Here is a 70,727-nt window from a genome sequence, read left to right on the forward strand (position 1 = left end):
TTTCATTTTTTATTCCTATAGCTTATATATTTTCCTTAAATGATTTACCAGAATCTTTATGATGTTATTTTATGTTTTTTGTGATGGTTTTGAATGTCCTATGATGGAAGATACTCACACATACCTGCTGTGATGCCTAAACTTGTTAACTTGTAGTGAACCAAATAGAGATTTTCATGAGTAAAAAAGAAAGTACGGTTGATAAGCGTATTATAATGGACAGAAAATATTTTAATTATGTAGGCTACTTAAAATTTTGAAAATATTTTAAGATTTAGAAAGTTTTTGATTGCATCCATGATTTCACAATCTACATGTTTCTTTCCCCTTTTAGGCATATCTAGCCTGTATTTGACCTGGAAACTGTAAATCTAACAAATGTGTTATTTCTTTTTTTTTTATTGCGAGACAAAAGACAACATTGACACGACGATACAGAGGGAAACAACACAAACACATAAACTAGATAAATAAAATAAACATAAATACATGAAAAACAATAAAATGACTGAATCTTCAGAACAGAACAAAGAATCGTTGTAATAATAAATAATAATAATAATGCATCATATAAAAAATAATAATAAATTATTTAATAAAATGGAATACTGCTTACTACAATAAATTAGTGTTTTCTGACAATCAATCCCTCAAACAAGTTATATACCCTAAAATGTGTATCTGTTTATGTATCTGTCCATCAAATTCATGAATTTAAAAAATGGAATGAAAACAAAACAACAAATGAAGTGAGCACAAAAGCATTTTTGACATTCTGCATAGGATTTATTGTTCACAATTCTCACCCTGTGCCTTCCATGCAATAATGAGCACATTATGATCCAAACTGGTCGGCAATGAGAAAGGCTACTTTGTAAGTAATTCTATTGAGTGGGAGGGTCACACGGGCCAGTCTTGTATATATCGCAGTACAAATCATGTTTCCTTCATCCAAGTCAACAGCACGGATATTTTTGCTTCACTGCGCTGTTTTCTCCACACAGTCACCAGTCACTCCTCGTGGGACTGAAGACAAGGTAAAGAACTGTATGAAATTACCACCAGCAAGTCAGATTCAACTCTCTGACCTCTGCTTTGACTTGCATCTGTGAATTTTAATACTGGACAACAATATTTACCTGTAACACTGCATCTGGGATGCTTCTTAAATGCTCAATAGACAGTCACTCTTTAATGATCACTGACTGAGCTTCACTGGAATCTAGATCAGTCCTCTGACGTGCATAGTAGTTGTTATGTAGTTAAGCATTACTCCATTGTCCCTCTATCTTCAGATAGGAAGCCTGAGCTTTTAAGTATGTCAAAGGTACTTTGACCGTCCACACAGGCTGCCTTCCCACTCGCCTCCTGCCTGCTTAAGTAGATGCCAGGGGGGATTAGGTGAGCTGAAATCCCCTGTTGGGAGATGAGAAGGCTACCTCTCAAAGAGTACAGTAAGTGTGCAGCCTGCAGCATGCATAAGCCATGAAAGCTGCTTTGTCCTCTGTTTCATTAACTCACAGGGCCATTAGTCTGGCAGGCTCACACCTCCAGCTCGAGATGGGAACACAGCTCTCATAAGAAAAGCAGGAAAACTCTAGCACAGCTTAAATGATGAGGCCACAAGTTTCTTTCTAAGCAACACTTGCATGCAAACACACTGTAAAGAACACTGTAAAGTTCTGGAGGGAATGCCATATAAAAACGCAACAACTGCAGTTTTTCATTTTATAAGTTTTGTTTATTGGTTTCAGACATTGGGAAAGTAGTCAGGTTTCTTTTGAAAGTGTGGATTATTTTTCTCAGTTTCTACCATTTCCACTTTCAGAAGCTTCTTTTTTACTGGTTCCTTTTTGTAAAGGACAAAATCCAAAGTCATAGACGAATGTGTACCTTAAGGGCTTGGATTATCTTAAAGGCATAATCATGAAAAGATTATCAAAGCCACAGCTCTTGCTGACATTATGTACACACAAGAGTTATTCACAAGAAGCGTCACATTTTTTCAGCAACTTTCTTTTATACAGAAAACCCGCAAAATTAAGAAAAGAAAACAAACAAATGTAATACTGTCCCTGTTTAACGGTCTTAATGCTTAGTTAATTTCCTTCTTTTTATTCCTTCCATCCCTGCTGTGTCAGATACTATGAATGTGGATTAAATAACCAAATTACTTCTGGTTAAGAGGAAACTGTGCAGCAGGTGTAGTCATTTACATTAAGAAAATTTTATAACTTATTGCAAAACTTGTCAACACAGGTAATGTAAAGACAGTTTCCCAGGTTTACCGGTTTGGGGACACTTTGCACATCCATAGATAATGTAGAGAGGAGATAAAGGTCTAATCACAGGTTGTGTCAAATTTTATCTGCAGTGATTTTTTCCCCCTGAAGAAAGGTGGAGAAGTGCGATTATCTCTGACATGATACTGCTCTGGTGAGGTGAGAAAAAACTTTGCAAACGACAAAATAATGTTTTTATTGCCAGGGGAAGAGAAAATTATAAATTAAGCTCCTGCATTCCACAGACATGTTCAGGAAGTAAATGGCATGTAATTGAAGGTTGAGTAAAGTGCAGTCCCTGAGCGGGGCGTTGTTTACTGCTGCCGGCAGCAGTGAAAACTCCAGGCATCAGCACTATCATATCAGGAGGTGATAAAGTAGGGCATGTATAAAAGAATAATGTGATTTACATGAATGACAAATCTTTAATTTGTCTCTTCTTTGCACACCTGTGAGGCAGGAGACTACGCAGAAGAGGTGAGTCAATGCAGCCTTTTCTTTGTTCTTAATGTAATTTCAGTGATTGTTAGAGCATGTCATTTGAGGTACATATGAACACAATTAGGCTTTGACCAAACAGAATTTTTCCAAGTTTCTTTTTTTCAGAATAAATAGTTTATTTTGCCAATGTAAGGCCAATGTTAAATTAAATAAGAGATTTTAAGAGTAATGTTTCTTTGAAGAGGAAATGTTCAACTGTGGAGCTGACCTGACAATTATTCACTGACAGGTTCACTGATCTGCCCTTTCCTCCCCTCACCTTTTCTTCCACTTACTACGTCTCTCCCAATGACATCAAACTGCACTCCCATCTGTCTCTTCCTTTATCATTCCCCTATCTTTCCATCCTGATCCAAACCCCTAGAAGCATGCCGTGTGGCAGCGTAAAGTCCTTTCTGGTGAGCCTGTCTCGGACGAAGCCCCTGGAGCCCGAGGGGGAGCAGTCCACGTTTAACCGATGCCTGACCACTCTGGACCTGGTGGCCCTTGGCGTGGGGAGCACTCTAGGGGCTGGGGTCTATGTCCTGTCTGGGGAGGTGGCCAGAGAAACTGCCGGACCCAGCATCATAATCTCCTTCTTCATCGCCGCCCTGGCATCCATATTCGCCGGGCTGTGCTACGCAGAGTTTGGGTCCCGGGTTCCCAAAACAGGCTCAGCGTACCTTTACAGCTATGTGACTATTGGAGAGCTACTGGCTTTTATCACTGGGTGGAATCTGTTACTCTCCTACGTAATAGGCAAGTGTGATACACAGGATTTGTTTCATGCAATATCAATTATAATCGATGATCATGTCTATTATTCTAAAATGTTGATGTTAAATGTTGATGATAAGTAATCTTACCTCTATATGCCATAAATGTACAGGAAAAAAAAAAGATTTCAATTTATTCTCTGCTTTCCATCCTCTGAAAAAACAGATATTTTACTCTAATGTAACATGTTTGGCTCACTGAATTCTAAAACCCATAACTGATCAACCATCAGCATGAGACTCTTCAACGCTCTGTTACCTTTCACCTGCTGTATAAGCAGATTATTAATGGCTGTTAATGGTTTGAAGGTTTAGTTCTTGTTTTTTTATACCGCTTTGCTTGCACGATGATAATCCCATAAACCAGGAATGTGGTTTAAAATAACGGAGAAATAAAGTGTTGCAGAAACAGGGAAGGAAATAGCACTATTGTTATTCTCTGTTTATGACTACAATTAAATGGTGACTCAGGCTGATAAGTTTATTTCATCTTTCTATCACAATCTACTCAGGGACATCCAGCGTTGCGCTGGCGTGGAGTGGGACATTTGATGACCTCATAGGGGGCGTCATATCGAAATACTTTGAAGAACATGCAGCCATTGGCCTCCCTGGCCTGGCACCTTACCCAGATGTCTTTGCTGCTGTTCTCGTCTTGATACTGTCAGGTAAAATGATGACACCGGTGTAATTAAGGTGGCAACAGTTATACATACACACACAAAATAAACATTCTGCATGTTTTCCATGAAGGTGTGCTGGCATTTGGAGTGAAAGAGTCAACAACAATCAACAAGATCTTCACAGCGATCAACATCCTGGTGCTGCTGTTTGTAATCATCTCTGGGTTCATCAAGGGACACATCTCCAACTGGCAAATCAGTGAAGATGTTCTTATAAACGCCACAGCAGAATTCAAGTAAGTGCAGGATCCTGTCTTATAGAAATACATTACTCTCCTTGTTATCTTAATGTAAATAACTACAAAATAATGCTCTCTAACCCACTTTAGAAACTTGAGCTCCACTGCCAATGTGACAAGTATGTATGGAGTGGGTGGATTCTTCCCATATGGCATTAGTGGAACGATAGCCGGAGCTGCGACATGTTTCTATGCTTTTGTTGGATTTGACTGCATTGCTACAACAGGTGAGGACAATTTCTCCCTTTATCACTGTTGTTACATATGGCTATTTTTGCCAGTATATGATGCATTACTAAATAAATATGAGATCAAATAGGCATAACACTGTGTATGCAATGACAAAGCAGAAATGTGTGCCAAACTTTGCAGTGTAGCAACAGGTTTCAATAACTTTGCTGTGCTGTTGCTCAAATATGACTTCAAGTGTAAGGATTAATACAATTCCTCCAATGAAATGCAGCATTCTATTAATGAATTTGATATCTGCTACTAACTGCTATTTCCAGGGTCAGTAATGAACCCTCGAGATTTACTGTCAAGATGATGCTATGACACTTATTACATACTAATTTATTATTTCATAAGGAGTAAATGATTATTCTTCATATTATCATGAATGATCACAGTATTGCACATTTACACTGCTAAATCATCAGTTAATGATGTTCCTTCTCTTGTATCATATAATAAACCTAAATAAATGAATAAATTAAGCAGTATTTATAAAACACACTGTGGCCATGTTTTATTGATATTACCTAATATAATATAGAAAATAATTTATAATATAGAAAATAATTAGTCATCCTTAGTAATACATTATATTACAACAGCTTTGATACAACCAAAGATTATCCAGCACACACAGTAATACTTTTTAACAGGCTCTTTAGAAATCAACACCCAATTGTAACCATAGTCACTCCTTTTCCTTCAATTTTCAAAACTTTTAAAACGTTGTTGGATTGTTGGATATCAAAATTGTAACAGGCGTTTATCATATTTTTGGGATATTGTTCTTTTGATTTCACATGACAGCATGACAGACACGAAGGAGAAATATCATCAGTGTCACTGACATCTCGTGTTTCTTTCTCCACAGGTGAGGAGGTGAAGAACCCTCAGAAGTCTGTCCCTCTGGGCATTGTGGCCTCACTACTTATCTGTTTCCTGGCCTACTTTGCTGTGTCTGCTGCTCTCACCCTGATGATGCCTTACTACATGCTCAGTAAAAAAAGCCCCCTGCCAGTGGCCTTTGAGTATGTCGGGTGGGCTCCCGCCAAATACGCTGTGGCTGTGGGATCGCTGTGTGCCCTGTCCACAAGGTATGAAACTACTGGTAGTACAGTCAGGGTCAGGGAAAACAATTTATGGGCTAAAAATGTTTAACTTTCTTGGAATTGCAATGTTAGTCTGACAGAGTCATTCATTCATGTATTGGATGGACTGCCATGAAGTGTAGTACAGACATTCATGGTCCCCAGAGGATCCTAATAACTCTGGTGATCCCCTGATACAAAGCCAATGCTGTTTTTTGTTAGAAAATGCACCAATTTTCAGCCCATGCTTGGTAAGACTTCTAGATTTCCATAACTTCTGAGGATATAGTGGGTTGTTTTTGATAGCACTTTGATACAAATAGATGTAGACCATCCCAGTGCATCCCCAGTGTGACGTAAAGGAGAAATATGATGTTAAAAGAGAGGTAGATAATCATAACACAGCCATATCTGAACACGTGTGGTTTCAGAAACATTAGATAAAGACTAATCTAAATTGCCACTGGAAAGGAAAAGATTACCAGAGTTTACAGACCCACTACACATCTCAGTGAAAAATCTGGCTTTATTTTTTAATCTCCACTGTAATTTTCTACTCTACTCTACTATACTGAAATAACAAAGCGTGCTCTGCTGCAATATTTCCTCAGAAAATCATCTTCACCAAAACCTGGAAAGCATTCAAGAATGCTACAAGGTGTGCAGCACCGCCAGGTTACTGGATTGTTAACTTAACATAGTGCAAGAAGATAGAGATATATGTCTTTCTAAAAGGAAGGTTTTGTGAGTTCAATGAAAAACATTCACTGTTAACCATAAAACTGATTAATCATATACAGGTTCTCAAACTGCAAATTCAAAAAATCTGTTATGGTTAGACGTTTTACCGTGTTCTCACATTACTCTCTGTTGGGAACTACCATTTTGCTAACAAGTGTAACTTGTACCACCACTGTGGCTGCCGGAGCATTTGTTTTGTTTGTCTGTCTGACAAGATGAAACAAGATGAGACATATATGATAAAGTGCAACACATATTTTCTTTAGAAAGGCCATCTGTGAAAAAGGAAGGGACATCAAGAAACAAATGCAAAGTGAAATTTAAAGTTGCATGACTTCAATTTATGAGGAAAGGGTGGGGTCTTAAATAAACAACCATTTGAAAACACTTTGCCAAATAAAATTATTCCATCACTCATATCAGTTTGAGACAGAATACCAGCAAAGAAATTAGGACTGACAAACCAGCATGGAGATGTAGGGAATAATCAGTCTTTCAGCCAGTCTGTTTCTAAATTAAAGAGAAGCTGTGTTGGTATTAAAAGCATTTGGTGAAACCTTTTAATATGGCCCACAACGTACAGTGTAATTCTTCCCAATTTACAATGTAATTGTTTGAACTGCAACAGTGTAGCAGTAAGAAAGAATTTGCTGAGAGGTACAAGAGAACAAGATGAGAAGTTAGCATTTTCAGAAAGTTGGCTTCTTTTAGTTTTTGTAAAAACAAAATAGTATGTATCAGAACATAATGTACTAGTGCACTCCAAACAATTAATACATTGTAATATAACGTGTAACCAAGCTAGATGGTCGTTGACTGACCCTGTTTGCGTTTGTCTCTCCAGCCTACTGGGTTCGATGTTCCCAATGCCACGGGTGCTGTTCGCCATGGCAAGAGACGGCCTCCTTTTCCAATCCTTGAGCAAGGTCACCTCCAAGGGCAGTCCTGCTATAGCTACTATATCATCTGGAATTGTGGCAGGTACAGATTTTCCAGCGTCTATGCACATGTGGTGAGGATTTAGGACTTGAAGTAACTCTGTATTCCCTGTTTGTCATCTTTCAGCCATCATGGCTCTGCTGTTTGACCTGGAAGCACTGGTGGAAATGATGTCCATCGGCACTCTGTTTGCTTACACACTCGTGGCCATATGCATCTTAATCCTGAGGTATATTTATCTGATCTGGTTCCACTCCCACAGTGCTTTATCTACCTTGAATGCTGAAAAACAAACTGAATTTGTTACATATTTCTCTCTCTTATTGCAATCAAGGTACCAAGTGGGGCCATCTGAAGACACAGACCTACAGGTTATAGAGCCAAAGACCAAGTTTGGCTTCCTGACGCCTCCATCTTCTCCCACTTCATACACCTCAAGAAGAGTCACCATGCTGACTGTATTCTCTGGTACGTAAGGCAGACATTACTGCAGCATTTGTAGGTGTTCAATTGTTTCTTTAGCACTCTACTGCCTTTTCTTGACCACTAACACTTTCTTTGAAATTGCCTTTATCTTTCTGGTCCACAAACTGATCTCTCTCATTCTTCTTTTGCAGTTGTATGTGTGACTGCATTGTGTGTCACTCTGACCAAGGCATTAGATGCTCTGGCCCGTATGGAAGCATGGTGTGTGGCGATTGTCTGCATCCTCGCCTGTATCTTGCTATTAAACATTTTCATCATCTGGAGGCACCCACAGAATGCCACCAAGGCAACTTTCATGGTGATAATATTTTAATTGCACCCAGATTTTATGTGGAAGTTATAATAAGCATAAACTAGAAAATCACACTTTCACATCCTCTGTTTCCTCTGTTCCCAGGTGCCCTTACTCCCTGCATTGCCTTTAGTGAGCACACTCATCAACGTATACCTGATGGTCCAGTTAGGTGGAGACACATGGATACGATACTCTATTTGGATGTTAGTGGGTAAGACCATGTTTCTGCTTGAAAGGCTTAGAGGGTTTTTATTGAGTGAGTTGCCTAACTGTAATGATCCCCATCTTCTCTCTCCAGGGTTACTCATTTATTTTTGCTATGGCGTGCGTCACAGTGTTCAGAGGAAGCGTCTCATGGCCGGCCAGATGAAGATTGAAACAGTCAGCGAACGAATAGAAAAGAGCACCATTAAAGAAGCAAAATTCTGAGTTGGGCTGAAGCAGAGAGGAATAGATTGATATGTTACAGTGAGTAACTGCTTTAAGTGTGTAACTACTGTTTCTGCAGTGTTCAATATCTGACAGGTGTACAGTGTTGAAACGCAGACAAATGGAGATGTGCCAACTTGTTGACTTTTATTCCACACTGAGACTTTATTACATGTTGATGGAGTTTGTCATTTATCTAAATATTCTTATTGTCAACACTGAAATGATGCCTGACATATTTTTGGACGTGTATATGCTGCCTGTATCTTTGTAGTTTACACCTGTGTTTAAAAAGAAAAAGAACAAAAGGGCTCAAACTGGTGATAATTTATAATTTTATAACACTTAAATAACATAGATACACTTTTCATATCAATTGTAAAATGTTAAACATTTTAGTTTCAATTTTAAATGTTAGGGGTTTTTTTACACATAAAAATATAGAGTAAGACTGTATGTACAATGTAGATACAGATAATCTTGCGAATGTTAGTGTGTAAATATGGAAACTGTACATGTTTTATAATTATATATTGCAAATGTATTCCTTAATAATAAAAAAGAGAGAATCCGGTTTTCAACACGACTACAATCTGGAGGTAATTTTCTGAAGGGCACGTTGATGAAAAGAGTTCCACTCGTTATCTCAGAAAAAGTGCCAGAGACCCACTACCAGAGGCTCACTACCCATTATAGTTCACAGGGAACAAAAGGACCTTTCACAGCGGCTTACCTGTGTCATGTTCAAAATCGCGGCTTAGCTAGTCACTCACAAGGAAAGGTTTACATTGTTCTCACTGTGTACAGCATGCTGTGGATTTAATCAAATATGCAAAACCTTGATTTCTTTTCCTGTTTAGAAACATGTAATTTGTCAGAGGATTATTGGTGAGTACAGAGATATCCAGTCAATTCAAGTTTATTTATATAGCCTAAAATCACAAGTTCTTCACATTAAACACTAGAGGGCATTCACATTAATATCTTGTTTTCATAGAATTGTTTCACACTATATTGTTGGTGTCCTGCTCCGATGCATATAGTTTATTTCTGTCTACCATTTTTATTATTGCTTTTATATTACTGTATAGTGTCTGCTACATAGCAGAAGGGAGTTATAAACTCAATTTCACTTTACAACCTGTTGTAATGTGACAAATAAAAATGCCTTGTACCTTGTACCTTAAAAAGCACCTCAAGGCTGTTTACATGAAATTACATGAAGCATGACAAATTAAAAAGTTGTATGCCTTTCGCAATAGATAAATATACCTTACTAGATAAGCTGATGATTATTTTTATAATATGATTTTGTGCATTTTATAAAGCTGGTTGAGCCTGTGATTTGTTTTCCCAGTGGAAAGACAATCAGTATATGTAGGACACAAGGTTTATTGGGCACCAAATGTTTGTAATAACCATGCCACAGTCTTTGTCTGGGCTGTTTGGTGTGTTTTGGAGGGCCAGACTCTGCTAGGACACTTCCAGTCCAGCAGCTAAGCAAACAGGCTGTGCGATTCCACACGGAGGAGCCTCTGTTTCTGGACCCTCATTGGTCCAGACAGGCTTGAAAGCCTCCATTGAGCCAGTCAGGAGGAATTTGGGGTACTAATGCCACTCTCAGGAGGAGGAATTTGTGTTATTCTGGTAAACAGCTGACGGCTCATTTCGCAGTCTCTGCCCTCCTCCTCTTCTCTCTCTCCTTCCTTGCTTTTGATTTTTGCAGTACGTTCTCTATGTTGAACTGCAGAAACTAACAGTCCACAGACCACTTTGATAACCCACTGTGATCAATCATGCCTTTGGTGAACTTGTTTGGGTCAAAGGGAAGGCTGTTGCTGAGCGCTCTCCTTATTTGTGCCATAATCTTCGAGTTAGGTAAGTGACTTTATTCACTTGTTGCTCTGTGAACACGTGTTCCTAGACTTACTAAGGAGAGGAGATTTTTGTTGGCCTAATGCATGACATGGCTCACTCTAGACACCATTGCCACACAGAGCAATCTTTTTTAAGAAGACAGTAACTACTTATCATTCTATTCATATCATTAAACATTTAACTGCATCTATATTTGCAAACTTTAGATGCATGTACTTTGCACCCTTTGTAGCTTATTGTCAAAAAGACTCCCACGAACAGAAGACCACTCCAGGGAGGAGGTCGAAGCCAAGCAAACCCAGACTTGGGAAATCAACAAATAAAGGGCCCAGAGCAGTAACAGCCAAACCCAAAATCAAAGCTAAACAAGCAGCCCCAGCACAGAACTTCCTCACACAGGTATTTCATCTAGCACGCAATAACGTTTGATATATTAAAAGAGCATTCATTAAACACAGACAAATTGACTGCATCTGTGATATTTTAGTAGAACTGTATGATTTTGCATTTCACACATAAAGGTGCTAAACAGAGGGAAGTTCAAGAAAGTGGGAGAAACTATAAGTGTGCAGACAGGAGACACTCTGGAGTTGAGGTGCAGGGGTAAACCTGTGCAATGGAGTGTCCCCTCGTACCTGGAGGAGGATGACGATGGAAGGCTCAGGTAAGCGAAGGGGTTGATAAATCATGTACAATTTATCCTTCTAATGATAGAATGATGAAAATCTGTTGGAGAGTCAGTATGTTCTCTGACTGTTTTGGCTCTGCAGGATTGTCCAACAGGAGCGATATGGCGTTCTGACATTAGTCAACACTACCGGTGCAGACACAGGGGTGTACACCTGTTATCCTATGTACTGTGAAGACACAGACTGCAGGAAGGAGTATGACAAAGCTATCAAAGTCTTTGTCTTCTTTCCCGGTACAGTGAATAATCTTTATTGATGCTTACCCACGCACATTTCAAAACTGCAGGCCTCTTTTACATTCACATGTTATTTTATTGTCTGCCATATCTTATCACTGCGTCAATCAGATCCACAAGAACTATTTGTTCCATCGTCTGACTACTACGAGGTGATTCAGCTGAGAACCAACTGGCCAACGCTCCTCCCCTGCCAGGTGACGTCACCCGAGGCCAAAGTAACCCTGCACCGCGAGTTTCCACCAGTGGAGGTGGCGGTGGACGGGACAGAAATCTCCTTTAATGTCAGGAAGGGCTTCACCATTCATCGACCCCGGCCTTATCATGCTGGAGAGTTGTACTGTGTAGCCAGTCTGGGCAACCTGAGGCAGAGCTCCACCAAGTACATGCTCATCTACGTGAAGTGTGAGTGCTGCCACGAAATCGTCCGTTCCCTAAATCACAAATGAATGTGTTGCCGATTGCTGATCAGGGACAAAGGGTCTGCCAGCATGCATCAGACAGGAAGGCAGAGAAATATTATGAACATGTAGTTATACTGTTGGTTCCCACTTTTCTAATGCAAGGATTTGCTACTTTTTTATTTTTTATACAGTTTGTGTGCTTTTTGACTGTTGATCAAAACAAACAACTGACAGTTCTACTCCTTTCAATGCTTAGAGCCCAACTAACACTTCACACCCTTTCAGGTCTCAGGGTTTCACAACCACACAAAACTTTTTTTATTCAGCTATTCAAACGCCCACAATTTTCACGGTTCAAACACAGTTTACTCAAATTGCTTTCAGTGCTTCACACTTCAGCCAACACTTCAACTAAAAACATGTTTCAGTTTATTCACTTGAACTGGCAGTGATTTCTCTCAGGACTTTCACATCCAGGCCATTTTTTCTGCATACACTTCAACTGACTCTTCAACTATTTTCCGCACTTCCATTGCAGCTGATTCAAACGTTTGACACTTCAACTTGATTCCGCATGCAAATTCACCTTCTTTCAGTCTCTGTATTTCGACTTTCGTACTTCAGCTTTTCTAATTTTAGATAGATTTTTGACCTTTTATAGACTAAACGATAAATCAGAAAAGGAATGACAGATTATCACTACTAGAAGTAACTGTTTGGATAAGCACTTTTGTTGTTGAGTAGCTTTCTCTACACACTTGTACATAAAGTAGTGCTACTACTTGAAGACGGCATTGTTGTACCCATTTACATTTTTAAGACTTTAGACTTATGCTGACTAATACAAGTCACTGTTGAATTAATAAATGTTTGGTGTTAAGTAACTCACATTCCCCATTTGCCATTAGACCCCATGGCTCCTCCTGCTCCAGTGATCCAGGCCTCGTCAAGCTCGGTGGCAGTGGGGGAGAATCTGCGTGTCAGCTGCTCCGTGGTGGGAGAACAGGACGTGGTTGTAGAGTTCACCTGGGAGTACCCAGGACAGCAGGTTAGACGCTCAGGGAGAGAGGGCTGTTTGATAATGATAATATATAATTTATTAATGCGCTACAGATCAGTAATAAGCCATTTAGATGCATAAAAAATACATTTCCGGTTATTTGTGAGACAAATGAAGTGATGGGGTACACCCTCTGTTATTATAGCATACTGTGTTTTTAGAGCTAGTTTGTTATTAGTTAAGAAGCATCTAACCTATGGACTGCAGAGCATCCAGACCTATAACTATTTATTAATGACTTACTAATCTGACTTACAAATATTTAGGCTGCAAACATAAGGGGTTATTGTAAAGAGGTCACTTTTCTCACATGCTGTACACCAGTGGTTCTCAAACTTTTGCTGTCGTGACGCCTTTAGAAGCCGAAAAAAGTTCAGCAAAAGTTATGAGATTAAATTTTTTATTAATCTTTAACAATATCAGCGATTGAAATAAACAAAAGTCTCAGGTTAGCAACATAGCCTTGCTAGCATCAGAGCACTTCCATTTGTTTATGTCACCTCATGAATCATATTATCCAAGGTGGGATAAATGAAGAGCAACTGGCCTTGGTTGAAGATACTCGAAAAGTCCATTTGCCCTTGATTTTAACCCACCGTGGATAACTGAGACCTGGATGAATGAGAATCATCACAAACATGAATCTGCTCATCCTCCACCCCCAGCCCTAAATCTCCACCCTTGCTGTGGCTCAACCCTTCCCACTGCTGTACAGTATGTGTTTATATATCAAACTGAACAGAGCACCTGTGCTGGTTGCAGATTGGGAGGCCTCTATACACACAAGAGAGCATCAGTCCAGTCAGTGGAGGAGCGGCTCGACAGCAGTCTCAGTCCATCCTCCTGGTGGACGAGGTGAGAGATGTGGACCAGGGAACATACACCTGCACTGCCCAGAACCTGCAAGGGGGCACATCAGTGTCCACCAACGTGAAAGTGGTCCCCAAAGCCAAACCTAAGAAACCATAAACCATCAAAACTGGATGATATCACTGAGACAAGACAGAGAGAGAAAGAGAGGGTGGTGGACGCCTTCACTATTTTATCAGTCACATATGAATACATAATTACAAGAAAATGATGAATGTATGTAAATTGTTGTGCTTCAGGCTTGCATACTAAAAGTTTTGTATACACACAGTGTTTCTTTGTCTTTTTCTACTTATTTTTTTTAGTGCATGACCCTGCCAAAGATGAAGAAAATAAAAATAAAAATAAAACAAACAGTTGTGATGATATTATTATTTTTAGCAGATAAAGCATCTGCATTATCGTGTAATATGCGTTTAGTATCTCAATATTGTGATATCTTAAGTTAATTAATGTTGATCATTATTAACACTAAGTTGTAATGTTCATAATATTTTCATACATACCATAATCTTGTAATTTTCACAGTTACATTTATTTATGGATGTTGTTATACTGAGAAACAAATCTAAAACTAAAACATGTTTGCTCTAGACAAAAATGTATGACTGAAATGATTTGTGGATTAGTAAATCAGTAGAAAATAAATCTGCAACAATTCTAATAATCCAGTAATAAATAAATCTACCTATATATATATATATATATATATATATAGTTGAAGCCTTACAGAAGCCTTACAGAAATAAGAAGAAGTAAATGGCTGTATTAGTGTGTTAGGGGGCCCAGTGGCAACAGTTAGATGTGGGCCACTCTTGAGCCCTTACCTCTGACCCTCTCCATAGTGTGCTCAAGTACAGTGCAAACAGCACACTACACACAGAGGCCAACCAGCAGTTAGTGTGTGGCAAAACTTTATTTAATAATATGCAGCATATGAACACAATGTGAAAAAAAATAACAAGTTTTTGACACAGGGCCCTTCTACAAGACAGACCAACAACATAAAGCAGGACCTGCATTACTTGATATGGGATTTTAGACATTTAAAATCAATCAAATGACTAAACCATCAAGCAAGCAATGAACTTAAGACTTTTGTGTGCCCTGGAGGGTTTGGGGCCCTTGGGGGAGTCGCAGCATTTTACCAGTTGGTAATCCAGCCCTGGGGTCAAGCACAAACTGGGTGTTTTTTGTTTATGTAGCGCACCTACATGCCTGGTCGCTAGATGGCGCTGTCCCTCTTCCCAACTTGAAGTGTGTCAGTCCAGTTACCGGGGGACAGGCACATGTTCCCCTGCCTCTCACGTTTCCTCTCACTCTGCTCTCCGCTGTTCAAACCTCCGAGAGGGAAACAAGACGAGACAGTCCCAGCCTGCGCTCCTCTCTCTCCCCCTCTCTCTCTCTCCACGCTGCAAGCGGACAGATCACTCTCTGCTGCCCCGCATTAAGTTCTGGAAAATATCCTGCGGAGCCACGTAAACGCCGTTTGTTTCATTATATAATCAGCGAGAGACAAAACTGCAGCAGAGTACCAGAGCTGGTCCAAGAGATGTCCTGCATGCACAATATGGTGAGCGCCACTTCTTCTAATCTTTTCGTGATCCCCCCCTCCCTGCACATGCAGCGTTGCAGCCGGAATCTGTGTCAAGTATGTGTGTCATGTTCAAAACTTCCTGCAGACTAGACCCGAATAAACAAACTTGAACATATGCTTGTAAACTAATGACACACAGGGCTGTTGTTTCTAAATCAGGATGAATCCTTATGTTGTGATTTCACTGTTGTCCTGGCATTTAACAATTCTCAAGTGTGTGCCAGATAATAAGAAGGAGACTGATGGATGTATTTATTTTATTTTTTGCCATTTGTTTTCTGTCACTTTGACTTGCAGCTATGGTGGTCTCCTGCACTTCCACTGCAGTGTATTGAACAGTGTTTGGCTGTAAATGTTTGGCTCTCTTTTGATGCACAGGAGTTTGGGGACAAAAGCTGTTTCTGTGTGTGAGAGAGCCTGAGTGTGGGTGGAGGGTAGACGGTGAGGGGGAGACACCAGCTCTGTGTCGGGGACTGCCAGGCTGTTGTCCTGGAGACCAGAGGCCACAGGTGACCTCTGACCTGAGGACCCATGGAGCGTTGAAGGGAGAGCCCTTTGAGTGTGGTGGTTATGGGTGCGTGCTGATGCAAGTGAAGGCGTGCGTCTGACAATGGAGAGACAATAGACGTGTGAGTTGTTGTTGGAGACTGCGTTGTAACCAGTCCTGTAATTTAGGAATGGATTATAGGAGATTTCAAAGAGGTGATAGTGGGGTGATACACTGCTGCCATGTGAATGTGTATGACTGATCACTGCATGGCAATCACTGAGACAGCTTAAGTATTGTTTAGGGTTGAACTCACCGCACAAAAATGCTTTTCTCCATCTCATCCAACACACTTCTGTGTGACACAGAGATGAGTGAGATTTTGCCATGGGCCCTCCTTTATCATCAGCAGCACAAGCAAATGAAAACAGATCAAACAGTGCTGGGTTAGCTAAAGATGTGTGAGATTGGGAATGACTGCGAGGTTACAGGGTCACTTCAGCCTAAACGCACACACACACACACACACACACACACACACACATCATATTTTCCAGTCTCTGTCCCCATGCAGATGTTTTTGTGTAGAAGTTTTGAGTTACTGGTGTCTGGAACTTCTGTTCCCAACCAAATAAAATGGAGGTGGAGTTTAATTTGTGCTACTAAAGAAAGTGACTTAACAGCACCTCACCTCACCTGCATGGTGAGATACCACTAATGTTATATGTGAATCTCCTGTTGTAGCTTCTTTGAAATGAACAGTTTCGTCATCTACCTGTCTTGTCACATTAGCACGATCGATTGCTTCCCCAATATTGCCTCTTCTAATCTGTAATGTTGACAATAGCTTTTCTCTGGTTTGTGTCTAGAATTTCCTGCCACTCTAAGTAAGCCATTCGAAGACATCGCTTTAAGCTCTGATACCTTGTAACGGACATATGACATCCTTCTGAACATTTCAGAGATGTTAAGAGGAAAAACGTAGATGAATCAATTATTAAAATGTTTGATATTTGCCTGCCACGCCCATCTGTTGGCTGAAAGCCTATTGGGAGATTTTTGACGATAACCTATTAGCGCAGTCTGTCTCTTTGCTGCTCTCCTCTCAGCATAATCACCCAGACAGCTGATGTGATGTGATGTCTTCGTTCAGCTGTTTGTTCTCCCGGGGGGGGGGACACCCCTCTGTGTGTGTGTGTGTGTGTGTGTGTGTGTGTGTGTGTGTGCATACATACAGTACATGCATCTCCTTAAAGCACCGGCAGCTGATGAAACACATATTCTGCTGAACGGTCAGACGTCTGCTGAGTATTTGCTTAGTGTTGCCTAACCTAAAGAGAGGAGGATACAAACTCCTTTCCATCAAGAACAGTCATTATGAATCAACTCTACACCTCCGCATTCCCACAGTATGATGTTAGTCCTTATGTAAACCTTAAATATAAAACTAGAGCCGCCAGAGCCCAATCATTCCGATTTCCTGTCACCACTGGGAACGACAGCACAATATACTGCTGGGCTTTTTTTTGTTGTGTAGCATGTAAGTGCATAGCAGGTCAGTCATGCATACTTCAGTCTAGCAGATGGTGCAGCAGGCAGAGCGCAGTCGTAATGCCACTGTGTTGGTTGACATAGATTTCCCCTCAGACCAGCCAGCTAATCAAACACTAATCAGCCCTACTTTCACTCGCTGGGTTCGGCCTGTCTCCCTTCTTTAACTCAGTTTCTTTTACTCTGCAGATTTTCCTCCCCTTTCTCCCCATTTTCTCATTGTTTGCTCCTAATCTTGGGCTTATCCTATTACTCTGTGCTCTCTCTCCTGTCTGCACTCATCTCATAGACTCTTCATAGACAAGGCCAAGCCTGATCGCTCTGAGGAGAAAGTGTCGTGCTCTTACACTTAGAGCTTTCACTCCTCGGTCATCCCTCTGCCTGTGGCTGGCCTGATACGCTCTCTGGGCCGTCTGTCGCTGCGATTAAAGCCTGGCCGGGTTAAGAAAATCACTGTGGGGCTTGGCCAGGCGTGCCGGGCTGCCAGCCTAGATTCTGCCACTGTTGGATATAAGGCTGTTTAGCTCAAAGCTATCACAGTAAATGGAAAAAACTTTGCATGACTTTATTGCCAGTGGGATCAAAAGAAAGTGTTAGTCTGTGTAAGTAACTGAACAGAAAATATATTGTGCCATCAGGCCTCCTCTGGAACAACAAGTCCATCTCTTCATTTAAGGCTCTTCTATTATAGTCTAGCCTTCCCGTTATCCTTCTATCTTACCTTCCCACAACATGTGTTTTTATTGTTATGTTGTATTACCGTGTTTTATTGTTTTATTGATTTTGCTGTTGTTCTTATTGTTATTAACAAGTTCATGATTCCTGTTTGTCATATTTTACAAAGTAAAGTTTTAGTCTTGGTCTATATGTTATTAAGTTATATTCCTTGTATATTTCAGTAAAGTACTAGATGATCAGTTGTTTAACCACATTAACTAACCAGCCCACACAAACACGTGGTTATCACTCACAGTCTTGTGTGAGTTTGACTGCAGCTCAGATTTCATTAGTCTCAGTAAAACATTGATTTATTTTACACAAATCTGGATTAAGTTGCAGGACTTGAACTGAGATATTTTCTACGTGCCAAGACAGAGAACACAACCAAGTTAATCATTATCTCCATGTGGCAGGTGTTTCCTTATAGCTGAAGATTGGTCTTTGAAAGAATGTTGCCATTCCTGACATTTCCTCTTGACAGATTTAAAACTACAATATCATAAAACTACAACTTAAATTAAATTAAAAGGAAACAACGTGTCCTAAAGACACTTTAAAGCTGCACTAATCAATATTGAAGGAGACCAAACGAGAGCCAAAAGGAAAGTGACTCAGGTGCCACTGCCCAGAAAAACTACTCTGCATCTCCTGGATGTGTGAATAAGCAACTGTTTGCTAACATGTTAGCCATAACAACATGGCTATGTCAGTGTGTGTTTACAGCTTGTTCCCTTGCCCCCAAGTGGCCAAAAAAGTACTAAAAAAAATAGTCCCCTAAACACTGTAAAAATTTGGTGGTTTATTTTTAATATACCACTGACCAGGGTGTCACTGACTTAAGAAGGTGCAGAGAAGGCAGAAAAAAGAATTCTTCTAAAATGATCACAAAATAACACCTGGGATGATAACATCACACATTGATGATATATGACAGTGTGCAGACATCAAAGCAAAGGACGAGGTTTTTTTGGCAACTAACTTGGATGTCTGATGTAGACACGAGTACATTTTCTCTGCTTTCCTTGTCTAATCCAAATAGGTCAGACCTCTTTCCATACAATTTCAATGTAAAGCTTCTGTCCACCTTCTACAAACACCTGCTTCCCACAACATTAATTGAATGATCATTGCAATTGTGTAGCCATTCCTTTGATTTCTATATTAATTTTTAGATGAATGTTTGACGTATAGCCACAAAACCTTTCACAAAGTAACTCACGGATAGCAGAGAACATCACAGACTGAGGATATGTAAGTGTAGGTAAGGGTGAATTTTGTGTACTGAGGAGCTAGCTTGGTGGCCCACATGCTTATTTCTATCTGCTCCCAGATGAACCAGGCCCGTCAGATACTTAATATTTAATCATAGTAAAGTCTACTGTGCCCAGTATTTCCCCAGGTTATTACTGACTGCATGGTTGGTTGACTTGCCACCTGACTGCTGAACAATAGTTTTGTCTGCATGGGATAAGCGGCACCCTCTGACCTTCAGAGGGGAAAGGTCTGAGAGTGTAGGAGGTTGGACAGACCCCATACTGTGACCATTGTCTCTAAATGTCACCAACTCAGGCGGCAGACGGAAATAGCTGCTAACTCTGGCAGCATCTCATTCTGGGGCTATTGTCTTGTAAACAAATGTAGCCCATTGTCCCCCCACCTCAGCTCAGCCTTATAGCTTCCTTATGTTTTTATTGATTGGGCTTATCTACCCGTGAGGAGCGCTCGCACTCACCTGCCTTCTATAGATATCAGCAGCAATGGTTACCCTGTGTGTGTGTGTGTGTGGGGGATGAATTGTGTGCGTGCAGAGTACTTGGCCCTTGTCTCTTTTATTTAGTCTGAAGAGTTGTAGCGTTGCAGAACAAAAGGCCACGAGTTGAAGCCCTCCTCTGCGAGTGGGCATTGTTGTTTATTTATATCTGCGTGAACAAGTAGCAGTTGGCGAGGCAGCCACAGCTCTGCTCTCTCCAACCGCATTACAGTTCGCTGTCACATCCTTCTTTTACATAAAATCAATACGGTGGATTTAAAGGTTGCATTCAGCTACCATGACCTGCGCATGTCTCAGTCAGGTTACACAGGTACCAAAGTGGGACAATGGTTAAGACTCACTGGCACTGTAATTCTCCTGCAGTTTTACCCGTCTGATATGTTTTTTTAAAGAAACAGTTTGACATTTTGGAAAATACACATCATTCACTTTGTTGCCAAGAGTTAGATGAGAAGATCGATACCACTCTATTTGCATTTTTTCAGTAAGTATGAATATACAGCCACCAATCGGTTAGCATAGGTTTGCACAAAGCCTGGGAATAGTGGAAACAGCTAGCCTGACTGTGTCTAAAATCTGCCCAGACAAAATAATTGTCATTTTTGGTATTGGTTCAAATAACGTATAACGTGTTATTTTGTGAGTCTTTGAGGTGCTAGTAGATAGGACTAAAGACAGGCTAGCTGTTTCTACAGTTTACAGTCTTAGCGCTAAGCTAAGCTAAATGTTTGCTGTTCTAGCTTTATATTTACTGTACAGACATGAACCACATCTCTTGGCAGGAAAACAGATAAGCATATTTCCAAAAAGGTCAAACTGTTCCTTTAAGAACTGAACTCTTCTCCAATTATTTATTTTATTTTATGTGAAACCTGTCTCTGTGAAATAGGATAGTCCTGCTAGCTTCTTCTAAATGCTTACTGAAAGAATTTCAAAATGGCATGTTTTTCTAAAAGAACTAATGCCAAACTGACAGACACACCAGAGCTCAGGTGGGTGTCTGACCCAGGATAATGTTATTTCTCTAGAGCCAGATATCCAGCGTACCTCCCATAGCTGCTTCCTGTAATGTTATTGTCCAGGAGAGCTTATGCAGGAAATGAGTCTAGCCCAGGTTGTCGTCTCGTCTAGTGGACTGGTCAGACAGGTACAGTATCTGTAAGCAGGCCGCGGCTAGCCTCTCTCTGTTGTTCCTGCCATGTATTTCCATCTATGGATCTCCACATTCCTATCCGCTCTCTACCCTGTCCTCGCTCCTCCTTCTGCCATTATTCCATCCATTCACACACATGCACCACCTTCACCCCTCCTCCAGATTCCCAGAGCTTTCTTGTTGGGAGACTTACAATTGAGAATCTGTGGAATCTGAGACTGGATATGCCTGTGGGGCCCAGAGGTAATGACAGGGGTACAGTAGCACCTGCTCAAGTGTTAGACTGGTCTGCCCAGCTTTGATGGGGTTATCCTCTCCTTTCATTTTTTCAGCTGATTTTCTCCAAATTGCACTGTTCAAGCCAAAGGGCACCACAAAACATCACATTCTTGCTCTGGAATGCCTTTAATAGCTTGCCAATCTCTACATAGTGCATCTCTGGTTGGCAAGGTGCTTTATTAGCTGGGATTCCTGTGTGCCCACCTATTGGTGCCAGTAGATACCTCTTTCACTCCCCTCAGCTCTGCGTCCTACATCGCATGACGAAGAAAGAAATAAGGAGTCGCTCTCTCCTAGTTAAGGAGCAGAGAACAATGCTCTCTCTTTTCTCCCTCTTCAGATGCAAGTGTCTTCAGTTTGAGTTATGGAACTTGATACAGCACAGAACCCATCCAGCAACCCAGCCTCAGGAAGGGAGACTTACACTCAGACTATTGTCCAGATGGTCCACACCGAGACAACCCACACATGCTCTCATTTTCCACTTTTTCCTCATCTTTCTATTCATCACTCTCTTATTTATTCCTACCCTCATCCGCCTTTCTCTGTGTTCGTGCTGCCCTTTAACCCAAGTCTGATCCCTCATTGTTGTCTTATTATCCATGAGCAAACAAGACACATTACATTGTTGGTATTTGTCCGGTGAAGTTGGATCTTGTGTGTTGATGCAGGTCTGGATCGAATGTGATATGAATGACTGGTTCACATGCGGGGCTTTTGTTTCTGGAACTGGGAGAACAAGTCCAACCACACTGGCCCCCTGAGAGGGCTCAAAGTGCACAAAGAGATGAGCAGGTGAGGCGGATAAGAGAAGGAAAAAAGCAGGGGGTGGAGTGTGAGCAGGAAAGTACCAGGCTCTCCCAGGGGAGTCCAGACTGACTTGTAGCTGCTGCTGAGGTCAACTTAGTGGTTTCCTATGTAAAACAGGTAAATGCTGCTGTGTGTAGTGAAACCGTCCTCATGCACAGCTTAAGATCAGCTTAATCTTCTCTTTAGATCAGTGCAAACTCATCCTGTCGTGGCCTGCAGGTCTCCGGTAAGGTCCAGGCAGCTCCCTCCCATCCACACCTCCCAGCTGCCACCGCAGACTGAGAAACAGGAAGTCATGTGGCATGATAATCAGTAGAGCGAGCCAACAGTAAGAGAGAGAAATAGAGTGAGCATGGAATCAGGAGCAGAGAAGTGAAGTTTCAGGTGGACAAACAGGTAAACAAGCGACTTCATTTTTCCTACCTATCATTTTATCTCTGTTGGCCTCATGTCATCAAATAATTTGGGTTTTTATTTGCTCATAAAAACCTTTGAAACTGAAAGAACCTAAATTCCAGAGTCTAATGTGTGATACTGGGCTTCAGATAAAAGCAAGAACTCGTCTAACCTGTATGTGTATACATACATTCATGTTGCTCAACATGCTCTGAACTCACTGTGGTTTCAGGCTGCATTGTCAAAGAACAGCTTAAGCTGAGGAGAGGAGAGGAAAGCAGCTTGATTGTTAATTACTTAGCCCCACAGGGCATGCTTGTTTGCAGTGGAGTTGAATTAGAATTAGCTAACTTTTTAACTAAATCTTTTCTCCTGGGTGAATGACGTCACTCTGAGCAGCAGCCTCAGCCTCCCCCATTCACTCCCAGCACAGAACAAATATGCTAATTAACTGTTAATTATTGAATATCCCAAAAATGGAGCCACATGGTGCTTAACAATGTATGGGATTACCTGCTCCACTGAGCTGTCTTCATCTATTCAATAAACCCTTTTTCCGTAACATGAGTTGTTTTTCTGCATTTTTTTTTTTAATGATTGCTGGTTTGATGGTCTATTTGTGTCCCAGGAATTCCCCCTGAGGACCATTCATGGCTCAATGCTATACCCAAACTGGTTAACAAGATTTCATTGTACGGACTTTGTTCTTACCGATTGTGTTTTTTAGAATTGCATAGCTTGAGGCAAAATGTCACTGCCAAGTGAAACTCTCCGCATGTTGATGTTTCACTCCTGGTTTCCGTGTTGTTTTGTTGTCATTGTTAACTCTTTACAGTAAAGTCGTGACCCGAGTTGGCTGAACAAGCTGATTTGCAGTAGTTCCCGCTGTGCTGCTGCTTGGCACTAACGAACAACAGACACTCACTTTATTTACAGAGAAACGCCACAGGAGGAAAAAGCGCTGATCCTCTGACTCGGCATCAGCGTGCGTCAGCATCCGTGTTTACTACCTGACACGCAGTCTGCTCGGCTCCCCTTCTGGTGTTAGAGTACAGATAAGATCAAATAAAGCCTTTTATCTAACCACGTTATTTAGGTCTAAATTGGAAAACATTAACATTTAAAGAAGTCATACAGTGTGTCAGTCCATATCTATCTGCATATTCCTCTGAATCCCAACCCATCTTCAGCTGCAGTCCACACATCTTCCTGTTTGTGTTTGTGCTGAGTGTGTGGCCTGATATTCAGGATGTGTGGATAGATGCATGCACGTTCACTGCGGCTGTTAAAGTGGAATTGGTCCAGGTGTGGGTCGATGTGGGAGCCACTCGATTTCTATCGCTGTAATCACAGAACGGTGACTCCTACATGAACCACTCCAGGAAACAAAGAAGCCACAGAGAGAAAAGAGAGAGTCTCTGCTCCCGTCCCCCTCTATCCTGGCTGTAATGAATTTAATAAGAAGCTAGCTACCGTGCTTTTGTCTTTATCAGCTCAATTTAACAGTGTATGCCTCCCCCGCTCTAATTATGTGGTGGAATTATCAGTCATTAAATGTCTGATATTACCAACTTAGCTCTCATGGGAACTAAGGTGCTTTGGATAATAGACACTGTTGTTTAGGGTTTTATCTTGTTTTTTCAAATAACCCACAAACCTCTATCAGTGCTGGGTGATATGAAGGCACATTAATAATTACCTGGTGAGAAATGTAAGGAATGTGAGTTTGTTTCCTCACATCGGTCTTTCCCTTTACATTCTTCACTCTGAACGTCTGCTCTGTGTTGAACATAGCTCTGCTGATAGCGGCAGTTGGCAAACACTGTACGGGCTTTTTTCTGGCTAACAAGGTGAACATAAACCAAACAGAGAATTTGAACTGGATTCAAGATTAGATGAAATAAATAGCCTGCCATTCTGTTGTTTGCCTCCTCACAAATTCCACAGTTAGGTGAGGTAATGTTTCTATGGTGCTGTTTTTACTGTTGTTTACCTCCTTGATCGACAGAAAATGTGTTTATCCAGTGTGATATCTCAGATGTTGCTAATGGAATCGGGCATATACATAATAAGGAAAGGATCTCATCACTTTGATAGTCTCAAAACAAGTGAACATGTTTGTTTTTATTTGTAGCACTCTCATCATGCCAGGCACTGTATAACATAAGATTCTTGCAATATTGGAAAATTGCTCCAGTGGTGTAAAGATGCATCATCCAGTTTCTCTTTATATTGTTTGTCTTTAGGGCTAAAGGAATACATTTCTCTTTTTCTGAAGGATTTAGGCCACTTGGAGGGCAAGTGGATGTCACTTAAAACAACACTGATGTCAGGTACCATTATGCTGCTAGGACTAATCTCTCTTTAACACACACACACACACACACACACACACACATAGAGACTGAACTTGTAACACTTACAGAGGGATCAACACAGACATTTATCTAAACAACTTTAGGGATTATGCAATCAATCCCTTTTTGAAGACTGATATTTTAACAAAACAGACAAAACAGAATCAGAACAGGGTTGTAGTTGAATACATTTTCCCATAAATAACCCATAATACATTTGGAGGCAAGAGGTGGCCTTGTGAACACACTCCCTCGGGTGCCATCGTCTCACACTGAAGCAACCTTATGTAACATCAGTCAGATCCAGATCAATGAGGTTCCATGAAACACCAGTGCATCCAGTCACCCCAGATAACCCCAACATTGCTACTGTAGTCTGAGCTAATAATTGAATTCAGTGCAGAAATACAATACTGTAAAGTCAGCAAAGGCAGTAAAGGCAAAGGCACACTGTGCAGACCTCCATCAATAGGCTAACAGATGCAAAGGGAGGAACCTCACCTCAGCTGATCCGCCTCAGAGGAAGTCTTGACAACTGATTTAGCGGAGCAGGACCAGGTCAGAGCCAGCCAGTAACTTCTAAACAGAGTTGTAAGGCTTATCGGAATGAAACCTGCTGCAATTGCAGATCCTCTAAAGTAGCCATTCCCCCGCTAACTTGTTCCAAGTTTTAAGTTTCTCCTAACTTTTCTTTCAGTAATCATGGAGGCTGCTGTGGAAATTATTAATTACATATCTGTACTTAGCACAGAGAGCCACTTGGAGAAGGAGCCATCTCAAATTACTAAAATGTCATTTAATATAGATGTTCAAGATAAGATAATGAGATGGATGACAGGCATGGCAACATTTTGATGAGGAAGGATTTATCTTTCAGTAAGTCCAATATACTGTAAATTTACTGGGCAGACTAATTATTTATAGTATAGAGATATTATACGTTTCAGTCATATCTTGGCATAAATCTTTGTTTGTCCACGTAATTGTGATGATCAGTAAAATATAGCTTTAAGAAACATATTATTGCATCACACACTGCTAGTAAAATAGTTGGAGTTCATGATAATGACTCCAGAGTGTATACCATGGTGCAGGATAGTATACAAGCTGCTCCAGTGTTCCCTAAAATCCGGCAGTTCTCCCTTGTCAGAACTCGGAGAATAAAACGTCTGTGTCTGCTCTTAGTTGCATGTGTGCTCAATAGCATCCTGTATCTACAGCCATGACTAAAAATGACCTGTCGACCTCTGTAAAGACTCCAGTGTTTGTCATCAATGGAGACAGTGTGAGGCTGAACACTGGGCCTTCAGCTTTAGCGCCACCACATCTAACCGCCAGTGACTTATGTCCCGTGTTTCACAGAGAGACTGCTCCTCATCTCCAGTATCATGAAATTAACTTTGACCTTTTTTGGCAATTTCTGTCTACTCTCTCATTCAGAAAACAGAAGACAAGAATCACCTCGAAGCAGTATAGCTTGAAGTATCTGACCAAATTTACATGTCTGAAATGTAGCTTGTGTCTTAGATTTGACAGATTTGTGATGCTACAGGACACACAAATTGCCTTGACGCACAAGAAGAAAGAACATTTCATGACCCTGCTGTTCAACGTCTTGGCTCCTCTGAATGGCCCTGGGGTCTGTGGAGAGGAACGAGGTCTGTCTGCCTGATTGTCTCCCATCCATAATGAATAACCTGCTAACAATTAGAGGCTGCTGCCGAGCACTCGTCTGCAGTAATGCCCCACAGCAAGAGACACTCTCACACTCACCACATTACACGATAGCATGTAATAGTCAATCAGAGAGTGGAGCGCTCCTTTGCTGCACATGTAGGATGGTTCCTTCCTAGTTGGTCTAAGGCACAGATGCTGACAAATTTAGAGAGTTGAAACATCATAATATCAGATCAAGTCATACTTGAATTTACATGACTTTAATTGTGTGCTTCCCGTGGTAGTTCAGGTCATCCAGAATATAATATATTTGGGATAATTGATCCTCGTTGAAAAGTTGCACTTGTTATAAAACTTTCATCCATCGTCAACCGCTTATCCTGTGTACAGGGTCGTGGGGGGCTGGAGCCTATCCCAGCTGACATTGGGTGAAAGGCGGGGTACACCTTCATCGCAGGACAGACAACCACTCACATCCACAATTTAGAGACACCAATTAACCTAGCCTGCATGTCTTTGGACGGCGGGAGGAAGCTAGAGCACCGGGAGAGAACCCACGCAGACATGGGGAGAACATGCAAACTCTGCACAGAAAGGCCGGGGCAACCCTGTGAGGCGACAGTGCTAACCACTGCACCACCACGCCCTATTATAAAACTTTTATGTTATCAATTGTCCTGTAGGACACCCACATGTTTTGAGAGGGAAGATGTGTTTGTTTTATTTTGCTACCATATTTCATGATAAGAACTCACTCCTGATGTTTCTTTGTGCCACAAGAGATCACTGAATGGCATGGACAGCGATACCTTTTTTTCTTCTCTGATATTCAAATGTGCGGGTGTTAGCCAAAACGCTAATTTCCAACTTGTTACTCCTAACAAAAAATTTGAACCGTTGTTGCTGTTGTTGGACATGTAAAACACATTTCTTTCTTTGAAGTGGAAGATTTTACCGGATGACGGCCAATCCAGCACAAACATGAAATGGTTCATGAATTCTGGGAAAATCAAAGTTCCTTTTTCAGCCATGCTACCTTTACGGATAACATTGCTGGTTAGTTGGTCCGTCTGCCCACCATTATTGCCCGACTTGCATTGCTGTGAAATTTTATAAACACCTATGTCATGGTTCCCAAACAATGAATCCTAATGACCTTGATGATCCGCTCACTTTTCATCTACCGCAGTCATCATGGTCATTTTGTGCAGTTCTTTGGTTTATCCTTTGGTACATTAATAAAGGACATTCCCATCATCCTCAGTTTACATTTTTGTTAAGTACTTATTCACATATGCTAGCATGCTAACACACTAAACTAAAAGTGTGGTGAATGTGGCAAAAATTATCTGCTAAACTTCAGGAGTTGCTAAACTTCAGGAGTTTAGCAGATAAACATTGTGAGCCTATTAGCATACTGACGTTAGCTGAAAGCATTGTGCCTGAGTACAGCCCCAATGAGGTACTAGCCTAGCTGTAGACTAAGTATTGTTGTACTCTTTTTACTGTAAGCATGATAAGTCAAATAACTGACACTGCAACAAACCACCATAATATCTTATCATGGCTTTGTTTGTTGATAGAATGTGTCCAAAGGAGGGCTGTCAGGCAATCAGAGTAGAGATAAATATAATACTGCAGTTCTCTGTATAGATTAAATAAGGCTAGTGGCTGATTTGGTAATGGCTCTATAGACTAACAACTAACATCTGTGAAACCTAGCGAGCACAGCTTTGATAGAGCTTATATAATATAACAGAGTGTGCGCTGTGTGGGAGTTTTAGATGTAACCTGCAAAGTTACCCCACAAACGTAAACAAACTTTGATCATGGAGCAGGGGAGAGAGAGCACCGAGGGAAGAGGGCAGAGGATCTGGAGCTGCAGGCCGCGCGTTATGCTTTTTTTGGGGCTGTGTCGAGTGACCCGCGCGCACACACAAGCATCCGTGGGAGTGAGCCTTTTGTGCAACAAAAACTGACGAGCCCGAGCTTGTGTTCTGCAAAGCATCTTTGGAATTTGGCTTCCCTGTCCTGCTCTCCTCTGTCTCAGTCCCAGTGCTGACCTGTTTGTCTCTGAGGGTTTGAAATGTCACTTCTCCACACTCAACCATTTCATTGAAAGCTTTGTTTTCCCCACAGGAGACCTGATTACAATATTTTAGTAGAGAGCGTCCTTGAAACCCTCTTCTTAAAGGCTGCATTTTTTGCTTTCTTTGTGATTGTATCAAAGTGGCAGTTGTATGGTTTTCTAGATGATTTGGGATATCACCCTGAGAAAACTCAAACCAAAAACCTTTACCACTGTAAAGCCCTGGTACAAACCTTAAGAGACTCACACCTCTCAGCAGCATGTTTCTTCACACCTTTCCTTTGCTAAAGATCACTAGGAGTGTATAATATTGACAAACATAATGTTGATTTTCTTTCATGAAAACAGAAGGGAGAGATGCCATTCTCAGGTTTAATAATCTAATCTGAAGAAATTATACATCATGAAAACACTTATATTGCTAGATAAGCATATTTCCTTCAAACTGAACAATTACAAACATTATTAATATTGATACCTTTTTCAGTTTGATAAACTGTATAGTGCCACAAGGTTATTATACTGATGCTCAGCTACATTCATTAGGCTGACAAGGTGTGCAGATCAGATATAGTCAGTAAATCTGTGAAAGGTTTTCGTTCATGTACTAATTTTACTTTAGAGTTCCAGTTTGAAACATTACACACCAGAAACTTGCGCAGCAGATGCAGATAAAAGTGCACAGCATCAGAAGGACAGAGAGGCTCATCTGTTACCTACGCAGTTCTTTTATACGCTGATGTTAAAACATTTTAATGTTTGATCAAAGTTAGCAGCTTTTGAAAGACCTCGTCTCTGCTTTGAAAGAAGCATAAATCAAGAACAGCGCACTTTTCAATTAGACCGTAACTGGTAGAAAGCACTGCTGTGTGTGTGTGTGTGTGTGTGTGTGTGTGTGTGATTTAAGGAGGTGTGTTGCATTTCAAGGCCCCTTGGTTAGTCGGGCTGGGCTGTAAATCTTGCAGTGTCTCCTGGTTTACTTGGGCCCATAAACTAAAAGGCAATTATGGAAAACAACTGGATGCAAGATATCTTCAGTCCTGCAAGATTTGTGGTTCCAGCCTAAAAGGATTTTTACCCTCCTGTCTACCCATAAGAAATTGCTTTGCCTCACCCGCCATCACTTCAAACCCAGCTTCCCGTCAAGCATCGATTGGCCCCTCATGTCTTTGGCAGATACAAGACATAAACTGAGTAAAATACCATATCTAAAAATACTGTGTCAGACCTTGGCCAGTGGCCATTAGGTTTGGCCCACTCATGATTTATTCATATGGTGTCAGACACATACACACTCAGCATGAACTGCACTGACCCATATGCATCATGTCTTACACACAGTAAGACAGTAGGACTTACTGGTCGGACGGCGCCAGAGCAGTACCCACATTTGTGTGTCACATTTTATTTGATTATATTCATCATCATTGATTATCAGGTTTCTTTCCTCAGCCTGAGCTCAGCCTGTGTTATATTGGCTTATTAGGTAGCCGGATGCTTTAGTGGAAAGTTTTACATTGGGAGAAATAGTACCTCATGAATATAAATATGAGCAGCTTGGGCTGCTTTGATCTCAGCCTGGCGGAGAGCCCTGAGTGGAGTGGGCTGGAGCTGCCTTTGCAGAGCTCTCTCTGCCTATTTGAACCATTTGCATAATAGTTATAACTGTTGAGGCCAGCAGTGCAAAGCACTTGATAAATGTGGATTGTATTAGAAGAAAGAGGAGATGCCAGAGTGTTACTGCGGGTGTCTGTGCTCATACAAAGTATATTTTGGTGTGACAGCAAGAGAGAGAAATTGCTTTAAGGTAGCGTGTGTGTGTCATGAGTGTGCACTGACTGACTGTCATTGTCAAAGCATTCTAAACACGATACTGGAGTTTCATCCAACAGATCATGTACATAATGTAAATTTTATTAAAAATAAGTTTCCAAAGCTTGATTTTCTACCTTCCAGGCAGTCATGTGGTTGAATTCATTTCACTATTGTATAAAAAACAACTTCAAGAGACCTGAAACTGACGTGAGATAGGTAATCAAGCCATGCTAGTGACCGTTTGTTGCTATATTTTTCAGTAAAGCTTGTTTTACAGTAATGCAGGAGCCACCAGGAACAGGTTTGAATGCTCACCTTGTTGGTCCGTCTAAGGACATTCGGATATGTGAGGTTTAAGAGTCACCTGCCAAACAGCACCCTTTCTAATACAAGAAATGATCAAGTACACATGATCCTATCACAACATTCATCTTTGCTTATTGGTGATCTTTCAGGTTGTGGTTCATCTTGTGACCACATAGATAGACATTTTTTGGCAGCCATATCTCAAATATCAGATGTCTGATGTCCTGGAATCCACAAAGGACGCAAACGTATTACCACAGAACAATAACACAACTGATTACCTGTGTGGAGCAACGTTTAAGCCTGTCCAGTTTATTTTCATAATACAATGAAATTAATCCAAACCAGTAGTATGCATTGCATACAAGGTAGGAAATGAATCTCAAGATTTGTGGTATGGTTTAAAAAATTTGTTTTAAGTAATATTAAGTATTGGAGATTGGTATCTAATTGCCCTTTTAAACGCTACCTGTGCTATAAGCTGGATGAGCACAAAAGGAGAATTTGCCTCCCTCTGGTCCTGTTTGTAGTCAGAAAGACTGCTGCGTATTTGTGTGTTTTATGGTCTCTAGAAGGTTTTATGGCTGGTGGGGGTGTTTATGCACGGGAAGGGAGAGGGTCAAAAGGGTGACATCAATAGTGATCCTTAATGAGGTTGTCTGAACAGAAGGAAGGGAGGGGATATGTGGGTGATTCAACAATCGATGTTGATGGGGAGGTTGTGGAGATACAATTTGCTGCGTAGAGCTGAAGAGGCGCAAATTCAAGTTGACAAAACAATGGTGCCTCTTGGGTAGGTGTCGCCTGCTGTGATAGGAAACCTAAACTCACAAAGACAGCCATCATATCAGTTACAAAATGTATTCAGGCCATGGTAGACTTACGAAGGCATGCTGTGGGATTGGTACATTTGGATACACCATGGTTTTCATGAGAGACAGGGAATTTGCAAACAAAATAAGCTGCTTCATCACTTCATTCAATTGTCCATAATGTGTATTGAACAAAGGACTTCCATCAGGTTTTTATAAGGCTGTTTTTAAGGCTTGCTTTAGCAACCTAGTCGGATCGGAGTTACATAACAGGATTGTGATGTGACATATGCTGCCCTACCTCAGAAAAAACAACATAACTCTCACTGAGTACATGTTTTGTGTGATCCTGTAGTCTTGATTTGCCGTTGGGCTTCTAAGAGGCAAGACTGATGCTGTAACAACTGCCTCATGAAATAAACATTTTCAAATTGGTTTGGGATTTGTCCTCTTTGTGAAGACATCATTATTTATTGTTCTACTATTGTTTTCATGGAGGTCAGCTGTGTATGTGTGTGTTTGTTTTGTAGTGAAGTGCTATGCTGTGATGTTGTGGGAAGCTGAGTTGTTCTAGCTGTGCTCTGTGACAGCTGTATGTATAGAGAAACACAGCTGATGAACGGTTTGTCTCTTCCTCCAGAGACCAACAGCGCAGTAAATGGGCAAGAGGTCCAAACTAAAATATCTCAACAGCTATTGGATAGACTGCCATGAAATTTTGAACAAACATGCATAGTTCCCTGAAGCTAAAGCATACATACTTTGATGATCCCCTGACTTTTCATCTAGCGCCACCACAAGGTTGACATTTTGTGTTTTTAGTGAAATGTCTTGACAACCATTGGATGGATTGGTCCAGATATTCTTGGTGCCCAGAGGATGAATCCTAATGATATTGGTGACTCCCTGACATTTAATCTAGAGCCAACAACAGGTCAATGTTTTCCAGCGAAATATGTTAACATATACTGAATGGATTGGCACAAAATCTAATACAGACATACAAGGTTCCAAGAGGATGAATCCTATTGACTTTGGTGATCCACTGACTTTGACTCTGTATTTAGTGCTAATTAGTAAATGGTAAAATAACATAGTAACCTTGGTAAACATCATATTTGCTTAAAAGAAAATAGCATGTTATCCTGAGCATATTAGCATGCTAATGTTTAGCTCAAAGCACTGTGGCTAAGTACAACCTCACAGAGCCACTAGTGTGGCTGTAGACTTCTTAGTCTTGTTATATTTTAAAGTGATTGTGTAAAAGCTCTAGAGCTTCAACAATTAAACAATCAGTTAATCAATAGAAAATTAATTTGCTACTATTTTGATAATCAATTTATCATTTTGAGTAATTTTAAGAAATAATACCATAACTCTCTGGTCCCAGATGTGTATGTATTTTCTGCTTTCCTTAGTCTTCTATGAGAGTAAACTGAAGGTCTTTGGGGTTTGGACTTTTGGTCGGACAAAACAAGACCTTTGAAGATGTCACCTTGGGTGCGGAAAATTTTTACTGGGCATTTTATTTACCATTTTGTGACGTTTTACAAACACACAATTAATCCATTAACTGAGGAAATGACCAGATGAATCAATAATGAACATAAGTGTTAGTTGCAGCCCTAAAAGGTCCAGAATGAACTGTTACCTGGTATTAAAGATTTTAAATGTGCTTAAAACAGTTTGTTAAGAAGCAGAAAGCCTATAATGATATGTTGCCATCAAGAGCATGGTCATCAGCTCATTCATTTACCATGAATAGGTCTCCCTACTTCACCTTCCTTTGAAAGCTCAGCTAATTTTTTACTTTTTCTCTTTTTTACAGAGCACCTCAACCCCCCCTTAGAGCCCTGTAACCAATGGCAACCTCAGTCCAGACTCTTCCTCTGACCCGTGGTCCCAACAAAAACTTCTCCCGTTGCGGCATGGGAAGTGTAGGCAGTCTAGTGGAGAGGCCAGATGTGTCTCCAACTAAAGGCAGCCGTGCAGTGCCCCAGGTGAGACCCAAACAGACCAACGGCCTCCTGAAGAAAGGCTTCAACCAAAGAGAGCTACTCAACTACCTCAACATCACCAGGTGAGTGCTGCTATAAAGAATTAGATGCTTATGTAGCACATTTCATATGCTGCACTTTTGAAGGGGAGGGTACTATAAAATGTGACAGGACTTGACCTCAGTTGACCTACTGTGCTTCCAAACAGAAGAGAGCCTAAAGCTAGTCCAAGCTGTGACAGCAAGAAGGACATTATCTCTGGCCTCAGCTCTGCCAGTGCCCGTGAGGAGGACAACTTATACGCCAAGGTCTACCATAAAGACGGCACCGAGGTGGATTTGACCAAAAACTCACTGCCAAGTGGGGGCAAGTACGAAAAGGTGAATATTGCTTTTTAAAACACTGCAAAAAGGATCAATCAAGAACGTTTTAGCTCATTTGTGGGTGATTAAATCTAATATTTTATCAAAATAAACTAATTTGTTGATGACTGATTATTAAACTTGTTTCAACATAATATGTCTTGTCTTGCCTTAGGAAGCTATTTTATCTCATTTTCAGCTAGAGCTGAAAGAAGTGTATTACAAGGCCACCGGACATGTAGTACTATAAGAGTTTGATCACTTCAAGAATCAGGGTAATCTTAAAGCTTGGAGACAGCTAGATTTTTAAAATATCCAACCAAAAAAATCCCAACCCCCTTCTCCCTCTAAAGCCACTCCCCCAAAACACATGTTAATTTGCATGAGTGCAGGGACAGAGGGCACGCAGGTAGACAGGCGGGTAGGCCAGCCAGTCATTTAATTTGGTCAAAATGGAATGACATACTTATTAGAGTCCTGTGACCGTCACAGATACCAGACTTTTGATTTATTGCTGTTGGGATGTAGAGTTAATTTATATATATAATGTAAATATAATGACAAATGCTTCTGAAATAAATTGCCTACCCCTGCTTTAAGTATTGCGTTACATTAAGTAAAGGTACTTTACTTTAAAGCATTAGGTATGAGGAGGACTGAGTGTCATTCACAGATTCAGGCACAAATGCAGATAAATGACTTCCTATTGAGTTATTTATTTAAATGATATACAGCGAGCAAGTGGCTGTTTGGGCTGTGTTAAATTGACCACATCCATACATCTCTGGCAGCGTTGTGCAACACCTCTATAGCCGGTTACCAGCATAAATCAACCTTAAATCGCTTCCAGAATCTGCCACTTGCTGCGGTCTGAATTTATTGCTGCAATCAAATCTCAGCTTTTTTTTTTTGTTTTTTTTTGCCTTGAATTGATCAACACTAACAACACAGAGGGTGGAACAGTATTGATATTATAGAAACACTGTGATTTATGTTCCATAGCCAAGCCCTGTGTGTCTTCCTCTCCCCTTCAGCCTTCACCCAGCTACTTTCTACAATCTCTACATCCTCTACAAGTGCCCTGAACTTTTCCGGCTCTTGGTTTGTTTTTCTCCAGGCTCGTTTTAGGTCTTCTGCCTTCAAGCCTGTCACCCCCAAAAATTTTAGCTCCATGCAGAACCTCTACCCGTCTTCCAAGTCAGAAAACGTGGACCATGGCGTTTCCAATGGGCTGCACAGAGCCTACGCCCATGTCCCTAAAGCTGTCTCCACCTCTTCCTCCTCTTCCTCACCCTCCCGTCAAGGAGGACCGACATCCAGTGGTAACAAGGTATCTAAACACGACTTTAAATTAAAGCCTTGATCCATGTATTGATGTCCATCGCCAGTTATCACCTCCACCAATAAGCTGGCTAGTCCATTTATCTGGTTGATTACTTGTAAAAATATCTTGAAAACCTAGGCTTCAGTTAAACCTGGTGGAAAGTTGAGCTATGGGCCAGGGAACAGTGAAATAGGTTTTTGATCCAGAATCCAGTCTTGGTACATTTATTGCAGAAGCAATACAATTAACTACTCATGATCTGTCATGTTATTCATTATTTGTGATAAAAAATTAACCAATAATGTTACAGTGATGAATAACTGTCTAATTATGACTTTGTAGGGCCACTCCTCTGTGCGTGGGATGAGCCAGGAGGATGATAACCTGTCAGACTCGGGCCATAACTCCATGAGCAGTCTGCCACCATACCGGCCTCCCTTCCGCCCACACCTGGCTCACATCAGGTCTGCTGCAGCATTATTGTCTCAGCTCTACTTTGTATTCAAAAGACATGTTGCTATAATTGATATTTTACGTGGGTAGTGATGGAAGAGAAATTACTGGCCTTCATGGTTTCTTTTTTTACCCTAGTGCATCTATGGGCCACATCAACACCATCGGCTCCCTCGAACGCACTTCTCTAGGCCCAAAGGCTGCAGGGTCAGGGGGCGTGGCCATAGGGGAGATGGCGTGTCGGAGCATGGCGACCCTGAGCCGTCTGACTCCATATGGAGGGGAGGCCCCACCTCCTTATGAATGGACCCTCTCCCTGTCTGTTGAGGAAGTGGTGAGTACTGGGAAGATGGATAAGCGTATTAAGTATGATTTACAGATTGGTAAGTCATTCATGTTGTCTCTCCCAGGTCCGGGATCTGGAGGAGCGCCTGGTGGAGAAAGAACATGAGCTGAAACAAATGAAAAGAAACCTGGATGAGAGTGAGGGTGCTATCGCACAGGTGAATCTCACTGTCTGTTGTCTGTTCTCTGTCATTAATCTATACATCCATTTCTTTTGAAGTTTGACCCCCATCTGCTCGCCTCATGCAGGTGTTTGAAGGGAAACAGCGCCTGTGGGAGAAGGAGGTGGAAGAGCTGAAACGCCTGTATGCCGCCAAGCTACGTCAGGTTTCCCAGCACGCCCAGCGTTCACATCGCAGCCTGCAGTTGCAGCTGTTCAAAGCCCAGCAGGAGAAGAACCGACTGCAAGAGGAGCTTGACGGCCTGAAAAGAGAACAGAGCCAGGAAGCTGGGGCCACGGTAAAGCGAACCAGTCCAACTCTGGAGGAGACGCAGTGGGAGGTAAGGCTTCAGAAGGACACTTTATGGCAGGGAGAGGCACTTAAAAAGTAGTAATAACAGGGCACAGTGGAGATAACAGAATTCCATTCTTGTTTGTCCTGTTAAATGATCACAAGAAGGTCCGTAAAAGTCAGTAAAAAAGTTTCTCCTGCCCCTATTTCGTATTGTCCCATTACTCTATCTCTCAGGTTTGCCAGAAGTCAGGGGAGATCTCCTTGTTGAAGCAGCAGCTCAGGGACTCCCAGGCGGAGGTGACCCAGAAGCTGAGTGAGCTCTTCCAGCTGAAGACGCAGCTCAGGGAGACCCGCACAGAGCTGCGCAACAGGGAGGGCCAGATAGATGCACTAAAGCTTGTCCTGCAGGGGACACAGCATCGCAGATTCCCCTCTCAGACTGCACAAGAGGATGGGAAAGGAGCTGAAGAGAGTCCTTCAGCTGGGGCAACAGGTAGTTTTATATATCCGTCTATTGTCTGTGGGTACATATCGTCACTGCCAGTGTTTGAATTACGTGCTTTGATGTTTAAAAGGAATACACCTTAGTTTACTCATGCAGAGGCACCACAAGCACAGATAAGAGTTGAAGTTAATTTGTGGACACAGCACATAACCAAAAGCAAGTCTCAAAGGACTTAATACATAAAACTTTACATAAAACCAACTAGATTGAACTGATCAACATTCAGTCACAAGGTGCAAAGCCATAACGAGTATTTCAGACCTATTTAAGGCTGCGCATGCCAAAGCAAGATGATTATATACCACAGATGTCTGTTTAATATCACAGTAAGTGAGGAATCTAAATGGGGTTTCTTATCTACACAGCCGGAGCTTGTCAGGGTTATTTTTGAGTTATGATGTTTACATGCTTGGAACAAAAATCAGGTTATTTGACTAACCAGGTCAGGAGCAGAGTTCTCTGCACATTAAAAAGCAGCCAGTGTATTTCATTATGTTTCCCCTACGGCTATGCTGGCCTGTATTTGAAGCCATGTAAACCTCTTCGTTGCAGGAGGGTGCGGGGGCCCGACAGAGGAGCGTCTGCGTGCAGAGCTCCTGCTGGAGCGACGCCAGAGCGAAGCCCAGGCCACGGCTTTCGAGGAAGAGAGGCAGACATGGCAGGCAGAAAAGAACAAGGTCATCCGCTACCAGAAGGAGCTGCAGGCCAGCTATTTAGAGATGTACCACCGCAATGAAGCACTGGAGAGGGAACTGCACCACCTGAGGGCAGGCAGAGAGCGAGGAGGAGGAGGGAGGAGGAGGAGGGAGCAGAAAAGGGACATTGGAAAGAGAAGTGCCAGAGCTGAGCAGTGAGAGAACGGGTGAAAAACAAGAGGAGAGACCTTCCTCTGGGTTGCCGTGGATAGGGAGAATTGAATCATCTGAAATTTGAATGTGACTTATTTGCAATGCAAACTGTCTCCCTGTAGTATGTTTTCTACGGAAGAACATTGTCCACCACAAAAAGGAAAAAAGATAGACTAAAATCAGTTTCAAAAATGTTGTCATAGTGAGTTTTGACCTAAGTCTGAGTTCTTCATTTTGAGTTATTCTGCGATAACTCAAAATGTTGACTTTCTTAAACAAATTTTGAGGTCAAATGATCTAGTTTTCTTCTTTTCCAAGCGACAATGGGCTTCCATAGGTTCCTGTCCATTTGCCATCCTCTGCCCATGTACCCTTGTCATTTAATGCCCTTATCCTGCAAAGACTGGACCAATCAACTCCCAAAGAGCACACCAATATGAGGGTAGTTGCACAGAAATACTGTCTGTGCCTCAGTGTCAATTTATGAAAATACAGGCAAGCACCTAGACTGTCCTGCTTAACACTTTTGTCCAATTGTAAACCTGTAAATGAGCAGATTTATATGCAGTGTGTCACTATTTTGTTTTTTTATTTGGTAATTACTTTTTGGTTTGGACTGCTGTAGAATCTTGACAGTAACCAAAGGATTCAAAGGGATTTCACGTGGCCCTGTTACATCTCAGTAGCTGCTCAGTCTGTGCAGAAGGTTCTGTGGATTCAGGTTTGACCTGGGCTCTGGGACGAAAGCTATCTGGTGCCAAGGTATTAATGCTATTTCTTTGCCATCAAGAAAAATGTGTACCCTAATGAAGAAACTGGAAATGTTGGACTTTTTTCTCATTCAGTTTCCAGCAGCGAGACCTATATATTTAGTACATATTGTAATTTTGGTTTGATTGGCCTTTTGTCGTTGTATTCCAAGAACACTGTTGTCTTAAATAGGCATACTTCCACATGTTCTGATTGCAATGGAAGCAATCAATAGATTATGCTGAACATGACTGTCCTACCTATTGGTGCGATTTGTTGCACAGCCAGTAACATCAAATGCATGACGTAGATGAAGTTGTTCTTGTGTAGTTTATTATTAATATATGAACATTCAAAAGCCAGCTCTCAATCGACCTTTCAACATACTGTGACTTGTCTATTTACTGGAATTAAAGCTGTACAGTATAAATATGTATGTATGTTTGTTTTGGATTGATAATAATGTAAAAGTAATCTGGCATTTTCTGGTGTAAGGCGGCAACCTGCATTATAACAGATTTTTTTTTCCTGTGCATTGTCTGAATTAAACTCACCAGAAATCACTTTTAAAATGTCAGAGGTGCAACCGATGGCATCCACCCGAGGGCTCAGACGGCTGGCCTGTTCTGAAGGGGCTTAAAATCTCCCCAGAGTGTGCCAATAAAACCCAAGGACAGGCGCTTTATGACAGAATGAACAGAGCGATTGAGGCTTTTGGGACTAATGTGGCTTTTAGAGGTTTAGCCTTCAATCCTTATCTCAACCTCTCCCTAAGGCCCTCCCTGCTCTGCCCCAGCCAGTCCTCACATACCGGCTCCCGCAGTACAGACGGCAGAGACGTGAAAGGTCAGCTGAGATGGAAACAGGAGGATCCCTGTTTGTTCAAGAAAATAAGCGCTCATATGGAAACCATCAAATGTACAAACTAGAACAGAATGCCAAGGATATCTTGGCAGGGACGAAAGTTTAACACTTCACTTTTTTTTTATTTATTTTTTTTTATCCATGTTGTTTATGGGTATGCATGAGTGAGAGCAAAAACAGTACTGTGCCAAGTTTTTAGGCAGGTGTGGAAAAATGCTGTAAAATAAGAATGCTTTAAAAAAAAAAATAAAATAGATGTGGTAATAGATTCTATTTACCAGTTAATAAAATGAGTGAATTGACAAAACACTAAATCTATAAAATAGTGTGAAAAGTGAGAGATGGCACATGCAAGTCTATAAAGCAGGTCATAATCTAAATAGTTATGAGCTGGGGCTGACTCACAAGACCCTTACCTAGGCATTTAAAACATTATATAAACTGGGGCTTAATATAACTGTGCAGCTCAGGAGTGGTTCACTGAAGTGGGATGTGAAAATATTCTTACCTCACACATGCTATCACTCTGCAGGAGGGTTGCGGTGCTGAATGCCATCAGTGCTGTTTATTTGATGAATTAATTTGAGTTTTAAACATTAGTGTACCATTTATATGGGAACAAAATGGTTCCTTGCTGTGAAACTCGTTCAAATTAAAACCTGTAGCTCGTCATCTAATAGACTTCAAGGCTGTTTGGTCTGAGTATAGATAACACAGCAATTGTGCCACCATGTGGCAATGAAAGGAGGGCTGAGCAGCTTTAAACCATGAAGGAAAATGTTATGGTAGGAGCAGTCCACCACCATCACATGCCAGTACACGCCTCCAAAACTGACTTGGAGTATAAATTTTTATTTAATTTCAGATGCAAGTATATGAAACATGTTAGTGGATAAATATTTACAATAAAAGTTGCACACACAAAAGCAGGAAATGCAAACATTTAACAAAATTAATATGACAGAAGCACGGAGCGCTAGCAGTCTATCTGAAGGAACACTCGGAAGAAGCAATGAATGATTGTCAACCAAAGAAAGAAAAACAGGAAATTCAGTGAAAGTCCACACAAAACGTGCTTAAACCCACTCCAAATGAAAGCAAGATAAAAATGTTCATCTGATACTCTGAGTGTAATTGTCAGTATGAGCTATGCTGGTGCAGTGCTTGCTGAACAACTTAGCCTCACTAGGGTGAGGTGACATCACCATTTTCAAGAGGACACCAGGAACTTGCACTATTAGTAATGATCATCTAACCATGTGATACAATTTCCCCAAGTGTATGCTTACACATCACCAATTGAATAGTATATACAAAGTCCAACAACACCCAAACTATCAGCCTCAGTAGTGAAATATGTGTAATCTTTGACTCCTTATATAAATGTACACCTTTAATACTAACTGCAAAGTGTCATGAACCATTGCAATGAGCCCTGAGGAAATGTATGGATTTGAATGTTTGTATTCTGACTCAATCTCAAGTAAAAGCAAAACCTATGCAGCAGAGGCATTTCTTTAAGTATACATTAAACAACAGCCACAATGTTCAGAGGACTTCCCCACCCACAACGAGTAAAGCTGAATCACAAGCCTACAGCCACTACAAGTCAGACCATACGGCTACCATCACACCACTTTACATCTCCAAATCACATGGCGTGCAAGCTTAGGATACACAATGCGTGGCAGAGTGAGGCGATGGCACAACCGTGATGCGAACCGCTGAGTCGTTAGTTCTGAAAGTTACGCTGCAGTGTTGATTATGCATTTTGCGGTTCAGTTTAATTTACACGAGCCGTTGTGGCAGCTGCAATAAAAAATAGAAACAAAGCACATTTCACAGTAGTATATATTTTTTGTTTCCTTTTTGTCATTGCTTGTTAAATACATACATAGAACAAGACAAATGGCTTCTACAATGAGGAAAATCTTGCTGGTGCAGTCAGTCACAAAAAAAAAGCTGATCCACCATTGATGAGTTAATCTTTCTACTGATCAAACCAACAGTTACTTTCAAGCTACGAGAGGCCTTTATTACATAATGGAGGAGTAATGGTTCACAATCAAGAGTTCAATTCAAGATAGACTTCCATAGTTCCCTTAACCAGAAAGAAACCTTCAGCAGTCCGTTACTTTGTAGTTTTTCTCATGTGTAAGATAAGTTTTATTACCATCCTGAAATCAGAAACTGCCTATCTATACCCATTTACCCACACTCAGCCATCCACATTCATTCAACTGCTTCTGTCACAAAAAAGGATAAGAAAAAAGAAGCAGTCTTTGAACTCAAACTTTCGATAAAGCTGAGAAAACAAACACTATCAAGTATTACATACTTTGAAAAGATAAGCCTATAAACTCTGCAGGCATTTTGCAAGTTTCAATGAATGATCCTTTTTCAGAGGTGCTTCTTTGTGAGGATTTTCTCATTACTGACAGACTCCTCACTCTACTACAGGTTGTAGTTGGACCATCCCTGCTGGACTCTGTATACTACGCAAAGTTGGAGGGTCCGAGGTGGGTTACAGGATGGCCATGGCTGTCCAGAGGAGCACTGGGATAAAACCTTAATGCTTACAATAACAGGCCAAGAGGCCGGGGACAGAGGAAAAGGGCCAGAGCAAATGGTCCTGGAAATGCAAAGAGCTCCAGGGAACTTCATCCTTACTCATGAGGACAGTGTGCGGTATCAAAAGTAGATCTGCTTGGCATGTGACGGATTCTGCTCCATGGGGCAGTACGGACATTTCAACCTGAGGACGAGACAGGGGAGGGTGAGGAGAGCAGGGACAGGCTGTTACAGTGTATGGTTTGTTAGTTTAACGGGCCACATTGGTTGTTCTGGTTGATTGATCTTGTACATTTTATAGCTAGCCATGTTTTTAAAATAAACATTTTGAATTGATTTCTTAATTTATAAAAATTTTTAAAAGACCACCAGGCTTAAAAAGTGCTTGCTTTTTTTGCCAACATTGTGGTATTGCTGTGTGGTAATTCGGCTGACAGCAGGAACTATTTTGAAAAGCGTCCCTTCCTAGATGCTGCTAATTCCATGTTTTGAAAAGTCGCCTGGCTCAACATGAAGTTTTTCAATGCAGGAAACCACCAAAAATCAATTCACAATGACCATATTTGCCATTCGTTTAGTAAGTGTGATTTTCCAACAGTGTGGCTCTTAAGTACAATGCAATTTTGGCAGCTGACTTAACAGTGCTTGTGCAAGTGCTGGTTAATTACTTGGAATTAATTCACCAAGAATGAGCATGTTAGAGTTAAATGTTGTGATTCAAGATAAAACAATGAACCTTATCCTACCATGCACATATCAGTCATATGATCACAGTCATAGTCACATAGCAGGCTGTATTTCTGACTTACTTCCCAGCGTTAGTCAGTTTGTTGAGGGCATCTCTGGAGATGACGTGGCCACAGATGAGCTTCATGGGAGGATTGCTCTCTGAGGTCTGCTGCCTGAGGATCGGGCAGGCGAACACAGAGTGGTACCAGCACTTCTTCCCGAGGTCAATTTCAATCTACATGAAGAGACGTGATGTGAATCAACTGAAGGGTGAAAAAGAAAGGGAAGGAGTACTAGAAACACTAGAAATTCAAAGGAACTTACAGGCAGCTCATCTTTGTGCGTCCATACGCCACTGCACTGTCTCTGCTCTATCACCTGCTTGATGTTCATCAGCACTGGCAAGGCCATACAGCCTGATGCAAAACTGCAGAGAAACAGACATAACAGCATTGAAAAAAGGCCACATGGTGATGACACTGCAATAGCACTATTTACATAAAATCTACGAATTCATTGTTACAACTTTTACAATAAATGTAAAGATTTTAACAGGAAATCAGAGATTAGGTCAGGTGTGTTGTTCATGGTTTTCTAACCTAACACTGAGTGGTGACTCTACAGAGAGGCCCAGTAAAGCGCAGGCATCCCTGGTGAAGATGTTACAGATCTCAGCCCACTGATTTGTCTCCAGCAGACTGCGGTACGGAGAGTTATCAATGCCATGACGCAGGTACACCAGACTGCCCATCAGGATCTGAATATCTGCAGGGACAAAAAATGTACAGGTGAGGAAAACAACAAAATTCCTTCTTGGTTGCTATTATACAAATAAAACTGAAATGTGCTCGGGACTCTTCTCAAAAGAGTCAGAGCCTCAAACTCTTTCAGGTTTAAGAAAAATGGGAGACAACTCGAAGTTAAGCATTTTTTAGTGTTCCTGTCAGGAATGTCACAATGATGCCACTGTATACTGCCTACCTCTCTGGTGTTGAGAAGCGAAGGGTTGGAAATGCCTGGCATACTGCAGGGCCTCCATTTGGTTGCTGATTCCTCCGCTGAGCAGGCTGATGAAGTACAAGCGGTGCAACTTGAATTCTAGACTGCTGTTCAGGTCCAAAAGGCGCTGCCGATTCGTCACAGCCCACCTGAGAAGGCATAGACAAAAATAAGTACAATCAACTATGTTGACACTGACCAACAAACTAGAGGGAGTGTTTTTTAATCATCATTCTGTGTTCAAAAGTGATACCCTTGGCATAACCACAGTAAACCTAGCCAAACATATCTGGGGTATTTAGAAGGGGTAACAGAGTGGCCACAGAGTTCCCCAGAGTGTGAGGAATCTGCCAGATGGGAAAAGTAGCTTAAGCATTTTGAAATTATGACTTTATTATATTATAACTTTTTCTTGTATGACATTTATTTCCACGTCACCCTGTATTGATAGGAGGTTTCTGTACTTTTTGTAGTGCTTTTTAACTTAAAGCAGCTAAAATGTCTATCTCTATCAAGTCATTTTACTCTCTTCAAAGATCTAGACACAGGTAACAGTAAAAACAAAAAATATAACATACTCTAGTGCTGGCCTGAGATCTTGCATCCTCAGAGCTTCAAGGATTCTGTTCAGCTCCAGGAAAGGCTGCTTCATACTCATATCTATAACTACACCAGACTCCTAGAAAACAGACATTGTGAATTATTAGGAATTCTTCCAATAATTATCCTGACCGACAGGCAGTTCAATTAATTTGCATTAATACATGGATCATCTCATCTCGAAAGGAATCATCTCAAAGGCTTACATCAAAAATATTAGTTTGAACGCTTCACAATTACCTGACAAAGATCCTCTGCTACACTGAGCATCCCTTGTCTGTAAAGGTGCTCCACAATGGTCTCACTCAGGTATTTCTGTCTCTCTGGGGTGTCCCACACTGTCTCCGCCACCACAGCACTGATCTCTGCATCAAAATTCTGCAGAGAAGTATTTCAGAGATTAAATATATATATCTCAAAGGTTAAATGTTAAAGAAAGTTGCTGCCTGTCCTTACCCTGTCAATGGCTTTGCCCACTTTTGACACACTGCCATGGATGTCCTTATGTCGGGAGGCTAGCATCTGCACTGTTTCTTTAATATTCTTACAACACTGTGCCATGGTCTGAGATAGGACTGAAAGGTCTGCATCTTGTACTCCTGCAAGAGAGAAAAGAGAAAAGTCGTGACTATGGGAAAAGGAAATTAAAACTACTATAAAAAGAAGCTTGAATTCACTTCAGTCTTCAGTCACCTAATGTCATGTAACAGTTTTCCTTACCAAAAGCAACTAGCTGTCCTCGTATCTCACAGACACTGCGCAGGAGCTCGTCTAGCCTCTCCTCAGACTGGTGGCCATACATTACAAAGCGGTGGAGCACTTTCTCCAGCTCCCGCTCAACACATGCACACTGTTCCATGGTTCAGACTGGAACACTCACACACACACACGACGACAACACCTAGATTTAAGAGAAAATACAGGACAACAGAAAAACACAAGTTAAAACCAGTGAACTACTAATACAGTCCGATTAAGACTTGATTTCTGAGGCCAATTCCTATATTTGAGAGTTTGATAACAATATAAAGGCTGATGTTTTGAGTTGTTTTCATCATAGATTCATCTGAGAATGGTGAAAAAATTCAATTACAAATTTCCTAAAGGCAATTGTTGATATTATCCGACCAACAGCTCAAAACCCTAAGATAGTCAGTTTACGAGTACATAAGACACAGAAACACAGCAGATCCTCAGCTGGAACTAGGTAAAAAAAAAGTACTAACAATAAATAAAAATTTTTTTTAAAGCAGTGGGATCAATTTCAGGTCAATCGACTAATCATTTCAGCCCTTTTACCTAAATTAAAAGCACAACAAATAATTGTTTATAAGAATGCCCTAAAATTAGTTTTTAAATAATTGAGACCAACATATGCACTAGGCATGACCCTTTAATGTTGAAATATAAACATCTGATGCTATGTAATGGCACCAGTTTTTCTAAACAGCCTCAAACATGTCTTTGGCATTTTTGAACTGCAATTTCTTGTTATCAATCAGCAAATATAGATATATTAGTCCAGCTGATGTATTGGTCAGATTCAAGTAATGAATGTTTTTCTTTTCAGTGAACTCGCCGTTTACTACAGTTGATTTAACACAAAAGATGATCTAACAATTTTGATTGTGCAACTCTTAAAATATGTAAGATCCCCTTCCATTATTTTAATGTCACAAACCAGTTGCCTGCAGTATTTGAATAAACTCATATCATAGTCAATCCTACGATTGTCACACAGCTGCCTCTTGAACGAAACAGCACAGGCGCTGAGGCACAGTACAAGACCTTTAACAAAAAGTAAACAAAATAATTAAAGGAAGAAAAGGCTGATCTACCATGTAAGTTAATCAGCTCATTAAAAGTTTGGCCTGGTGTAATACAGCTAACAAGTAGTCAGGCCCTAACAACATTAAACGCAGGCAGGCATTGTACTCTGCGGCCTGGCGTTTACTAGTGTTAGTCGCAGCTACAGTAACAACCATACAAATGTATAATTTAATCATCAGGCAAAGAAACAAAAGGCTATTCGGTAATTTTGTTTCAGCAAATGGTTTGCATGCAGATACTAACAATTCATTGTTAACATCAAATAACTGCTATATAAATAGCTTTGCTGTAACGTTAACTCACCGTTTATGAGCTGAAAACAGAAAATGTCCACTGAGCATTTACCGTAATAAAGCTAACCAACATAAACGAAAGCTATATTTCTATTTAAATATTGAAATTCCGGTTTCGTATTTTGATTACTCATTAGCAATGATAAATATGAAGTGCCACAAGTTGTTAACCATGTATTTTGATTCGTTGCGGTAGTTTTCGAAAATTAAGCTGTCGCACAGCTAACATAAACAAACGGTATCACAGCGGCTAGCTAGCTATAAAAGCTCGCCATTGCTAACGTTAGCAGCTAATGAGCTAGTTGAGATTCGCCAGTGTCTGACTGACAAGGCCCAAATAATTTTTAGAGGGAATGACAACCCGCTTTTCTTCATTATTTAGTGTTATTCCAACACTTAAAACACCTATCGCCGTTTAACTAATTTCTAAGATATGTTTAAATAAACACTACTCACCTATCCTGCTAATTAGTTAGCAAACATTAGCGTTAGCCACTTGCCTGTTATGGCAACACTTGACCAGCAGTCGTAATGCGGATCTTCCTGTGTCGCATTCTGCGTAAATTGGACATTTCAAAATAAAAGTCATGTTCTCTGCAACATCAAAGACTGACAGGTCTTCGTGTACTATATGATTTCCACTTGAATCAGGTATCGCTCTTGTACGAGGGCGTTTTGAGTCTGCAACAACTCATACTTTAAAGGTTGGCACCGCTATATACAGGATGCTGATCAGTAACGTTTTATTGTTAGCTTGTCAAGGTAGAGCTCTTTTGTATCTCCACTTTAATAAAAACACTAACGTTACAGATTATTTGGCTAATTAGCAGAGAAAAGGAGCGAATTTGGAGCAAGTTTTTTTTCCTCCTGAGAGCAAGAACCACAACAAATTTGAATAGAAAATAATTGTCAGGTTAAGAAGTAAAATCGATTGAATTGGGCCATATAATTAATGAATAATTGATATGGTTACTTATAGCTTGTATACAATATCATACTTGACTCATTTACAAAGTACAAGGTTGGTTTATTTGTCACATCACAACATGTTGTAAAGTGAAATTAAGTTTGTAACCCTTCTGCTAGCAGACAATACAGTAATACAAAAGCAATCATATGGAAAACAGAAATAAACTATATTCAATGGAGCAGTGCTGAGGAAGAATTTGATTTTAAAAGTCTGATAGCTTGGGGGGTAAAGATGCTCTGCAGTCTGGTGGTGCGGCAAGAGAAACTTGGCTATGTCTCTTCCAAGAAGGCAGCAGGGTGAACAGGCTGTGGCTGGGATGGGTACTGTCCTTTAGTATCCTTTTGGCTTTGCGTAGGCACCTCGCCGATATCACTGATGCTCAGGAGATGGATACCAATGATCTTCTAAGCAGTTTTAATTACCCGCTGCAGAGCCCTCCAGTCCTGAGCTGTTAATAAATCTATTTTAACTTTTTTCCTTTCATGAACAGACTGTTTGAATAGGAACCACACTCCCTGTTTAAAACATAACAAACAAACACACATATGGCCTGTTGTTTACCTCCTGAATAGAAATGAAAACCTGTAGAAGATGTAAGGTATAGTGGCTATCGAAGTTGGCCTACATGAGGTTATCTTTTTGCCCCTTGAACTGATTTTAAGGGCATTTACTAAACTCTGAATAGGCCTCTCATTACATTATATTGCAAAATAAACATTCAATTTGCGGCACAAAGATTGTCATGCTGCTGCCACACTTTCCCTCCATCTGCTGAGAAATAGAGACCTTCAGGATTATTACAGGCCTAGCCCAATTCTTCATATTATAATTGCAATTGTAATTTTAATTTAATAGAACTGATATTATGCATAAATCCATATTTTAAATACACATTGGACTCATAGTAGAACAAAGGCTGCTGACATTGACTTGATGCTGATGGACAACGGTGGTTATATATAATTGTGATTTGATCAAAATTATTGCTAGTGACAATTCAGTAGTTGCTGATGTAGGGACATGTCCTTACCATCCCCACTAAATTCTGCACCCTTGTCTAGTTTCACCTGTAGCAATGCTTCATATTTTTTAAGCCGATCATATGTTATGTATGTGAAGTCTTAATCTTCCAAGTAACAAGTAAGCCTAAGCCTAATAGCAGTCATATGTGTGTTGAGGAGTTAAATGTACAATATTTTATTCTGAAATGTAGTGGAGTAAAAATGAAAAGTCGCATGAAATATTCAGGTAGAGTACAAGTATCTGAAAATTGTCCATTACTGATAACTAAAAATAGAAAGTGAAAATATAACATTAGAAATGTATCTTATAGATCTAGGCCATGCAAAGTTAATCACATCCTAAAAGAGCAACTAGGTCAGTTTATAAAAGACACATTTGAAATGTGATCTTGTGTTTATATTCTTACTGTTTGTCATCAATACTAGCACTCCTAACCCGTCATGAGACTGGACATTTAGCATCATATCCCACAAATGGAAAGCAAGAAGAGAGAGTTGCCGAAATTTATTTATCTTAACACATAAATAAGTGCTGTGCCAAACTGCATTTGACAATTTGTTCAATATGTGGAGACTGAACATCAGCCATCAATGCTCCCAGGTTTAGAAGATTATTATATGTTTTTCCGCTTATAGATGCCACGCAATGTATTGTTTATGCATGCGTTTTTGGTGTGTTGCATTGCTGATGGTGAGGTCTTTGGACTTGAACAGGCTTTGTGACTAATCTATCAATGATGTAGACTAACGCTCCCCATTGCTGAAGTGCTCATCATTCTTTCCCTCTGAGTCCTCCAGTCTACTGTACTGCCATAGCCACAGAGGTTCAAATTCATCAGCACTTCTGTACACTTAAATTCACACTATTTCATACCCAGCACTCACATATACATTCACACATGCATGCATGTTGTCCTCTCCGACCTTTTGAAACTGTATGGTTCTGAAAAAACATGTTTTACACTTTCCCTCTGTGTTTTTCAAGTAATATCTTTGCTTATTAATAACACAATGAAGTAGTGAATGCTAGTTTACTGTATAAGTTCTAATTATATAATCCATCCTCTCTTTACTACCTGTTAATAGTTCAGAAGCAAGATGATTCATGTTGGTCATTCCATCAGAGCCTCCACTGAAATATGAAATCCCTTACAGGATATCTTTCAAAGGGGATTTGGAGTCTATAAACACACATCCATAAGAAATGATGAGATTATACAGTATTTATGGTTTAAAAAATGATATATAGTTGTTGCAAAGCTCTTCAAGAAGAGCCAAATTGCTCCACCAAGCTCAAGGACTCAATTTCCATTTTAAAAACCGTGTGCACTTGTGGCCATGTATGATACTTCAGACAGAAAAGGATATACATATAATAGATTGTTGACTTTCCAATGTTGAAAGCGATCTCTCAACCCATTGATATGACAGCCATAATATACCCTGAGTCACAGCCTTATGCAACATTCAGTCGGTGCTACAATCAAAGATTTTCCATTGGCTTGCCCTGAGAGATTTAATGACTGAGAATGAATGGTAATCTCATGAGGTATTAGGTTAGGGACAGAGGGCTTATCCAAACTCACTACCATCAAACATGCCCAGACAGCCTTAATGTGGCTCAGAGGGTGCTGCTATAGTAGCAACACTACATTAAAATTGCATGATCCCTTTTGTTTTGACAGTTTTCATCAAATGTTTGTTTGACAAGCAAGCATAAATGTTAATTTAAAATGCAATTTCCAGACGTTAAAATGAAAAACATGAATTTAAACATGAGAGAGCACCTTACTGATGTTATGCACGTGTTGCTAGCTACCATGCAGCACACAGGAGTTCTTCATGTGAGCTGTCAAGCTACAGCATGTCATTCAGACACACACAAACACCTGCATAAATACACAGATACATACAAGCATACATTAACTACACCCTCAATGTTAAGTTTAACCTCATATGAAGTGGTTAAGTGGACAATGTGTGGGCCGTACTACGAGCTCTTTATTTCCCCTTTCTTCCCCCACCAGCGTGCCCAGGCAAACAGCTAAAGCTATGGCTATCTGGCCCTGATAGTATGGGTCTATATTTAGAGGAGCCCTGTGACTGAGCTGGCTGTAAGTGTCAGATTCCAGGCGCACTCATCCATCCTGGCCGGATCAGCAACTGCTGCTAACTATAAACCCATCCACCCCCAGCGCTGCCCCTCGCCCAGCACACACAAAAAAGCCAATGTCGAACCAAAGCCCAGCCTGGAGAAGAAAAAAGATCCAGGTTAGACTCAGTAAGCAATTTCCCTAAGGCCAGCTCAGAAGGGAGGGGCAGAAATAGAGATGGGAGAATTAGAGGATATAATGGGTCTGGGCAAGATGTCCCTCTTTGCTTTTTCTATTCAAGTCTGATACATGGCAGTGCCTTTTACATTCTGAAGTTGTCTAGCCAGTGTGGCCCTGCCAGACTGAGCTGTACAGAAGTGCTCAGTCCTGGATTTTGGAGCAGTGGATTTTGAGAGACAGTTTGCTGGATGAGGGGCAGATACTGAAACATAGAGAAACTCGATGCACTTGGGAAAGCCTCGTCATTGGCCAAAGGTACAGTACCAATCATTCTGTCTTTCTCTATTTGCCAAAGGGAGTGGAATCTCTTTCTCTAGTCAGTCCTATACCAAGGCAATGTGGAAAGTTTAGATAAAGGGTATGTTGGACAGAGGTAATATAAATATTATCACTTTCCATATATGTGAGATAAATATATTCCAGTCTTTGTAATTCAAAATAAGTCACATATATGATGTCTCAATGAAAACTTGTGAGCTTGTAATTCACCTGTAGAGACACTGAATTTCTGGTATCAGCTAAATATCTTTTTAAAACTTAAAGTTATTGTCTTTATTTTCTCTTTTCTCCTGTTAATTTCAAGCTTGCTGCTTCTTTTTTTATTTGTTTTGAATCCATTTTGGAGACTTAATATCTCTGTGTACATATTCTCAGAACATTTGAGGGTTAAAAGCTAATTTTCTGTAGGCATGCTAACAAAAGAGAAACAATGCATTGTTTCGCTTTAGCCTCTATATTTGCTATTAATAGGCATTTGCTTTTTATTCATCAGTGTTACTGGGGCTATAAATGAATGAGCTACACACCCTCCAGGTTACCATATCTTATTTCTAGTCCAGGAACGGAGCCCATAGCAGACTAGAGGAGCATACTGGACTGGCCACAGTGACAATTTGGAGCTTGTGGACAAGCGATGGACAGCTATCCGCTCCAGGGGGACAGCTACTCCTTCCTGCGCAGTGCGCCCCACGCCTTTTCCCTGTGTCGTGACGGCACCCCCAATCACGTTGAAATATTTGACATCATCAATGTCCCTAGTCAGCGCAGTGCCATTTCCGAGACCACCTGCCTGTGTGACATTTTTGGAGACGAGTGTGAGTCGCCCTCCCTCTCAACCAGCCCTGCTGTTGGGGCTTTTGTCCCTTCCCAGAGGGAGGTGGATGGAACAACTGCTGCGTCACCCCTGGTGGATGATCTGAACGACTCCTCAGGCTCTTACCACACCGCACAAGGATCCAGTGAAGGAGAGGAGGGCTTTGAAGATTCAAGAGAAAGGTTTTACAGCCCCCTTTTGCAGAGCAAGTCTTCAGAGAGGAGGCAGCAGGAGAGTGAAGGACTGAGTGTAGGGCATCCAGAAGTTTCTGTGGGCAGTACCCCAAACTTAGAACCAAAAAACAAATCACTAGTGCCTCAGCTTAGTACAGCTAGCCCATCATCTGAAGTCCTTAACATTGGGGAGAGGACACCCTCTCTTGGACATAACAGCCCCTATACCCTCAGTCCAGAGGGAAGAGCGTCATCCTTATCTTCTTCCTCAGTTGAAAATAGATTGTCACCATCACCATTTAATTCTAGTCAAACTCATTCAGAAGCTGAACCAAGGGGAAACACTCCTACTTTAAAAGATAGACACAGAAGCCTCTCACATCAGTCTTTAAATCCAAGTCCTGGGCCTAGGGACTGTGTCAGCTCATCCTCCCCTGAATCAGTGAACACCCAATCTTTACCTGAATTCAGGGCAGCAGTCTCACCTGAGCCAGGGAGCAGCTACTTTAATCAACACAGTCCCTCACCTGAGCACACTTCCAAAGATTTTTCTCTAGATTTGACAGACTCAGCCTTTGAATCTAGAGCCATCCTTTCATCTCCTTTACATCCATCCAGTAGTATAAAGTTATTATCCCAGTCAAGAGAAACACTGGTCTCTCCAGTACTGAAGAATAGGCCCTACTCTCCTCATACCCCAGCATCATCTCCTTTTCCTGAACTACAAAGGACGGTCTCCCTGCATGATCTCCTCAGCAGAGGCTCCACACCTGATATCGAAGATTCTGCTCACACCCCTGAGCTGATTTCAGATCTTACCACTGCAGAAAGAAACAACGCAACCACTCCTGAGAGCCGAGATTCAAGGTTATCAGTCGAATCTGTCAGTACGGTGTCTACTCCTGCCCCACGATACACACCTCTCTCACCTGTCATTTCAATAACAACATCTCCTGTGCTTGTGGAGAGTAGTGTCTCACCTGAATTAAGACACACAGCTCCCTCACTGGGCTTGATCAGTGCTGCTTCAACAGCTAAGACTGTCTCTCCTGGCCTGTCACATACTACAATACAATCCAATACAATAAGACACATTTCCACACCTTCCGAAATTAGGACCCAGGTGTCTTCACCTGTGGTAAGTTATAGTTTATCTCCATCACCTGGAGTTACGAGTAACTGCTCTCCCATAGGGCACAGACATACTGCCCCCTCCCCTGAAATAAGGATTACAGCATCCTCACCTGAGTTCAGTAGGAGAGAGCAGTCATCTGAAGCCAAGACAATATCAGCCTCTCCTCTCCTAGAGCCTCAGTTTGACTCTGCCTCATCAAGAAGCCTCACCTCGTCCCCTCACATCACAGGTATTTCTTACTCTGTTGTTCAGCCTGAAGACAGGGACACTCTCCCATTTCCTGAGCTCTTTCGTCTCTCCACCCCTGAGCCTGATAGGACACGTGTCTCCCCTGAAGCAAGAAGCCCTACCCCAAGCAGAGACAGTATACAAAGCAGTATAGCAGAGTCCACTGATACACCACAAGACTCACCTCATATGTCAGGCTTCACAAGCTCTGCCCTCCAGCCTGATATACCTGGATCGCATCAACGTAGGTACCAAACACCTTCACCTCTTTCAAAGCATCGCACTCCCTCACCTGAGCCACGGTATCAAACCTCTTCGTCTGACAAGAGTCAAAGTCCCTCACTTAGACACCGAAGTAAAGATCCATCACCTGTTCCCCCATCTCCCGAGCAGCAGAGGTATCATCAAAATTCACCAGCAAACCTCTCCACAGAGTACAACTCTCAGTATACACAATCTACTCCACCTCTAAGAAATACACCTGATGTTGAGGGGGATTCCTATTCGGAAAAAGAGAGTGTGTCACCCTCACATGAATTATACAGTGAAGACAAATCAGTTGTAGCTGAAATTAAAAACAGATCACCAGTGATTGCAGTCCATTCACCTTTATCCACTTCACCTTTCTTAGCTGTGGAAAAGGTAGACAGTTCACTGACACAACAAAGCACAGAGAGAGAAGCAACACCAAAGGAAGCAAACCTTCAGGATAACTCAAATTTAACCTCCTCCTCTGGGGAAAAACAAGCTATAGGGCATACCTTTTTTCAGAAAGAAGATACTTATAATAACCCCCCTTTTGAAATCAAGTCTCCTTCCCCTAATCTACCAGTCTCTAAGGACAGGAATCAAAACCTTTCATTTGTCCACAGGGCTTCATCCAACTCACCTGTGCAGAGATTGGACAACCCACAGCCTCACTTCACTTATTCCCTAACTTCTGAAAGTAGCAGCTTATTAAAATCAGGTTGTACACCTGAGCACGTGAGAAGACAGCTGTCAACCAGTGTTAGACGTGAATGCAAAGAGAGATTCACAGAGGACATGGCCCACCATGTAAACAGAAGGCGGACTCCTTCTCCGCCACTCACCAGGTTTACACCTGTTCACATCATAGCCCCTGAGAAACCATACAGACAGTGGCAGAACAGAAGCCGCAGCCCCTCTCAGGTTGTAGCATCCTCACAGAGTGGTAATTTAAAAACAGTAGTGACAAATAGGGAAAGCCCCAATGTTGCCCCCGTTGACAATAATAGCCAGAGCCACTGGGTCAGCCTAGGAACGCAATTGGAGATGGAGAGTGAAATGCAGCTGGAGGTGGATAGAGAGCTAGGTAGAGTGAGGCATAGGGATAGGGAGATAGACAGAGAGAGAAAGAGGGAGGAGCGGGTTCTGGAAAAGGGGAAGGGGTGGCAGGGGGATGCCAGTTACAGAGGGGAACAGGTTGAGCTGTCATTCAATGCCAGGAATAGAAAAGGGCCTGCGAGTCGCAGAACAGCTCCCACAAGCAGAGAGACCCGTCAGGGACTGCCAACAGTGCATTCCTATTCAGAGAGCTTGCTTGCCGCCAGACAGCTACAGCAACAACATAGTCTGCTTAGACTTGCTTCCCAACAAGACACCAGTGGTGGTGTTCCTAACAGACGGCTTCAACCTCCTGCACCCCGGAACAAGAAAAGTGCTCCTGGACGTGTGGCTGTAAACAGGCCCTGCCGGAGTTCCAGCTCCAGCATGGGAAGTGAGCTTGATGAAGCAGATGATGAGGTGAAGTGGTTTACAGACTTGGCTTTCCGCAGCCTGTCAAGCCCTGAGGTAGATTACCTTGATATGTACAACTCCAGCCACCGTTCATCTACCAACATTTCTCAACCATCTACCCAGGAGAGCCCAGGTGGGGCCAATGCCGCCTGGCTGGCCTATGCTGACTTCAGAGGTTCTGCACCAAAGCTGGACAATGATGAACTCTCCTTCCAGCAACCATCTGCATACTACTCAGATGGCCTAGATTCATCAAGGCGCCATGAGATGGGCAGCTTTGAGTGTGTAGATGTGGCTGTAGAAAGAGAGGACTTCAGAAAGGTAAGAAGAGGAGTGCCAAAGAGACAGATCCAGCTGAAGAGAAAGAATAATACTGAAGGGAAGCAGGGTGAAAGCAGTGAAAATAGTAGTCCTGGGGTACCAGGGATGGTGGAAAGCCCATCTCTAGACCGTCACTTCAGAGAGACATTTGTGAGACAACACAGTACACCAGCAACAATGCAAGAATGCTACCCTTCTGAGTGCAGCCCTGAGGCCAATCAACCAAATAAGAGAAAATCCAAACTCCAAAAATCTGCTTCTCTGGATGAAGCATGCAATAAAACCAAGATGGCTACTTGTCTCATCAAGAGTGTGTTGTCCAAGAAGATGCAAAGTGTTGATAAACAACCTGACCAGGCAGGAGAAGAAGTGAGCCCCACGTTTGAAGTAAACAGCCCACCAACAGAGAATGCAGTGGCAGCACTTAAAGAGTCTGACACGCATAATCTGAGCTCCAGTTTTCAATCAGATTATAGTATTTCTTCTGAAGGTCTTCCTATGAGAGGAGAACCTAGCACAAAGGATGAAGCCAAACCACCAAAAATCTTTGGAGTGAGATCTAGTAATAGGCCAAGTTCATCCAGCAGCAGCAGAAGTGTTAACTTTTCACAGACTGAGAGTGAAGAGCCTGATTCTCAAAGCAGGAATGCAACTTCATTAAGATCTGAGATGAGATCAGAATTGAAAGTGCCATTTGATAGTAACCAGTTACGAACTGGAGCACAACAAGCAGATGACAGTAAAGCATGGGAGGAAAGGGAGGGTGGTAACTCTGCAAATGCCTCTGCCGGGAAGCCAAGGGCTCCTTCTCCCACTGGAGCCAGCAGCATGCAGGCCAGGATGACAAATAGAGACCAGGAATGTGAAAACAAAGAGGACCCTAAACAACTGCAACAGGGTGACAAGGGTGCCTATATGTCAAGAACACAGGAGATTTCGCTCAAAGTCATGGAGAAAAAGAAAGCCTCCCTAAATGTCCGTCTCACACCTGAAGCAGAAAACAAACCTGATTCTTCTTCACCAGATATGTCTTTCAGAGAAAAGGAGGAAAGTGTAGAGACCGATGTAGATGAGAAAGCAGAGAAAGAAGAAGGAAATGGGAATAATCAAGTTAAGGTTCCCATTCACAAAGTTAGAGATGTGAGGCGGCTTGTAAAAAATACATATAATCTGTCCTTCAAGGCAACTGGTGCTGTAATGCCATCAAATGTGAATGAAGAAAGGATGGGAAATTATAATGAGGAAGGGAGGGAAGAAATAAAAGAGGAACGGAGGGAAGAGTTCATAGCAGGAGAGGTAAGGGAAGAAATTAGGAGGGAGGAGATGAGGGAAGAAAGGGAAGAGGAGTTCAGAGTGGAGAGGAAAGAGGATGTAAAAGATTCAAAGCTGTTAACTTTATCTCCACCTCTTCAGAGCGTAGGAAATCCTCTGTCTCGTCCACAACCAATGCAAATAGAATACAAGGCTGTTTGCTGGAAAGAAAACAAAAATAAAACATCATGCAGCAAGAAAGACTCAGAGAACCCAGGTGACAAATCCCAGGCTTCTCCGATGCTTGTAACTGAGTCCTCAAAGGCAAACACACAGAATTACAGAATAGAGGACACAGCAATTGCCAAGACATGTCAACATGCTGTAAACATGGCAACAGAAACACAAGAGATGAAGACAGAAATGCATAAAGTGCCAGGCAATGAGGACAAACCGGTGGTGGTTAGATCAGACAGAAAACCTCCGATGTTAGGAAGCCTCCCCAAACTGCCTAGTAAGGAAAGAGAGGTGTCCACTGCTGTAGTGTTAATAAGGGATGGATCCAGCAAGACTATGGCATCTTCAGCCCAAGAAGAGATTCCCACCCCACTCCAAGCCCCAGCTTCACCTGGGCCCACTACCTCTGGCAGTGGCCACTCAGTTTCTATGTTATTAAAGGAGAAAGGCTACCAAGCTGACATTGGAGCAGTGGTGGGTGACAACCAGAATGCAGGTGTAGGTAAAGGGGTTCCCTGCAAGCATGTGAACTGCCTGGAGATCCCCCTTCAGACCACCACTCCTTCAGATGGAGGTCGCATTGAGTCTCATAGAGAGAGGAAATCCTCCTCTTCATCCACCACGTCTGGCCCCGCAGTAGTGTCTGACAACACAGACACCATTACAAAGAACAGAGAAGACAGCATTAAGCCTTCCGTAAAAGATACGGCAAAGCCAAAAAGTGCTTCTCCACTAAGGACTCCACTAGAGCAAACACCACCTCCCACCAAACAGAAGGAACTAGGAGATTTTGATGCAGTGAAAAGTCTTGATCCTGCTTTTCCCCCAAGGTCCCCAGCAATAAGGAGATTCAGACCACAGCCAATTGAGGTTAAGTCACTGTCTAAAGAAACACAGAAACAAGAGATGCCCATAAACTCTATAGGAAACAACAGGCCTCAAACCATTGAAGTTAAATCTATAGCTAAAAATTCTCAAAAGCCAGCTGTGCCTCCAAAACCAAGCTGCAAATTTAAACCTGCAGATTTAGGAGCAATGCCAAATGAAACACAGAGACCATCAGCAACAACATTAACTGTAAAACCACAAGGTGAGGAGAGGCCTCAAACAATTGTTGTGTCCTCACCGACAATCTATAGAAAGATCCCCAGTGAGTCCACATCCACATCGAATTATACAAGAAAACTAGCTGTGTCTGCAGTATCCAGCCTCAAACCTCCACCATGCAAAACAACAGCAACCACAATCTCCAATCTCTCAAACCAGTCAACGGCACCACCAGAGACAGAGGTATTTAATGATAAAGGTCAGCAGCAAAAGCCAGGGGCCTTGTCTCAGATCTCTAGTTATACGCAAAGACCTACAAACTTAGTTACAACTCCAACATCAGCCACTGGCCCAGGTTTAACCTCAGCTGCCTCAGCTGGAGCCAACCAGTCAAGCCAGACAGCTGTTATGGATCCAGACAGCCAACCACAGTATACCAGGATGGCATACCCTCATGAACAAGCTATGCCGGTAACTTCAAACAATACAAAACCACCCGCTGCCGTTTCCATAACACAAGTGCCAGGATACACACAACAGCCTTGCTACAGATCACTCTCCAGTGAGCGCTCCCAAAGAACAGATGACCTGCGTTTTTATGCTTCAGATGACCCTCCAAGCTACGATGAAAGAGAGAGCTTCAGCCCACTCATGCTCCCAGATCTGACCCACAGGAGGTCAAATCGCTATCAACCCTCCTCCCGCCCTCCTCCCTGCTCTTGCACAGCTGGCTACCCTTCCCACCCTGGTCTCACTCCTCCTCACCATCACCGCAGCCCCCATAACCTCACTCCCCCTGCCCCTTCGCATTCTCCTGGACAGGCATTACCTTACCCAGTGGCTCAGCCTCCTCTTCGTACCCACCAGTGCAGACCTGACCCTCAGCTGATGAGCTACCAGCCTGGCTCTCCCAAATCAAGTCCTCTTGGTCAAAGTCAGCCACCGGCCATGTACCAGCCTCTTCACCAGCCTGCTCCCTGCCCTCCCCACCCCTCACACATTCAGGCCTGCCCTGCTGACCGCCCGTTGCAGCCACCTCAGCATATTGACCCTCGACGGCCCCCTGTCCACAGATCTCCCCAGCAACAGCCACCAGGCATGACTGGGGCTCCTTACAGCGACACTGGCCACAGCCACTCTCCTGGCCTTCCTCATATGGATCCCCAGTACCTGTGTGGCCCTCAAAGCCTGGGGCCATCCTATGGCTCTGAATATGGGGGTGACAGCTCCAGTTTGTACTCAGAGAGTAGCTTTGGACAGACACCTCGCAGAGTGCTCCTGGATCCTGAAACAGGGAAGTATTTTTATATCGAGGTACCTGTACAGCCACTGAGGAAAATGTTATTTGATCCAGAGACTGGTCAATATGTGGAAGTGCTCATCCCACAGCAAGCAATGTCACATTCAGGACTCTATCCTCCTTCAGCGGCCCCTTACCCATCTCTCCACAATCCCAACGTGTACGCCCCTGCTCCGCAATACATGCCATATGCAGCTCCTCCTCCTCCAGCCCATCCCCAGGCTCAGCCCCAGCCACCCCGATATCCTGAGGCCTCTGCCACAGCAGCAATGCACCCAACCGGGCCTGGGGTCAGCTACAGGAATTCCTCTGGTCAGGGGTCCAAACCAGAGCCCCAGAACCATCCACAACTAGACCAGAGTTACCTGGAGAGTATGTATTATGTCCCTACAGGGATGAATGCAAGCCCCAATCCCACCCCACCAGACTATTATCACAAACACCCCCCCACCCTACCCCCATCAGGGGGGAAAAGGTCCTGAAATAGAGGATAGAGGCCGCCTTCCTGGAGCCTGTTGGGTTTTAAATACACAGTGTATAAAGGGGGTGTCTAATGTTAGCCTGTAATGTTATTTGAGTTTTCACATTTCTTTGGTTGTTGTTTATTTGCTGCTGCTTGTTCTGTGCTAGGCTGCTTTATTAAAATAAGATATATTATTCTTGAGTTAACAGTTTTGAAAGCACAAGTGAGGAAGCCTTTTTTATGAGGTGTTCTTAAGATTATCACCAAAATCTAAAATGATTTTTGATAAAGGGTAAGAACATTATACTTTAAGTCACCAGTAATGCACAGGCACTATAAATCAATAGCTTTACTCATTTACTGATGTGTGTACTTTAACAACAAATATCTCCAAAAACTTGAAAATACTGTTTAAAAGAACCTCATATTTATTTTATTATTGTGTCTCTACAATTGGATGAGTGAGTTTGTGCACATGATGTCTGGAACAACAATGTCAATAAAACATGTCACATATGCATCCCTCTTTTTTCATGACATCATCTATTTTTCTATCTATTCTTTCTATATTTAACTATCTCAGCATTTGTTTACCAGCCAGATCATGTAAGTAAGGTTGAAAAATACTGGGACTTTACAATCATGTCACCTTTGTGCTACTATAGTCTTGCAAGTCCTTCAGATGAAATAACATTTTATTCTTCTAATGTGTTGTTTTCAGGAAAATATTTTATGTATCATCAGATTTTATAAAGTCAATCTTTCAATCAAATGATGAACCAAGCAGTGAGAGATCTGGCTAGACAGGAATACATTTACTGAATGAGTTTAAAGAAGTGATTCTTTTGTCACATGGGGCATGTGACAGCAACACTGTCCCAACTCCTCATCTTGGTGTTGGCACACAACATCAATGCACTAAATTAATCAAAAGTACAATGTGGGGTTTATTAAACCAAATCCAAGTTTTAACAGCCCATTAAACATTCTGACTTCCAGTTCCAACAACAAAAGGTATAGGACTTTGGTGATCAGCATAGTAGATATAGCGAGATATTTCCACCTTAATGTTATGCTTTGAAACCAGCTTTTAACAAAGCACGAATTATTTAGCTTTACCCCTCAGCTCTGTCTCTCTTGGCCTTTAGAGGGCACTGTCACTATTAGCACTACACAACAGCAAACAATAGTTTATAATACTGATATATCAGACAGTGGTTTTGGTGTTGATTTGGAGTCACTAGGTCACATGACGTGGAAGTTATTGCCGGGGGCCTAATCTCAGATCTAGTCATCGTCATGACTTTTTTAAGACAATGAGAGCATTAATATTAAGTATAAAGAGATGGCTCCCCTACTGTGATTTTGTAGCAGAAGATTGTGCTACTGTGACCACTGGATGGTGCCACAGACCACTACAGTAGCACTTCCTGTCTGAAGGTATGTCTAAATCTGCTAAGCTTTCATCAGATGACCCAGTCACTTGAGCGATTTCCTAATCAAACAATGATCCTGTTGACTGGACCAGAGCCTAATTTGTAAGTTCAGACTAATGGACTAAACTGGTACCCCTTTGTTTGAAGTGAATGGCAATAAAACTTATCTGACTAGTAGCTGGTAGGGACTTTAATGTGTTATGTGTGGCTGTGAGTGTGCATGTGCTTGATTGAACAAAATACTGTTTCATCTGAACTCCAAGCCTCAAAATATTCATGTTCATTCACATCTGGAGGGGATGTAACACCTGGCAAAACGTGCAGTCTCCATATGTGGGTAATTTTCAGGTCTAGAAACCTGCTTCACCAGACCCTTTAAACAACCTCCAAAACTCTTCATTATTAGGAATGCCTACTAAACCAGAGGAGAATGCTGTGATGTTCTACTAATAATAAAGATACCGGCTTAATCCCTTCAACAGCCAGCGTGTTACTGAGGAAGATACTGAAGCTGTGTAATTAAATCAAGTCATACAAGTGAGAAGAAAGGTTCCCACCAAGTTAATCAGTTAGAAGGTAATCATTGCACAGCAACAGCACGTAACAACAAAACACTAGTGCCAGCACACAGGTCCATTTTCCTCCACAGTGACATATTGGCTAAGCCAGTAATAATGTAAAATTCAAAATGATCCTGTATTTATTAATAGTTCACAGAAAATAAGCTTGGGCCCAATGTGTCTCCTTACAACTTCCTTCTCTGAACTGGTCAATGGGATGGAATGTTTAGCTATCTAAGTTTATCGCCATGGTCCTGTATTGTCACAACTTGGATAATGATTACAGACACACCTTAGGAACACACACTAATCTGTATAAACCTCCTGGCACACCTAATACAAAAGCACTTCCAGACAAACACACACACTTCCACACACCTTGGACCTGCTCCAAGAAGCAGCTTTATGGACTTATCTAACTTTTCTGAGTTAAACCCAGAACCTGTTCAAATCTGATGTCAAAAGACCTGTTCTGTAACATTTATTTTTACACTGTCCAGCAAACCTGCATCTTGAAACAGATCCCAGCACAGTGTGGCTTATTGTATTATTATACTAACTTGTGGTATAACAAGTGTTCTTGCTTTAAATTAGCCAAATATAAAATTACTATAATAAAGTAGCTTCTTTCTAATGATCAATAAGCATTAAACATTTTCCAGCCACATCCTCCCCATTGTGTATGAATTCCAATCGAACACACACACAAAACAGACACCATGACATCATTAGGAGGGCTCTGGGCTCTTTCCAGTGCGTCTGTTATTGTTATGGTTCTCTGACCACTTTTTTATCCCACAATGTGAGGACACACACATGGAGAACAAACACACACACAGACACACTGTAGGAGTCCCATCATCTGTGCCGCACCCAGGAGTGAGTGGGTGAGTTCGACTCTGAAGCCACGTTTGATGTGGCCCCACTGGGGTGCTGATTGGTCAACAGGAAAATCCACTCTGCATTGTCTTTCTGGTATCAGGAATGGAGAAAAGTGTGGGTGGCATGGGCCAGGCAGCTAGATAACAGGCAGAGTTTTACGTGATGATAAGCTAGTTGTTTGGAATAAAATGTGCAGTCTGCTTCCTGACATTTTCCAGTGAGTCTCCTCTGCCTGTGCAGCCAGAGATTAGATGTCAATAGTTTATAAAAGTACAACTAATGATGACTGTATTGCAGACTCAGATGTGTATTGAGTGAGTGTTTTGTGTGTCAGTCAGTCTGTTCATGACTCTTTGAGTGTGGTGAATCCATGAAAGGGAGGAAACCAGATTACAAGGTGGATGTCTGTTCCCTGTCAGACAGATGTTAGTAACCTCTAGCTGACTGGCAACCTTTTTTGTGTGGTCAGTCTTAGCTGAGAAAGGCCAGCAACAACAATATGTCCACATTTTATGAACATCATGATTTCAAACACCTGTCCTGTAAACTCTTCTTGGTTTGTAACCCATCAAAATGAAGCAGTGCCTACTTGTGTCACAGGTTTTACGCATCTGGGGTGATGATGGGACAGTGGATGAAAAATGCTTTTATTGTGGGAGACCTGAGTTTAATTCTTGCTGCAACACACCATTGTGTCCCTGAGAAAGACATTTAACCCCTAGGTGCTCCAGAGGCGTGCAACTTATGATATACATGGCAATTTTAAGTTGCTTTGGATAAAAAGTGTCAGCAAAATGACAAATTTTATTTTTTATTTTTATTCATCTATCAGTTGTGAGCAGTTCCAGCTAAAAGACATTTTCCCCAAAAGATTGAAGAACCATCAGAAAGAATTAGGCTAATCTAAACTATTTGGTAAAATATTTTTGTCTTCTTTCCTAAGCCATTAATCTTGCGCCCCTTCAGATTTATCTTGTCCCAGTCCCCAGGTTGAGAACCGGACATTATATACATGCTACCAAATGATCGCAGACTTTTGTTTTGAAAAAATAAGAGGTACCAAAATGTTGATTCTAAACACTTTAAATAAAAATACTGCATCCGAGTTATGAGTGTAATGTACAGCATTCTTCTCTTTTGCCTATTTGATGTGTAGCCTACCAGTAACACCAATCTTCCTTCAGTTCTATAGGCCTACTGGGGGACCTTTATTGTCTCACACTGCCATATGCCACCCAAGACAAACTTTGCCTTTATTGATTGTGAAAAAACGGAGAAGATGCTTTGAAAAGTGCTGCATAACAAGACAGAGCAAAAATTCAACAAAATTCATTGCTGTTCATCTTCCCTCACCTGTACACTCAGATGAATGACCTTAAAAGGCTTTATTCGCGGAGGAAGCAGGCGGGGTTACAGCCAGTGTGAGCATGCGTGCGCGTGCGAGCGTGTGCTGATTGTGTAAGAGGCAAGAGAGAAGAGAAGCAAGAAGAGCGGAGATAAGAGAAAGGAGGACTATGTAAGACGCCAGGGAACACCTAAAACGTGCCTTCAATCACCTGGCAATCACCTTGTTGCCTAGCAGCAACAGAGCATAATAATGACTCCGTGTTGCAAGTTACCTGCGTGTGTGTGGGCCCTTGTGTGTCATACAGACCTCCCTAACCGCCAGGTGGTGTGCCTACCTGTCTGACTGTGCAGATTTCACGTCATCTCCTGTCATTGCTTCAGCCCAAACTCCTGTAATAAAGTTCATCTGCTACAAATGACCAGTCTTTACATGACTCACCTGTACAGTAAGTACAATATTTTTTTTTTGTAATTATTGATTTTGGCCAAGTGCTTAATCACACAGAGAAGCTCTAGATGGAGATTATTGTTACATTGGCTGAACAGCTACATTATAATGGACTGAAAAGGGCTCTAAAAGGAGATGTTTTCATTCATAGTGGGAATCATTAGTCTAGACTAGTCTAGTTCCTTTAGTGCCACAGGACCCCTCATGTCTAGGCAGGAAATTGTTACTTATAGAATGAGTCTCCTCTCCTATCCCTCCTCTCCAAGCCTAGGGCTCACTCACACACCATGCACATAAACATACTTGCATTATCTAGTGTTGAGGATGAGGTAGCCAACAAAGTGATGTCATAGCCCGATCACTTTACCCGTGGTCCTGTTCCTCCCATGACCTGGACGGCAGATCGATGAGGAATGGAAGGAATGAGACGAGAGCAAGACTGAGTGCATGTGTGTGTAAGTGGCTGATGAGAAAGAGAGCAAAACAGCCAGAGGGAGAGAGACATGAGTTATTGACAGGAAAACGCTCTTTGCTGCCTCCATCCTGAATCACTTAGAGCTGATGACATGTCTAAATTCTTACTGATACCATGCCATGTCAGCTGTTGGCTACACCGCTCCTCAAAGCTCCACATATTGAGCTGGACAGCAATATTAGCCCACATGTGCTGCAGCCAACTGCACACAGGCCTGGCAGGTATTACCGAGAGGGAATCTCCTGGGAATCAGCCTTTGGTCTCGTTCAGTGGTCAGGTCCTTTACAGGGTGGTGTGTATGGGTCACTGGATTCCTCGAGCATGAGGTAAAAGTAATGAGTCATACAAGGGTGGCCCTGGCCTCACAGACCATAGACATCAGCTATTTAATACTAAAACTATTAGATATTAGAGCAGAAATCAATACCAGTAATGCATCAGTCTTCCCATTTTCTGAATAAACAGTAATATTTATGTTTCCCTCCTCTCACTAAAGAATATACATCACGGGCTTTAGCGTCAAGTAGAATGTGTGGAATCTCAAACATGGTCAGGAAATTCTATGTTATGCTATGAATAACTTGAGATCCTGCAGCACGTCAATATACTGTCAGCCATACAGGGTCACCACAGGTCAACACCTGGGCGGTGCCAAAGAGAGTGCAGCAATAGAAAGTGACAAATTACCAGACAAGGAAAGGCAGAGAGGTGGACATCACGCTTGTACTTTGTACTGTTCATCAAGTTTAATATTCACTGATTAAGTAGGTCAAAGTTAACAAGTAGCAGTACTTCAAGAATGCCATGTTGTGAAATCTCTGTGTTTCAGATAAAGACAGGGGAAAACACAACCAGCTGGAAGTCAGGAACTAATTTATACTCATGATCCCACAGTTTTACTAGAATAATGTGAATAAAGGATCAGTGGAACCTCTTAGCTGAAATTGTGGGAAGAATTAACCCATTTTTGAAACAACTATGAATTTAAGCTCTACTATTGTAGGGGACACTCAGTTAAACATACATTCAGTCATCAGTCATGCTCCTGTCATTGGTGTCTTTCCCAGCAAATGATGATGCAACTAAGAACTGTAAAAACAAAATGAACAAATCAAAATCACCTTGTCACAGACATAAAAAGATTGATTTTTGGCCACTTGGCAGGGCACAGATCCAAGCTGTAGTAGTATGAACGCAGCAAAAATGGACCAATGTAAGTCCAATATTCACTATTAGCTTAGTTTATGTCTCCACCAACTCCTGAGAAAATCTTCTAGACTATCTGGCTTTTTTGCTGCTAATTGCTTGACTATGTTCACCAGCTAGCTTAGTTTTGCTAACTTTGTCTGCCATTAGTGCTGATCAGGAGGTGTACAGTGGGTTTATCAGAGCTTTTTTGACAAAAACAGCTGCCTGATGTATCTGGAAACGATAAAAGCAGTGACACGGAACCAAAACGGAAAAGTTGGAGGCCCTAAGAACCAAAATATTAAGCTGAAAAACAGTAGAACGGTCTATACAGCTGAGAGGAAATGCATAGTTCTGTGATAATTCTCTTTTTGTTCATCCTTTCCAGCAAACCCCTTTCAAATAAACACAGTCACTTAATCAATTGTTAAAGGGTAACTTGGATTTTATTCAACCTGGACCCTATTTTCCATGTATCCATGTGACTAATTGGGACAGCATTTTTTGAAATTGGTCCAGTATTGAGCGAGCCAGCTGCAGTCAGCAGCAGTGAAACAGGGCTGCATCGTAATGCTTGCGGGCAATTGCACCCCGTTAAAGGACATCCACTAAAGTCCTTGTTTTTGCCACTGACACACTTATGTGTCAGCATTATGGAAAGGATCCCTACAGAGATAGACCATTTTTAAGTCGTAAGATCATTTTTGTATTAACCGGAAACATTTGCTAAATCGCTTTTGTCAAAACCACCAGACTCAAAAATTGTAATTTTATCTCTCTGGTCTACTTCTGCCTCAGTCATTTAGTTTGTGTTATTGTGTTTGTGTTTTTAACCCTTTAAAACACCAAAGTAACAATAACAATGTTTTTATCAAAGGAATGGCTTTATGTCTGCTAAGGAAGTAAACATTCAATTTTAAAATCTGTGATGAGTTGTTCCAGTAATTGTAAGTAAGTTGCATAGATTTGTTTTTCGCAAATATTTGAGACCCAGATTCCACACTAATATGTGTGATGCAATTATCTTACACCACATCAATCACTGACATGATTTTCTACATTCCAATTTAAAGTGACTACTGCACATAAATTGCAGGAGTGATCCTTGATGACTGGATCTAATAGCCAGTCTGATCCCAGTGATCTGAGTAACTATGGCACTGACAAGACAAGACAAGCAGGAACAATGGCAAACAAACAATACGTGCAGGAAACTCAGCTTAATAGTGTTGTTGACTGTATAATTTGTCATGCAAGTCTTTGCCCCCGGATTGTTTGTATCGAATAGGTGTTACAGTATTTGTGATTTTCCAAGTGTTTTTTTTCCATCCCTGAGCCAAGGTGAGGTTTTTTTTAACACATCAGTGGCATAAAGTAAACCAAAAGCACGATTTATTAATGTTTTTATTCTCATAATATCCCATTTGAGATTAACAGTGAATTTCCCCAGAAACCATAAAATATACTCATATCAGGGTTTGTAGACAGGCTCATGTTAAGTTTGTAATTGTGTTAATGGGTGGAGGTACAGTGTGATAACAGATTAATGAGCTCTCTGTCATACCTTCCCTTCAGCACTAAGCGGCACTGCTAAGGCTTCGCATTTTTTCGATTTGACAGAGACAGGACATCCAGTACCAACCAAGAAAAATCAACAACATCAGAAGTCACAAAGGTATTTTTTGGAAAATGTTCTGCAGGTTGTTGTGCACTCAGTATAGGACAAAATATGGCTTAGTGACAACGAATAAGCCCTTCTTACATCAGACATTTTGACATCTCCCAGTAGGAAAAGCCCAAGTATAGATAATGAAATTAATGAATTCCAATTAGAGGCTCAGAGGCCTGGTCTTGTGCATGCTTACATTCTGTTACACTGCCATGGTTTACTGCGACCCTTGAATAGAACAGACAGACATCAATAATGTTATTACACCCAACACAGTATTTGAGTTTGTATTTTTCAGCACTACAAGGAGTTTCTCCTACATTCCATACATGTGCATGGGGAATGAATGACTCTAGACATATCTATACACAAAAGATACTATACCCTAATGTTTAATTTTCTATTGTGGCAATAAGTATGCCATATATGAGTCTATGTTTACTAGCAGGAATTATGGAAAGGCTGTGCTATAATTTTGTTGTTGTTGTTCTGAGCTGTCACCAGATTTGTGGTGCCGTCATCACCATGAAAACCATGTTAATTTTTATTGAATATGCAAAGAGCTCCTCCTGCTGTGTGTTCCTCATTAAACTCAAGTGAGCATCTACAGCACACCAAAAGGTTCGGTGAAAAAAGTTTGCATTTTGAAAATTCTACAAATACTTAAAGAAACCCTGTGGAGCTTTTGACCACTTGTGGCGCTGTGGAGCAATGTTTTTGCGAGTGGGAATTCCCGTTTTGTTTGTATCATGCACGCCTACAGCGATGCACATGTGAGAGCTTGTAGGCACCATGACACACATTCCTGATGCCTGTTTCATTTTGGCAGCTGTAACACATAAAATAACAAGAAGTGCAGCAATGTGCCCAGAAAGGAAGTGAAGAAGAAGACGACTAGCGTGTAAACATGGAAGTAAACAATGTAGGATTTAACTCTTTTTTTTTTTTAAATGTCTTTTAAAAAATGTTTTATATCTTGTTTCAGTGCATGTTAGTTAGACCTCAAGGATACATACAGTGCTTTTTGGTGAGCAACACTAACTGTAAGCATAACTTTTGTTTGTTTACAAGAAATCTTTAAGATGCCAATTTTCCAATGTGTCATGCTCAAAGATAGAATTAGTATACAGTAATGAGCTACTGGGACACAGGGAATGATTGCAGCCTGGTGAGATCAGCTTATTTTCCATGTTGTGCATGAAACTTGTATTCACAGATGCATCAATTTAGAGTCAATTTCTCTATAACAGGTGTGCATACAATCAATGTTCAGGAAAACCTTTGTAAAATGTTGGCAAGTCTATACTTTCCCATGCATTTATCTTCATAAGTGATGATATAAGTGTAAGTCAAAAGAGCAGCCGAGGGGAAAAGCCAGAGACATGTTTGGGGGATTGCAGTGCTGCAAGTCAGATGGGTGAAAGCAGGCGGAGAAGGCCTTCTATTGTTGTGGAGAGAATAAACTCTCACTCAGTCAGATTCCATCCTACCAGTGCGGTCACGGTGGCAGCACCCTGATAAGCTTCTTCTGAAGCATTCTCAAAGAGTCTGTTGTTCTGTTCTGCCAGATCAAAATTATTTCCCCCTTTTGAATACCTCTGTGGCCTATTTTCAGACAACAACTTACAGATTTGATGCTGGCACAGTGTTCTGGGCTTATGAATTCATACATTGATGCCTGTTTGATCTGATACAGCATCTGTGTTGACAGGTCACGTGTGGGAAGCGGCATGGTTTCTCTGTCTGTATCGACTGCATGAAGCAGGTGTGGTTTTTCACCGCCGCTTAGTACAATCATACCTGAATGAAAGCTTAAGTGCCACACTAACATCATAGACTCTCTAGTTGCGTCACTCACTGCGGTCACCGCTGGCTAGCTCCCTCCATTTCTCCACCCACAGCATCCATTCCACAGTATCAGTGCATTTAAACACAAAATCAGAGTTTGGTTGGAAACCATGGCAATGACTTGCAGTGACTTGCCACTGCAGTCACCACAGCACTGGGCAGAACTTCTATAGACAGTTGTAGAACCACATTGTTTTCCTCCACTGGTCTCTAAAAAATGTATCACTGTAGGGTTTCTAAGCTTTTCGATTCTGCAAAGTTTGAATGCTTAAAGTTTGCTTAATTATAAAATGTTTTCTCTGTGAGATGTATGCTACAGCCTGTCTAAGCAACAGTTGAGAAATGAATCTGGAAGCATTTATTTTGGATATATATTTAGCTCATGACCACCGGCCTGGATCATGCAATGCATGCTAACTAGCTGGGGCAGGGCTATATTTACAGAGGGCAGGGCATCCATCATCGCAGCGCAACAGCACAGAACGAGGAAGGGAAAGTGTTGCCCATCCATCACCACAGTCCAATCCCAGGGCTTGCCTATTTAAAACACCTCACAATTTGACCACAACAGTGCCACAGGTCACGCTGTACTTCTGGATCTACAGCACAGCATTAAACATTTGCATCCTTACACGGTGCCATCTAATGTGCACAAGTGCACATGCTCATATTGCATGTTTTTTAGCATGCACATGTGCATGAATCCCCCAGACTGGAAGGTGTCTGGTGAAGAAAGCTGATGGTGACGCCTTTCTGCCCTGGCACACTGCACCTGAATGACATCACTCAGACACACAGACAAAATAACACATCAACTGTCAAATACAAACGGGATTGACTGTCTGATACTGCAAATAGATGGCCAGACACATATGCAGGCACACAGCCTGCAATGACAGATAGTGTTAAAGCAGACAGACAGACAGACAGACAGACAGACAGACAGACAGACAGAAAGAAGGACAGGCACAAGGTCAGAGACTGACATA

The 70,727-nt window shown here is 41.6% G+C and overlaps 5 protein-coding genes across 11 annotated transcripts; 4 read left to right on the forward strand and 1 right to left on the reverse strand.

Moving 5' to 3' along the window:
* The first annotated feature begins 945 nt into the window (after positions 1-945).
* Positions 946-9,258, forward strand: LOC123957216 (cationic amino acid transporter 2-like). Of its 5 annotated transcripts, none has more exons than XM_046029858.1 (14): positions 946-1,037; positions 2,375-2,441; positions 2,739-2,759; positions 3,148-3,521; positions 4,051-4,206; positions 4,292-4,457; positions 4,551-4,687; positions 5,566-5,788; positions 7,368-7,504; positions 7,589-7,691; positions 7,797-7,930; positions 8,080-8,246; positions 8,346-8,454; positions 8,542-9,258. In XM_046029858.1, exons 4-14 carry the CDS (start codon positions 3,152-3,154, stop codon positions 8,670-8,672), a joined length of 1,833 nt encoding a protein of 610 aa, XP_045885814.1. In that variant the 5' UTR covers positions 946-1,037; positions 2,375-2,441; positions 2,739-2,759; positions 3,148-3,151; the 3' UTR covers positions 8,673-9,258. The 5 variants fall into 5 exon arrangements, with proteins under 5 accessions (XP_045885814.1, XP_045885813.1, XP_045885817.1 ...); XM_046029857.1 differs by having other exon boundaries at positions 2,743-2,759; XM_046029861.1 differs by having other exon boundaries at positions 2,743-2,759; positions 3,151-3,521.
* Positions 9,259-10,105: 847 nt separating this feature from the next.
* On the forward strand, positions 10,106-14,077 carry LOC123957218 (platelet-derived growth factor receptor-like protein). The gene is made up of 7 exons (XM_046029862.1): positions 10,106-10,550; positions 10,783-10,949; positions 11,072-11,214; positions 11,321-11,472; positions 11,587-11,880; positions 12,788-12,927; positions 13,702-14,077. The coding sequence occupies exons 1-7, from the start codon at positions 10,469-10,471 to the stop codon at positions 13,906-13,908; spliced, it is 1,185 nt and encodes a 394-aa protein (XP_045885818.1). The 5' UTR covers positions 10,106-10,468; the 3' UTR covers positions 13,909-14,077.
* A 1,011-nt stretch (positions 14,078-15,088) lies between these two features.
* n4bp3 (NEDD4 binding protein 3) lies at positions 15,089-39,231 on the forward strand. Its single transcript, XM_046030270.1, has 10 exons — positions 15,089-15,382; positions 33,458-33,709; positions 33,835-34,006; positions 35,106-35,318; positions 35,655-35,776; positions 35,904-36,099; positions 36,176-36,268; positions 36,360-36,611; positions 36,800-37,058; positions 37,623-39,231. The coding sequence occupies exons 2-10, from the start codon at positions 33,492-33,494 to the stop codon at positions 37,922-37,924; spliced, it is 1,827 nt and encodes a 608-aa protein (XP_045886226.1). The 5' UTR covers positions 15,089-15,382; positions 33,458-33,491; the 3' UTR covers positions 37,925-39,231.
* A 1,133-nt stretch (positions 39,232-40,364) lies between these two features.
* Positions 40,365-47,205, reverse strand: rmnd5b (required for meiotic nuclear division 5 homolog B). Of its 3 annotated transcripts, none has more exons than XM_046030272.1 (10): positions 47,055-47,205; positions 45,152-45,332; positions 44,888-45,030; positions 44,672-44,809; positions 44,410-44,510; positions 43,814-43,980; positions 43,432-43,597; positions 43,157-43,259; positions 42,913-43,067; positions 40,365-42,287 (listed from the first exon to the last, which is right to left on the reverse strand). In XM_046030272.1, exons 2-10 carry the CDS (start codon positions 45,288-45,290, stop codon positions 42,224-42,226), a joined length of 1,176 nt encoding a protein of 391 aa, XP_045886228.1. In that variant the 5' UTR covers positions 45,291-45,332; positions 47,055-47,205; the 3' UTR covers positions 40,365-42,223. The 3 variants fall into 3 exon arrangements, with proteins under 3 accessions (XP_045886228.1, XP_045886227.1, XP_045886229.1); XM_046030271.1 differs by having other exon boundaries at positions 47,011-47,164; XM_046030273.1 differs by lacking the exon at positions 47,055-47,205 and adding an exon at positions 46,565-46,785.
* A 4,587-nt stretch (positions 47,206-51,792) lies between these two features.
* si:ch73-43g23.1 (SH3 domain-containing protein C23A1.17) lies at positions 51,793-59,904 on the forward strand. The gene is made up of 4 exons (XM_046031438.1): positions 51,793-52,249; positions 52,847-53,032; positions 53,339-53,906; positions 54,381-59,904. The coding sequence occupies exons 1-4, from the start codon at positions 51,793-51,795 to the stop codon at positions 59,902-59,904; spliced, it is 6,735 nt and encodes a 2,244-aa protein (XP_045887394.1).
* Positions 59,905-70,727: the final 10,823 nt, after the last annotated feature.

Source organism: Micropterus dolomieu, linkage group LG19, assembly GCF_021292245.1.
Source record: "Micropterus dolomieu isolate WLL.071019.BEF.003 ecotype Adirondacks linkage group LG19, ASM2129224v1, whole genome shotgun sequence".
Taxonomy (NCBI): Eukaryota; Metazoa; Chordata; class Actinopteri; order Centrarchiformes; family Centrarchidae; genus Micropterus; species Micropterus dolomieu.

Bases quoted from the DNA above. Each gene is read 5' to 3' on its own strand.
- LOC123957216 (XM_046029858.1), top strand. From the start codon at position 3,152: ATGCCGTGTGGCAGCGTAAAGTCCTTTCTGGTGAGCCTGTCTCGGACG. The intron at 4,458-4,550 runs GTAAGTGCAGGA...AACCCACTTTAG, and splicing joins AACGCCACAGCAGAATTCAA to AAACTTGAGCTCCACTGCCA. The intron at 8,247-8,345 runs GTGATAATATTT...CTCTGTTCCCAG, and splicing joins CCACCAAGGCAACTTTCATG to GTGCCCTTACTCCCTGCATT.
- rmnd5b (XM_046030272.1), bottom strand. From the start codon at position 45,290: ATGGAACAGTGTGCATGTGTTGAGCGGGAGCTGGAGAAAGTGCTCCAC. The intron at 44,511-44,671 runs GTAATTGTGAAG...TCTGTTTTCTAG, and splicing joins TAGCAGAGGATCTTTGTCAG to GAGTCTGGTGTAGTTATAGA. The intron at 43,068-43,156 runs GTAAGTTCCTTT...CTCTTCATGTAG, and splicing joins CGCACAAAGATGAGCTGCCT to ATTGAAATTGACCTCGGGAA.
- n4bp3 (XM_046030270.1), top strand. From the start codon at position 33,492: ATGGCAACCTCAGTCCAGACTCTTCCTCTGACCCGTGGTCCCAACAAA. The intron at 35,319-35,654 runs GTATCTAAACAC...ATGACTTTGTAG, and splicing joins CGACATCCAGTGGTAACAAG to GGCCACTCCTCTGTGCGTGG. The intron at 36,269-36,359 runs GTGAATCTCACT...CGCCTCATGCAG, and splicing joins GTGAGGGTGCTATCGCACAG to GTGTTTGAAGGGAAACAGCG.
- si:ch73-43g23.1 (XM_046031438.1), top strand. From the start codon at position 51,793: ATGGACAGCTATCCGCTCCAGGGGGACAGCTACTCCTTCCTGCGCAGT. The intron at 53,033-53,338 runs GTACGGTGTCTA...GCTCTCCCATAG, and splicing joins GTTATCAGTCGAATCTGTCA to GGCACAGACATACTGCCCCC. The intron at 53,907-54,380 runs GTATCATCAAAA...ATTTGTCCACAG, and splicing joins CCATCTCCCGAGCAGCAGAG to GGCTTCATCCAACTCACCTG.
- LOC123957218 (XM_046029862.1), top strand. From the start codon at position 10,469: ATGCCTTTGGTGAACTTGTTTGGGTCAAAGGGAAGGCTGTTGCTGAGC. The intron at 11,473-11,586 runs GTACAGTGAATA...TGCGTCAATCAG, and splicing joins AGTCTTTGTCTTCTTTCCCG to ATCCACAAGAACTATTTGTT. The intron at 12,928-13,701 runs GTTAGACGCTCA...TGCTGGTTGCAG, and splicing joins GGGAGTACCCAGGACAGCAG to ATTGGGAGGCCTCTATACAC.